Here is a 72,089-nt window from a genome sequence, read left to right as displayed (position 1 = left end):
GAAGATAAGACGAGCAAAAACCATAAACTAATAAACAAAAAACGAGAAACAGACAAGCAAAACACTAAAACTTAACATGCAAAAATCCTAAAACTTTACATGCAAAAACCAAAACTCATAAAAAAAACCAGAAAATGATCGGCCTTGGTAGGAAGAAGAAAGAACCAACCTGTTTAATAATGACGAATGAGAAGAAAGAATCGAGAAGACAGGCAGAAATGATTGGCCTTGGAAAGGAGCAATTCAGTGAAGAGGGGTTAGAGAGACAGTCGCGCGGTTGAAATGAAATGTTCTGAAATGAATTTTTTTTAAATATAAGATATAGCGCATGTGCGTACGCGCGCCTCTTCAACTTCCTTAGCGAGTCGGTGATCACTTAGCGAATCGCGGGGTCCTTAGCGAATCGTGAGGTCCTTAGCGAATCGCGAGGTCCTTAGCGAATCGCAAGGCACTTAGTGAATCGCTAGGCACTTAGCGAATCGCTAGGTACTTAGCGAATCGCGAGGCACTTAGCGAATTGCGAAGTCATGCTTCAAGAATTTGATTGAGCTCCAGGTAAGAGAAGATGGTTTGAATTCGATTTTGTTAGTCATTAAGGATATTTTGGTTAATAACGAACGAAATCGAATTCAAACCATCATCTCTTAACTGGAGCTCGAAGTATTTAGCGAATCGTGAAGTACAAAATATTTTATTGGTTTCATAGGTAATCTATCTCGTTTGACAAGGTATTAACAACAAAGTCATGGTTTTGAAGAGAAGTTGTGTTAGCAAAATGAATCTTGTAATTTTACTTGGAAACATTTAGATTCTTCAGAAAAGGCTTTTGAAGAATCAATCATTGAGCTTCAGGAAGAGATTGTTTGAAATTTATTTCTTTAGCTTAATGATTAATGAAATCAAAGTCAAACCATGTTCTCTTATTTGGAGCTCAATGATGGATTCTTAAATGGCCTTTTCTGAAGAATCTAAATGTTTCCATTAATATAAAAAGATAAGGTTTGTTTTGCTAACACAACATCTCTTCAAAACCATGAGTGATGTAGATACCTTGTCAAATGAAGTTCATGATTAACTATAAATAACAAAAAATCTTGACCCTTAGCGAATCGCGAGGTACTACTTAGCGAAACGTTAAGTCCTTAGCGGAACGTTAAGTCCTTAGCGAAACATTAAGTCCTTAGCGAATCTTCCCTGAAACGGAAACCCATATGATCCGAGATTATCTGCAAAACCCACTAATGAACCACTTAACGAAATGCTCAAATATGAACCAATATGAACCAAATAACAAATATGAACCAAATAAGAACAGGTTAAATCGAAGGGTTTGAAATGAAGAAAATGGAAACATGAACATAACTCGAATTAGGTTAAGGTTTGAAATGAACATTTCTTCGACCTTCAAATCCTTAGAATCGAAGACCTGCATGCAAAATAGGTTTAGGGTTAGGGTTTATGAAGATCGTGTAAATAAAAACATAAATCGATTTAGGTTAGGGTTTGAAATAAAGATCTTGTAAATCTGTATGAATTGAACCGCCGCCCCCACAGCCTCCGTCGTCGTAGCCGCTGTCGTCGCCGTCGTGAAAGAGAGAACAATAGAAGAGAGAGAAAGAAAATGAAGGAAATGAAAAAATTAGAGTATTTATACTAAACCTAATCTACTTTGCGAAACGCTAAGCCCCTTCGCGTTTCGCGAAAAGGGCAAATTTGTCAAAAAAAAATAAAGGACCAATAAAGAAATTAAAATTATATTTTGCCACCACCTCAAATAACCGAATCTTTGAGATCATTTACTCAAATTTCCCATACAAACTTGTACCTAGTTTGAAGTATAAGTTATATGACTTTCAAACAAACACTGTTTATATAAACCAAACAATTAACTAAATTTACTATTTTATTATTCAATATCAACAATTTAATACTATCTAACAAACAGGCCTTAATAAATAATATTGAGATTAGGTATATTATTGGAATCTTCTAATTTTTTTATTGTATTTGTGTTTATTACATTTTTAATTGATGTGTGTTAGTTTCCAACTCAACCGCAAGAAATTATTACATTTTATAATGGATGTATATTGAAGTCCTGTTTATTTTATTTTTATGTTAAGACATTTTGTAAACATGATTTTAATTTCTATTTAAGACATTTTAAATAAGAATTGAAACGATAACATTTTTTCGCTTATAAACAACTCTTTTCACTTAAACTAATTTAGTGGGGGTATGATTAGAGGTATTCAATATTTGGTTTGAATCGAATATCATACCGAATTCGAATCAACCAAATTCGATTAAGCCAAATTCAAAATTCATTTTCAGTTTTCGAATCGAATAAGGTTTTCAATTTAATTTTTGATTTGGGGTTTCAACTTGAAATCAAACCGAAAATCGAATTTATTTTTTATTTTTTATTTTAATTATAAGATTTCTAAAAATTTTTGTAAATTTTGTATATGTTTTAATAACTTAATTGAAAAAAAAAATCTAATTCGAATTCAAAATTGATTTGGTAATAAAAGTAAAAAACGATATCAAATCCATTTCAAATTCGAACAAAAATCAAATTTGAATCACTTCGGTTTTATTTAAATTTATTTGGATTCAATTCAATTTTCGAATAGGCTTAACAAATAAAAATTCAATGAAATCGAAAAACCAAAATTGAATCGTTGATTATCTATAAAGAAGTTCTTATTTTTATGGAATGTTTTACCTCAGTAAAAGAAATAATGTATTAATTTATAAAAGATATTCTAAGAAACGTGTGGTCATAAGGATCCCATAGTTGAGTGAGAAAATTAAAAATATAATTTTGTAATTTTTAATTTTATAGGATTTAATTGAAAAATATTTGAATTAAATTTGAGGTAACGTTGAATTGTGTACTATAAACTATGTAAAATTAGTGTTATAAAAATTATTTAATAAACATAATGGAAAAAATAGTATAATTTATAAGACATAAAACACATGAGATAAGGTTTATTGGTCATTACTCTAAGGTTGGGCCGACAAAGCCCATTCGCATACTAAAAAGAAACCTTAATTGAATGTATAAATACAACTAAATTTCTCTTGCCGCACATTTCTCAAAGTGTTACATTCTTGAAAGAAGTCTCATTTGACACCACCATACAAATTTGCATTTTCAATTGTCAGAAAGAAATCTCATTTGACACCACCATAAGAATTTGCATTTTCAATTGTCAGACGTGACACTGAGTTTTGAGTTTTCATTACGTGTATCTATTTTCTATCGTGAAGGATCTGGAAAATGTATGTGTTGTGAACGTCTAGAATCCGATCTTCATTTTGGGTAACGTGTTAAACTACGATTGAACTCTTTTTATTTATAGTTCATTGGGTTCGATAACTAATTATTTATTCTTCAATTGGTAGTCACAAGATTTCGCATGTATACCGTTAAAGTCATTGCAAGTTTGGTTCTTGATATGAGAAGTGACTTGTTAGTGAATTATTTAGTTACATATTTAGTTTTTGAAAAATGTACATTTTTGAGATTAAATCAAAGGATAGAGACTCAATGTACATACAAAACTCAAAACTTTCCAATGATTGTTTGTTTGCATATTCTAGAAAGTTTCCTAGAATCATCCACAACTTTTTATGATGTGAAATCATGTTATATTTCATATATTTTTTATTATAGCATGAAATCTTCAAAATTCTATTTTTGGTTTATGTGATGGATTGATTTGTATAGACATATGTGTGAAGCTGCTCTATTTTGTGGAAATTGAGGAAGTCTGTATGTAATATTTTAGAATAACATATAAACTTATTACGATCACATGCCATTTTGAATTGGGTGGCATTTATTTTGTATGCTTAAAATAATTATTATATAATTCAGGATTTTCAAAGATTTGCGGGCCGTGCAATGAAGGATTTTGATCATATTTTTTTAGATAAAAGGACTCAGGTTGATTTACTTAAATAAACCCGACCCTATCATTTAACAGGTATGGGTACCAAAAGTTAAATATTTAAAATAATAAATAAATAATTAATTATGAAACGAAAAATATGTTTTCTCTTTTTAATTGTACATTATATTATTTTTCAATAAATAATTTCATATAAATTAATTATTTTATTTTATAATCAATTTAATTATATATATATATATATATATATATTAATCTATTGAAAAATTAAATTACGATATATTTAAATAAAATAAAATTAATCTGATATAATTATTTATTAGACACTCATTTTTTACCCCTAATTTAAATTTTAAATAATTTCAAGTCAAATAAATTAGTTTCCAAAAATTCTATACGGAGTCATTACACGAGAATAAAATATAATTAATTTAGAAATTGTGTCGTATAAACCGAATTCGAAAATAATTAAATTTTGGACTATAAAATAAAAGATAAAAGATATAAATAAACGGACAAATTAAATAAACTAAACCTGTAACACCCAAGAATAGTCCCTAGTCCGTAGCTTAGCATGTGGACACGTGGCAACCCGGGAGATCCGGAGTGGCTCGATGTTCGATGGTTTCAATCTTGAATTGCGTGTCAGGCATATTTTATTTAAAAAAACATTATTTTTAAAGATATTGTTAATACTTGGGAGCTTTTTAAATTAATTGCAAAATAATTATTTTTATCCAATTTTTAATAACCTTGGGATTTGTTGTAATCAAATGACAATTTTATTTGAAATCTGGTTTAAATTAATTAAACATAATCAATTTAAGAAAATATAATTTATTTGAAAAATATAGTCTCCAAGTAATTTTAGAAAAATCAATAAAATATATGTGTATATAAACGTACTTCATACAAGAGTTTCAATTAGGGTTAGTTATTTAGTTACACTCGAGAAAGGGCTTTCGCGCTATGTTCTCCGCGCCTGTTGAAAACATTTTTACTTTTTAAAAGTTTGACTATCTAAAGATTTATTTATAACATATATTTAATTTAATTAGTAGTTCGGTGGTCCTTAACAAAGATAAGTTTAGATTACGTAAGTAATTGTACAAAATTATTTAGAGGTGCGTACCTGAGATTGCGTTTACAAAAATTGAATAAAAACAATGAAAAAATATCAGAAAATGTATTAGAATTAAAAAATTAAATTCCAAATATTTGTTGGGGAAATATCCCAAAAATATTTTTAAAAAATGTTTATGATCTCTCTTATCGACTCGGTCCAAAACTTGATCAATCGAGTTATAAGACGGTTGATTTTTCAAAACGATTTTTAGGGAAAATTTTGGGATCTTTTGAATTAGGTCATCTCATGGAATAACTCTTGTTCTAATAGCTTCGAAATGATGTTTATAATCGAACACGACCAAAACAAGAACATCAAGTGAGATCTATAACAAATTTTAAAACTATAATTTGAACTTTTTATTTCAAAATTTTCAGTTCGATTAAACATGATCGGGATGTATGTAATATGGTTTGAAAATCATCCTAACATGTTTACAAACATGTTGGGCAACTATTTGAATCAAAACTCAATCTTAAAAGCTCAAGAACACGAATTTTAAAATTTCCATATTTTCAAATTAAATTTGAGTTTTTTTATTAAGGTTGAATTGATTAAATATTTTTCAATAGAAAGCTTGGACATCATCTAGGGATTAATTTCAACTATAAAAAGAACAAAATTAAAACCCTAAATAAGATCAACCCGATCGAACTTGAAAATTTCAAACTTTGAATCATACCTGAATTACAGAACTTACTAGTGATTGTAGAAAACTCCAATGCTTTTTATGTAGTTTTCCAAAGCTCTAGATCGAAGTTCAGAACACCGAAGCAGTTTCTTAAAAAAATCAGTTGTCGGAGTTTCTTCGAAATTCTTGAAGTAGACTGTAATTACTGGACTATGTTCGATGGATTTGAAGAAGAACACCTAAGGAAATTTATACTCAAGCTAGTTCAGTTTTGAAGTCGAATTGATATTGAATTTGGCATCTGAAACTCTTCTTCTTCGATTCTGTTTTTTCTTCGATTCTGTTTTTTCTTCGCCAGCCTAATTTTATGGTAGATTTTGACTTTCTACTCTAGGGGAATTGAAGGCGAGGGAGAGACGTGTACGTTGGTGAAGTTTGGAGGGATAAAGTCGAGTAATGACGGAGATAAAGCTTCTAAAAGAATTAATAAAAGGGTTATTTGAAATTGAATTTTTAACACTTTCTTGCGTTTTTCTTCACCAAATTAATACACAAATATATTTTTGGAAACATAAAAAAATTATATTCATATTTTTTATTTTTGGGTATTTATTATTTTAAGCAATAAATTACACATAACTTATGTTTAATATCATAATTAAATTATTTCAACCCCTTTTAGGATTAATTTGGGTAAAATAAATTCAATATTTTAGTTCCAAATTATTTTTAGTTTTAATTAATTTTTCTAATTAGGATTTAGTTATCACAATAATTAATCTTAATTTATTTTATACTTTTACATTTTCTTTTAATTATTTTAAATTTTTGTAAAAAAATTCAAAATATTAATATTATTATTATTGGGTATGTCAAATTTTCGTGCTTGCAAAAACTAAATAAATAAATTAGAAAATATATATATTTAGGTAATAATGTTGGTTTATTTATTTGGTATGAATTAAAAAAAAAATAACGCATAGTCAACCAGATCAAAATCTTAGTCAACTTGGCTAAATGGATGATTTAAACATGACATAATGTAAGGCTAATATTGATATGCAAGTGGATTACTATGAAGGCAAGGAAGGTGTCCAAATAATTAATTAATAAATAAACAAAAGGGCATTAGGTTTCTAAAAGGAGATGAGATCTTATATTTCTAAAATATTTATGTTTCATTTTGTACCATCTTCACAAAATAGGTGCGTTTTTCTTTTTCTCAAATCATTACTTTTGACTTATTCTTTAAAATAATTAATTTTTGTGAATATGTACATAATGGAACATATCATCTGGAAGCAGATTTGAACCCAATTAATGAAGGAAGGGAATCCACCTCCATCAACTTCTTTTACCTTCATAACTAAGAATAACAATTTGAAATCGCCCCGCGGTAATCAAATCGAATTGCCCTGTTGGGTATTTTTTCTCCAGTTTGACCGTTAGTTGACCGAGGATGGGGTGAAGATGGTAATTGTGTCCCCCGCCCCGATTTCACCCTGATTATGCTCTGAATACTAAAAACACAATTAAATATATAAAATTATCAATATATTTATTTTTTCATATATTTTATAAGAGTTTAAGTTTATTTTTTATAATAATATAACTTCTTAATATATTATAATATATATTATATTAAAAAATTATCATATATAGTTTGATTATATAAAAAAAATTATTTATTTTTGAAAATATGGTATAAATTGTATCCGTGAGGAATCCTAAAATCGAATGGGTGCAGAGATGGTAGTAAAAAAATTTCATAAATAAAAACATGAAACATGACAGGAATGGTATATGCATTCGCTGCCATTCCTAATCATTTCCAATAATAACATGAATGGAGAGAGCTCTCTCTCTCCAAAAGCACGTTGGAGGTTTATTCTTTCAAAAGAATTGAATTTTTATTTTTAATTCTGGAAGAAGCCACATGTAAGGGTGAACAAACGGGTAAACCCAACTCGTATTACCCAACCCATAATTCAACCCATATTATTTACTAATATGGGTTGGGTATGGGTTGGGTTGAGTATGGGTTGGGTAACCCAAATTATTTTATTTTTATTTTTTTATTTAACATGTATTTGACTCATTTAACACATTTTTATTCGTTTAACACGTTTTTCACGTTTTTGACATTTTTAATATGTTTTTCACACGTTTAACACGTTTTTAACACGTTTAACGCGTTTTTGGCACGGTTAACACATTTTTGACACGTTGAACACGTTTTTCATGTTTTTGACATGTTTAACACGTTTTTAACACGTTTAACACATTTTTGACACGTTTGACACATTTTTTCACGTTTTCAACACGTTTCACATATTTTGACACATTTTTGGCACGTTTAACACGTTTTGACACGTTTAACATATTTTTCACATTTTGACACGTTTTTCACGTTTTTGTCACGTTTTGACACGTTTTCCACATTTTTGACACGTTTTGACACGGTTTTCACATTTTTGACACGTTTAATACGTTTTCGACACGTTTAATACATTTTTCACATTATTGACACATTTCACACGTTTTTCATATTTTTGGCACGTTTAACACGTTTTGACACGTTTAACACGTTTTGACACGTTTAACACGTTTTCCACGTTTTGAGACGTTTAACATGTTTTTGACACGTTTTTCACGTTTTCGACACGTTTAATACGTTTTTGACACATTAAATTCGTTTTTCACATTATTGACACGTTTCACACGTTTTTCACATTTTTGGCACGTTTAACACGTTTTGACACGTTTAACACGTTTTGACACGTTTAACACGTTTTGAGACGTTTAACACGTTTTTCACGTTTTTAAACGTTTAATACGTTTTCGACACATTTAATACGTTTTTCACACATTCAACACGTTTAACACATTTGACACGTTTGACACTATTTTCATGTTTTGACATGTTTAACACGTTTGACACATTTTTCACGATTACGACAAATTTAACACATTTTTACACATTTTTCACGTTTTTGGCACGTTTAACACGTTTTGACATGTTTAACATGTTTTTCACGTTTTTCACATTATTAACACGTTTAACACGTTTGTAACATGTTTAACACATTTGTAACATGTGTAACATGTTTTCACATGTTTTCACGTTTTTGGCACGTTTGACACGTTTTGACACATATTCCACGTTTTTGGCACGTTTAACACGTTTTTGGCACATTTTGATACGTTTAACACGTTTTTGACACGTTTAACATGTTTTTCACAGTTTTGACACGTTTAAAACGTTTTCACACGTTTAATGTCAAACGTGTGAAAAATATATTAAACGTGTCAAAAATGCCAAAAACGTGTTAAACATGACAAAAACGTGTTAAAACTTATCAAAATGTGTTAACGTGCAAAAAATATGTTAAACATGTCAAAAATATGTTAAATGTGTAAAACGTGTTAAAATGTCAAAAACGTGTTAAACGTGCCAAAAACGTGAAAAACGTGTTAAACATGTTACAAACGTATTAAACATGTTACAAACATGTTAAACATGTTAAGAATGTGAAAAACGTAAAAAACATGTTAAACATGTCAAAAATGTATTAAACGTACTAAAATGTGAAAAATGTGTTAATGCGTGAAAACGTGTCAAATATGTCAAAAACGTGTTTAACATGCCAAAAACGTGAAAAACATATTAAATGTGTGAAACACGTGTTAAACGTGTGAAAAACGTGTGAAAACGTGTTAAACATATCAAAAACGTGTTTAAATGTTAAAAACGTGTTAAACGTGCCAAAAACGTGAAAACCGTGTTAAACTTATCAAAAACGTGTTAACGTGTTAGTTATGTTAAAAACGTGTTAAACGTGCTAAAAACGTAAAAAACGTGTTAAGTTTGTCAAAAACGCGTTAAACGTATTAAACATGTCAAAAACGTGTTAAACGTGACAAAAACGTGTTATTAGTATGAAAATGTGTTAAAATGTCAAAAACTTGTTAAACGTGCCAAAAACGTAAAAACGTGTTAAACGTGTGAAAAACATGTTTTAAGTGTGAAAACGTGATAAAATATTAAAAACGTGTTAAACGTGTGAAAAACGTATTAAACATATCAAAAACGTGTTAAAATGTCAAAAACATGTTAAACGTGCCAAAAACGTGCTAAACTTATCAAAAACGTGTTAAATATGTTTAAAACAGGTTAAACGTGCCAAAAATGTGAAAATCGTGTTAAACTTATCAAAAACGTGTTAACGTGTTAATTATGTTAAAAACGTGTTAAACGTGCCAAAAACGTAAAAAAACGTGTTAAACTTGTCAAAAACGCATTAAACGTATTAAACATGTCAAAAACGTGTTCAACGTGACAAAAACGTGAAAAACGTGTTATTAGTGTGAAAATGTGTTAAACACGTCAAAAACGTGTTAAACATGTCAAAAACGTGTTAAATGTATCAAAAACGTGAAAACTTGTTAAACGTGTCAAAAACGTGAAAACGTGTCAAAATGTGAAAACGTGTGAAAAACGTGTTAAACGTATGAAAAACGTGTAAACGTGTGAAAAACGTGTTAAACGTGTGAAAAACATGTTATAAGTGAAACATGTTAAAAATATTAAAAACGTGTTAGATGTGTGCAAAACGTGTGAAAAATATGTTAAACATGTTAAAAACGTGTTCGACTTAAAGTTGGAAGATGATTAGTTTATATTGGATTAATAATAGAGAATTAAACTAAATTTATATAATTTGGGTAATTTGGGTAACCCTAACCCAACCCAAATTAAACTCAACCCATACTCAACCCAACCCATACTCAATCCAACTCATATTAACCAACCCAAATTAATATTTTGGGTTTGGGTTAGGGTTGGGTTTGGGTAAACCCATATTATGCTCACCCCTAGCCACATGCTCTTGAGAATCTAAAGAACAATATTCCAACGGCCTCTCATCTAATCAAGAAACACAAGTGACTAATCTATTCGACAAGATTTGGAGGTAAATGGGTATTTGTGAAATTTGTCATCAAAGGAATCGAATTGGGCCATATGCCCAAGGTTTAGGATATAGGGACGAGATATAAAAGTTTTAGAGGAACCTATATCGTGATAGGAGTTTTATTAGAGATATCCGTCATTATTAGGGTGGAGCTTTAAAGATTGATTTTTGGGTTAGGTGAGTATCTTCCTTTTAGGCTTGGACAGAGATTCTAGAAGATTGATAATGTTATTTGAAAAGCTATCAGATTGACTAGTGAGTTGTTATTTATATTGTAATACCACACTTCAAAAATTTCAATGAAGCTTCAACTTGCTTAAATATGTCTTTGAATATGTATGGATGTTATGTGTAATGATGTTTGAATGATTTAAGCAAATTCTTAATATCATTCATAAGTTATTGATTAAGAAAAATATCTTATTCTCTCTATATCAAAACGCTCAAATCGACAAAAACCTTATAAAATGTCAAGTTGTTGGTCTTGAGTTATTGTTGAGTTATATGGATCCATGATCATCCCATGAGTATACTAGAGTGTGTGGTTATATTTATGAGTTATTGATTTTAGTCGTAACATAATATATACAAGTTTGGAAAATAAAGGGTGTTCATTGAATATTTTGTTAGTAACTTGATGAAATGGTATTTGAATGACATTTGGTTTGTTATGGCATGATCTTGTGAGGAAGATGGTGTAGTGAATGCTTGTAATTCTGGTTTGTATGTTTAGACACTAACTAATCCTTTACATTTTAATACACCTATCTTTTATATGAAACCGATTTGAAAAGTAAACATGCATCTCACCTTAGGAAAGAAACACGTACATGCATAAAAAATAACAAGGGTTGTCACATAGATCTTGAAGACCACTCTATTCTTAGCCCCTTTTCTTAAGATTGTTACAGAGTTCATCACGGCATTCACAACTCGAGATCCCAAAACATGATGTTTTGTAGCAAAAGGAATGGAAGAAGATAAATCTCACAACGACACAGTTTCTCGAGGAGAGTTCTTAGAACTCAAGAAAACCTTTGATGTGGTGACGAAACAGTTGGTTGTACTCACAATAAGTTTACAAGTTGTCCAAGTACGCCTAAACCCAGAAACCTCCATTAATATCCTACTTTTCAAACCACCTCAAACCCGAATGCTTATCATAAACCTGTTCAGAACCCCTAGATGAAAGAGCGGAGATCGCTTTATGAGTCAGAAAATAAAGAAGAATATGCCGCTATTCAAGAGAAGAACATATTGACTGAAATGGTGAAAGATAAGGCCAAAATGGGACAGTCGGCAAAGGAAGAGTATAATGATGCACATTTAAGCCGAATTTCGATTGTGACTCATTTTACGGTTGATAAGGACAGAATGATAAGATTGCTCAAATGGAAGAAATGTAGAAACATATAAAATACCATATTCATCTCATGACTAAGGGGTGAAGAAATCTAGTTTTAGAAATTGGGATTACGGTCTAAATGCAACTGAGAAAGCATACATTCCTCAAGGGGTCAAGATTCCAACATTGACTAAGTACATGGGCAAGTCAGATACGACATATTTCATAAACACGTATTTGAATAACATGTTGCCACTAAAAATCGGTATAGAGATAATAATTTAGACATTTCATCGATACTTTGATGATATCGCCCTTCTATGATATTTACATCAGGATGTTGCATGGTTCACCACAACGAATGAATTGACATAATCAAATTTTATTAGATTCGGTATGTACCTCACTTATGATAAGATAGAGAAGCAATTGAAGCATTTCAAACAAGGAGAAGATGAAACATTCAAATCATATTTCGATAGATGGAAAGAGATCGCATTCCAAATAGATAATTTTTCGAGTGAATCTGAACATATGAAAATGATAACTGAATATCTTAACGGTGAGTATAGTATGAGAATGTATGCCAAAGATTATTCGGGGCTAGTAGAAATATAACTGAACATCAAAATATATATATATATATATAATATATTAATTAATATTAAAATATTGATTCACTTTACTTTTTATCGGTTAATTTTACCACGATATTTTTAAAACAAATTCTTAACTTCTTTATTTAACTTCTTTATTTAACTTCTTTATCTTTCTAATTAATTAGATATTCTAATTAGAGAATTTGAACCATTCTTTAATCATAATTCTTTAAACAAAATAAGTTCATATGTTGAATGAATATCTAAAACTATTTAGATACTTTAGTTCTATAATCTCATTAATCTAAATCTTTATTCTTTAGTTCTATAATCTTAATACTCTATGTCGATAAATTGAGATAAACATGAGTTGCGGAAACGTACCTGGATCTGGAATGAAGAACGGTTCATTAAGCCGTTCTTCGTTATTCTCTTCTTCTTGATCTTCTCTTGATCTTGGATCTTCTCTTAATCTTGGATTTTCTTGTTCTGGATCTGGACCTGAATCGGAATGTGGATCTTCTTGTTCTAGATCTGGACCTAGATCGGAATGTCTGATGTGAGTGGGGTTTAAGTCTTCCAAGCCTTTATCGATATCCTTCTTGAGTGTTCTTGAGAGATGAACATAAACATTTTGTCTGATGAGAGAAATAAATTAGGTAGGCTATCTATATAGATTGGGGATCTAGCCCTAATATACCCATTTATTATTTGGCCCAATAACGAAATAATAAATGATATTTCTACTTCTACACAAATATGTCCCCATATTTATTATAGATGTCTAAATAAGCCCATAATCTTTATACTTTAATAGATGACTTTATTTGGGCTTTAATCTTTATTATGTTAACAACTAATATACAATCTCCCACTTGGGTCATATAATATTTCCTTCAATTGTATATTATAACCTTAAGAACTCAAATTATTGTTATCATTAACAAATACATCTATATCAATTTCGTCTATCAATTATAACAACATAGGATTAAAGCGATTTTTTTACATTAATTTGTAATTAAACTCTCAATAGTCACATATGCCAATACAATCAAATGACATAGATTAAACATGGGTGTATAGTATGGATTAACATGTAGTGTTATCTTTAACATGTCTAATACCAACTAGTCCACCTTTATTTCTTATAGAGATCAATCAAAATAACATTATAATCTTGATTTCTTTAAAAACTAAATCTTTAATTTCTTTAGAAACTGATTCTTTAATGTGCACATAAATTCCAAATTATATCTATACAAGCATCACTATACAAACTCCCACTAAAACTATATATCATCTAAATATGCAATATCCATATGAACAATATGTTCATGAAAGACCTCGAATAGCAAATATTTAGAGAACTGATCCGTAATTTTAGAGTTTGTCCAAATATTCTCAATAGATAAGTAAACATTCTGAATTTTTTATTTTTCAAATAGTTCGACTTAGTCAAACTCATATTACTCTTAAAGTAAATGAACTGCAAATTATTGTCACGTAATATCTTTAGAGGTATTTCTATATCATTCATAATTTGCAATCCCGTGATAAAACTTTGCAGTCAGATTCTTTAATTGGATGCCACAAAACACCTAATAAATTCTGCCATCAACTTGAAATAATTCGAGTGTCTTCTTAACACTCTTACAAGAATTAATTCTTTAAACTAATAATTAAACTAAAATTATGTGGAACGAATTTCCGACTGTTTTGGTATCCAACAAAATTCTAATCAATATACCAAATGATCTCTATTCGATTCGATTTCACTATATGAGTATGTAATGTTTTGTTCTTAAAATATCACATTAATTGTTTGGTTGCTTTCTTAATAATCCAAACCAGGACCTTTCAAGTATTTGTCCAACATCATAAATATACTTAATTTCTTGATTCATATAATCTTGAGTATATATTAGACTCTTATTTAAGGAGTCTTTTGTATTTATTCATTTTCAAAGCTAATATTGAAATACTTATGAGACTAAAATTTGTCTCTAGACTTTTTAAAAAAAAAATATATCAAACAATTAACATTTAACAATTCTTTAGTCCAATTTTTTTTTTTTAGGCCGGTAAAGACTAACCTTAATTGGAAAACCCCAAAAGAATTTATTAGTTGTTTTAATTGAAACTTATTCAGTATATAAGTTGTAGTTCTTTAATTATTCTCTCCAAATAAATTTATTATATGGAGATATGCCTTAAATGTTTGTTTCTAAATAAAGAGTTTCTGAAATTGTTCCTTAATTCTTTATCTTTAATATGAATTGTCAATGCACACGCCCTTACCATCAATTGACTTTTGACAATTAACTCAACCGTACATCAACACATTTACTTTAGTAATACTGAAATTTATCATCAAATGTGTAAGAAACTAAAGTTAAATTACTCTTAGAACAAACAAAAAATTGTAATATGTATTCTTTTATGCACCACTTTCTTTAGTAATTTTCTTTTAGGTGCAACATCTGCAATTTTTACAACTTCATTTCTTTATTATCTTTTAAGTTATTTTCTAAGTGAACATTATTTATGTTATTTTTGTTTCAATCTTTTATTTTCTTACACACAATATGATGTGAGTTCATATAGAGACTAAGTCTCATTTTAGGCAACTGCAATTCACATCAATTAACTTAAGTGTGAATAAGAAAATTCAAATTAGATGCATGAGAATACAGTTATGTAACTCTAAATTTAATGCATTTAATTTTGAAACAAAATAAAACATATGGTGTATTTTTTTTATGAAATCTTTATTCTAATAATAATCTTAGCAATTTTAACCCTTTTAGATATAATTCTTAAAAAAAATAACAAATTTTAGATACGCCTTAAAATCTTCATCATATAAAATGAACTTAATATGTTGACAAGAAAAATCCGTATAAGCAGAAGTGTTAACTTAATTATATAACAAAACAAATTAACAACCATACTCACAAAATTTTAATAATCACATAAATTCAAAATAATGGTACGTCTCATCATAAGATACCAAACGCAACATTAAATATTAACTTACAAACGAAATTATTTTGTAGTAATCAAATATTAACAATAAGTCCTGTCAAATAATTGGTTATCTAGGTAGTGCTTGTTTCACTCATTTGAGCGCTGTAAATTCAAGCTTCACCGGGTAACGCTTGTTTTATTTATTTTTTATTTTGTAGACTTACATGAAGGCATAAATGCTTTTACATGAACATATAAATGTTTTTACATAAATGTGTTAGTGGTTTTGCATGAACATTTATATATATTTAATATATAATTATATAAAATATAAAATAATTTAAATAATTGTTTTTAAATATCTTACAAATAAATTTTAAAATATTTTGTTTTACAAATTCATTTAAATATATTACAAAAAAAATGAATATTTTGTTTTACAAATTTATTTAAATATATTTACAAAATAATTTAAATATCTTTCAAAAATAATTAAAAATATGTTGTTATATGTATATATTTAATATATAATTATATAAAATTTTAAATAATGTGTAAAAATATATTTTAATACAGTACAAACAAATTTATGCATATTTAAATATATTCATTATGAAATAATTTGTACAAATTCATTTGAATATATCACAATTATACAATATAATTATAATCATTCATAAAAATTAATTTAAATCTCAAACCACATATTTTATGATAATTATTTTAAATAGATCTTGAAATAAAATTATATTAATTCATAATGATTATTTTATATAAATCAGAAATAAAATTATATAAATTATTATTTAATCATTTAAATGCATCACAAATAAATTTATAAACATAATTTATAAATCGGAGTCAAATGAAGTTCGCTTCACACAATAGTGAATATATGTCAATCAGTTTTACATGGACAACCTCATGTAAAACGGTGTAGACTGTCTCTTCAATGGGTCATGTAAAACAGAGTAAAGCAAAGGAAACTTCACTCATTTACGCTTCTACTGAACCCGGAATAAAATACGAGTTTCGGGTTCTCTCTTCCTTTCAACCCAGTTTTAATTTTTGGTTTTAATTAACTTTTCTAATTAGGATTTAGTTATCACAATAATTAATCCTAATTTATTTTATACTTTTACATTTTCTTTTAATTATTTTAAATTTTTGTAAAAAAATTTAAAATATTAATATTATTATAATTAGGTATGTCAAATCTTCATGCTCACAAAAATAAATAAATAAATTAGAATATATATATATATATATATATTTAGGTAATAATGTTGGTTTATTTATTTGGTATGAATTAAAAAATATAACGCATAGTCAACTAGATCAAACACTTAGTCAACTTGGCTAAATGGATGATTTAAACATGGCATAATGTAAGGCTAATATTGATATGCAGGTAGATTACTATGAAGGAGTCCAAATAATTAATTAATAAATAAACAAAAGGGCATTAAGATTCTAAAAGGAGATGAGATCTATCGTTTCGAAATTTATGTTTCATTTTGTACCACCTTCACAAAATATGGGTCCGTTATAGAACGGGATAATCAGCCCAATCATAGTCGAAAAAGGTAGAAAGCTCGATGGATTAGGATGGACGAATGAGAAGTCTATGATAAGATTTGTGTCGAAGATAACGAATAATTCTTTTTACAGTTGTCCAATGAGTGGTATTAGGTGACTACATAAGTTGGAAAATATTATTGACAACAAATGAAATATTTGAACGAGTATTAATTAAATATTGTAAAGCTCCAACAATATTGCGATAGAAAAATGACTTAGGGAGAATCTCACCATCATGTCGAGATAAGGATGAACCAGAGGAGATTGGGGTATAGAGAGATTTTGAGTCACTCACGTTGGCTCGAAGAAGAATGTTTTTAATATATAGATTGAGATAGAAAATATAGAGGTAGAACAATGAACTTTAAAACCAAGAAAGTAGTGTAATGATCTCAAATCTTTGATGGAAAAAGGTGGTTGAGTTGAAAGATGATAGAGGAGATAGAGGAGATGTAAGAGGAGCAAATGCTAGTAAAGGTGATTTCATCCGAGTAAAAAAGAAAAATTGATTTAATATGGGGAGAGTGGTAAATGAATAAAGATGTATTATTTTTGGATTCATGAAAACCAGAGAAGAGAAGATTTCAATGTTGTATGTCATTCACGAGGGCTTGTTTGAGACCATAGAGATCTTTATGAATTTTTAGGATATTCATGATGATTGAAACTAGGGGGTTAAGACTTAAAGACATCTTCCTGAAGAGTTCCATATAAAAAGACATTATTGACGTCAAGTCGATGAATTGGTCATTGATGAGTGACAACAAGAGATAAGATAGTTCGAATGGTAGTATGTTTCACAACCCAACTATACGTTTCTAGATAGTCAATGTCTTCTTATTGATGAAAATATTTTGCAACTAAACAAGCTCTATGACGTTCAATGGAATAGTTAGTTGTTTGATTGAATTTAAAAATCCATTTGAATATCACAATATTCTAAGGCGATTGAAGAACAAGAGACCACGTCTTTTTTGAATTTGAGTAGAGTCGTCAATTTGGGTTAGGCCCGTTGGGTTGGCCTGCCCCGCCAAATAATTTAGACGGATTGACTTGAAATATTAGCAACCCATTTGGAAGTGGGCCTACACAGGCCATCCCGCTCGGATCGCGGTCTAGGCGGGCCGGACTTGGGTTGGCTGCGGGTTGGCAAAAAAATCTAATTTGACTTCTAGCCTTATAAACATATACCGCATAGCCCTAGTTTTTTTCTCACCCAGGCAGCGGTTAATACTCAATACTTCGTCCATCGGTCGTCGGCTACTTATTTGTTCCGCATTTCTTCTCTTCATTCTCGCCTTCAAGGGTTCGTGGATTCAAACTTGGTTCCATACTACAATAGTCAATATTCAATACTTCGCTCATTGGCCGCCGACTACTTATTTGTTCTGCCTTTCTTTTCTTCGCTATCGCCTTCAAGGGTTCGTGGATTCAAATTTGGTTCCAATTTCAGAAGCTTCATACTGAAAGTCTGAAACTTAATATTTTATTAAATAATAGATTCATTTTCGAAATAGACTCCTCTCAAAATCAATGTATTAATTTGGATGTTGATGAATTTGAAAGTGCTAAGCATGATGAAGGGTCATCTAAAAAGTCTAGGGAATATAATGATATTTGGATGTATTTTGAGAAAATGAAGGGTATTGATAATATAGAAAAAGTTGAATATAATGGATGAAAAAAACAGAATAAACAACCCGCGGGCTGGCCCGCCTAACCCGCAACCCACATTGGGTTCAGTTGGGTTGGGGATTTTCAGCCCGTCGAGATGGTGGGTCGGCCCGCCGTCAACCCGTCAAATGATGGGTTTTGGTGGGTAGGCTCACCCCGCCATGGGTTGGACCGTCTGACCGCTCTAAATGAGAGCATTAAAGTTTATAATTGTGGTAGAACACCATTGAGGATCTTTGATGGCAGCGGAAAAATAGGTGAGTGGAGAGATGAAGTTTGTTGCAAGATTTCTATTGTGAAGAGTAAGAGTTTTAGCACGTAAGATTATATGGTGCAAAGAGCATTTCAGAGCATGGATGACAGTTGGGAGCCCACGTATACGAGTGGGTGGGAGGGTAAACTGTTTGGTGAAGATAGATAATTGGTGGTTGATGATGGTGGAGGTTGATATGATGAGAATTGATGAGGAGGAGGATGTTTAACTAAGTGGTGAATCGGATAAGGTGATTTGGAGAGGAGTAGAAGTAGATAATGGAGATGATGGGATGGTTGTTTGGCATGTGAGGATGGGCATATTTTTAAATGATATTAGTGGTTATGGTAGAGATGGTTTAATGATTTGGTTGAATAGAGTTTAAAAAGAATGTTCGTTCATCGAAAGTAACATGTTGTGAAATGTAGATACTATCAATATGAATATATAAACACTGATATCCTTTGTGATTTGTATTATAACCAATGAACGTGTACTGAATGGATTTATCTATTAGTATCTAATTTGTCTTAGTTAGATGACGGATTTTTTTAACAACACCGTTTTGTTCGCTTGTGTATTGACAAGAAAGACGATATTGAATTATATTTAGCTAGGTTAATGATCTAAGTTTGTGATATTCGCAACTTCAGTTAGTTTGAAGCTAATTTTCTTGTTAAATTAATTTCCCACTAAAACTTTGAAGTTAATGAAGGTAAGTAAGATATCGAAAGATCGGATAAACATAAGTGAAGCGAGTAAAATCATCAAAAATATACAAAGTAATGACAACTAGAGTTTGAAAAAAAAATCAGAGATGGACCAAATACATCATAGTGAATGAAATCAAGTGTAACAACAATTCGTGACGAGGAGACATTAAAAGGAAGTTTATGTGATTTTCCTAATTGACAAGTAAAAGCATTAAATTTTGACTTACCCTAATTTTCGAATAATATTATTGTTTTTAATAATAATAAAATAATATTTTGAATTTTTATATTCAAAATAACTTAAAAAAGGAATTAAAACATAATTAAGGGTTAATTATTGTAATAATTAAACCCAATTAAAGAAATTATTCAAAATTTCAAAAATAATTTGAAAATAAAATATTGTATTTATTTTACCCAAACTAGACCAAAGAAGAGGGTGAAAATATTTAATTGTGATTTAATCATGAATTATGTTTAATTCTTGACTTAAAACAATTAAATAAAATACCCCAAAATTCCAAAACAAATATCATAAATGTTATTATGATTCAAAAAATATTTTTTTGTGAAGAAATAGATTTAAAAGGGATTAAAAATTGATTTTTAATAACCTTTTAAATAAAATAAAAATTGGATAATCCTGTGTAGCAAAAATTTTGTTAAATCTTTGCAGCAGGATTCTGGACCATGAGATGAGCTTTCAAATCTCATCCAATAGCCCAGAACGCGCTAGACCCCGCGACAACGGATCTAGTGCGCAAGCACCCACACCGGATCAACTAATGGGACAGACTAACCCCATTAGTTAACAAGGCTGACCGTTGACGGAACCAAACAGAACTTGGGGTTCCGTCACTCGAAACAACGTCGTTTCCTTCGTCTTCTTTGTTGGGACGTAAGGTTCATCCGAGTCGCGACATCGTCGTCGCGATTCTTCCAAAAGAGACAGGGCACGCTACGGGCATCCTTAACACTCCAAATTTCGTTCACATTCTCCCCTCATTGACGCCTACACTTTGCCTTTATCCTCCAACCTTATCATGCCCTAGATAAGGCTGCCAGCTATTGGGATAAAATTAGGGATAAGATCACTAGAGGTCATATTTGTCTCGAATTACCATCCCTGACCGACCTTAGGGCACTATAAATAGTCCCTTACCCTTCCACTACCAAACCATCAAACAATCATCCCACAATCACCGGATTTCATCACCTGAAATCAAGTTTTATAGATTCTGGCGAACTGGTTTTTGTCAAAATATGTTCAGACAATCCAAACTTCGATCTAGGTCCTTGAATAGCTGCAAACACACTCCAGGAGTGTTCTCCCACTGTTGGTATGCATCCATATCGTTTGTATTATGATCTATGGTTGTTAAAATTTGTATTTTTTCAAATTTTTCTTGTTTGATTGGATTTGATCTGTTATTGATTTTGATTGTATGATTTCTTTGTTTAGAATCATTATACATATCTTGTAGTAACTTTCTGTTGAAAGAAATCAGAACAAATCAACCTAAATCAAAACTTTTAAAAATTAAAATTTTAAAATATCATGTTCTTGAGTTTAATCCATTTGTTTGGTTCAATTAGTTGATATACATGTTTGTTAACATGTTTGAATTATTTTCAAGCAGCTGTAATCATGTTTTGATCATGTTTGATCAAACTGAAATTTTAAAAATAAAGATTGAAAATATGATTTTTGAAATTATGTGTTCTTTCTTTTATTCCCAGATTTTTTTTATCCATTTAGTTATTTTACATGTTTGTTAACATATTATGATGAATTCCAATCAACTGTTTCATCACTTTGATCATGTTTGATCAAATCTTGTTTATGAAATTTTTTAGATTTTGATTAAATCTTCAAAAACTGTTTTAATTGTTCTATGATATTATTGTTTTAGTTTAGTTAACTATATTCATCATTTCAAAGCTAATGAAACAAAAATCAGGCATTGAAATGGCCTAAATAAAAAAAAATCCCAAAAAATGACCTAGAAATTATGTTTTTAAATTGATCCTTTTAAGAACTTTAACATTGTGATTAATATTGGGGTTATTTTTCTACGTGATCATATGAACCTACTGTAGCTTACGGATCATGATTTTATGATCCCAATCAAAAGTTATGGACTTCTGAAATTTTGGACCAAAACAAAAACACTCGGTCCTAACATTTTAGCCTAGGGCCGAGAAAACTTACATACAACCGTGGATCAAGACCGATAAATTTTACCTTGGACCATGGATTAGGACCGGTAACTTTCAACTAGGACCGTGGATTAGGACCAATAACTTTTACCTAGTACCGTGGATCAAGACCGGTAACTTTCGGCTAAGACCATGGATTAGGACCGGTGTTCTTCAACTAGGACCGAGAACCATGACCGGTGTTCTTCAACTAGGACCGAGAACCATGACCGGTGTTCTTCAGTTAGAACCGAGGTTTAAGACCGGTATTCTTGAGTAAGGACCGGGTCCCGCGACCGATGGTTTTAGCCAATGACTAAGCCTTACTTTGACCTAGGACCGAGAGCCTTTAGCCTAGGACCGAGTTTTTTGAATTAGGACTAAGTCCTCCCCTTAGCCTAGGACTGAGCCTTACTTTGACATAGGACCGAGAGTCTTTAGCCTAGGACCGATGATTAGGACTGAACCTCACTTAGCCTAGAACCGGCAAACCTAACCATAACCCTAGATCTAGGACCGATGATTAGGATCGAGCCTCACTTAGCCTAGGACCGCCAAACCTAACCCTAACCATAGACCTAAAATCAATGTCTTTAACCTTAGGACCAAGCCTCACTAGCCTAGGACCAGTTAACCTAACCCTAACCCTAGACCTAAGACTGATCCCTCACTCACTCAAGACAGAACCTCCCGAACCCTACCAAGCCCAGATTGACAAAATAGAACCCAAGCCTAGGACTTTGAACCTAAGGCATGTTTGGTTCCATTTTTCAAAAGCCAAAACTGTTTTGGAACCAAACCTCATTTTTTAAAAATGGTACTCCCGAGGTTAGAAAATGATTCTCAAATATTTCTAGGATATTTTCCAAAGAAAATCTTTTTACTGACCTTGTTTGGATATACACTCTAACACATTTCTCTGATATTTTCAAGTTTTGTTAAATTTAATCATCAAACGCAACATGTATACATCCCTTTTTAAAATAATTTTGTATAATTATTTAAAACTTATCCTTACATAGACCCCTGTACTACTAATTAAAGATAAAGAATGTTATAATTAAATTTATAAAAACCTGACTTTGTTTATTTTAGAAGTATTTTTTAAAACCGTCCATAGGCAGGCGCGGAGGACAAAGCGCGAAAGCCCTTTCCCGAGCGTAAACAGACAACGAATCACATTTTTTTCAAAAACTCTAGTATAAATTCGTTTTTACACGTATGATTTATTTATTTTCATAAAATCTCTTGACGACTCTAATTTTCAAATAAATAATCTTTAAATTGGTTATTTTTAATTAAATTAAATCGGATTCAGGTTAAATTGTTATTTAGCCTCCTAGATTATTTAAATTTGAATAAAGAATTAAATATTTTTACATAATTAATTTATTACCACTCCAGGTATTTTTAAAATCTTTTAAAATCTAAATGTTTCATTTTAAAAGATGCCTGGCATGCAAACCAAGGTTGAAACTCATCGAAGCTCGAGCCTCATCGCAGTAGTCTCTCCATATTTCCACGTGTCTCTTGACACGTGTTAAACTATGGAATGGGACATAGATCGTAGGGGTTGCATACAACAAGCTTTACAAAGCGGAACATTTTTATTTCCAATCATATGTAACATAAAATGTGAAATAAGATATTATGTGATAGTAGTTGATGAATGCCCCCAAATGATGGCATGTTGTTGTTGAGGATTGGGTTCTAATAAGAACTTATTTATTTGTAGGTGGCGGAGAATGATGGTATAAGATCGTCTTTAAATTTTCCTTGAAGTACCTATATATTCAAAATGTGATACTTTATTAAAAAATATAATTCATGAAATTCAAAGAAAGACGGTATTGTCAGTCGTAAAGCGAGTAATGCTCAAAACATTTTTCAATATATGAGGTACATGCAAAATATTTTGTAGATGTAGTAATTTTAGCACAAAATTAATCTTAAAGTTTCCAATATTAAAAATTAATAAACACTCACCATTATCGAAAATTATTTATTCATTATCTTGATAAGGGAATTTGGTTTCAAGATTTTCCAGATCAGTAGTAATATGATATGATGCACCTGAATCGACATACCAAGCGGTTGGAGATGATGTTGTTGATGAAATCACTACTCAATGAGGATAAATATGCATACAATTTTTATCAAGACGATGATGACAATTTGTGATCGAATGCAAAAAAAATATTACATAATTGACATTGTATATTATCACGATAATTATTAGAAGTGTGACCAATTTTATCACATGTATTGCATTTGAGCGATTATTTATTTCGTTACAATTTCCAAAATTTTGACGATATCTAAAATATTATAGGTTATGTTCCTTCAAGTGGATGTCATAATCTTTTTCTAATAATTGTCCCAAACTAAGAATATTATTATTTTTCTTCAAACGTATGAGAATTTTACCTTTTCACTTTACCGCTATCTTTGACTCGTCTCTAAAGGAAACATTTCCACATATTGACTAATTAGCTCCACAAAATGCTCCAATCTCCATGCATATAGTAACTTTCACTAGTTTCAATGTACCATATATTTGTTTAGTCTTCAATTTTATCTTGGCACGTGAGTAATAGAGTCTCTTCTTATATGACTTTTTATTCTACAAGATTTTCTCTTTTTTCTATCTTGGTCGAGTTTTCTATCTTGGTCGAGTATCTACAGTCAGATGCATAATGACCAAACTTGTTGACCACGAGTTGCCTCTTTTGTGCCCTCTTGTAGCTTATGAATATCGACATCATTATTCATTGTTGAAGTTGTTGTTGTGACTACTTCTTTCTTCTCCTCCTTGTCATCGCCTTGTCCTTTTCCATGAGCTTGACCACGACCTCGTCCTCTTTGGCTTTCATGAACATTATCTTCTTGTATATTTAATTTTAGTGATTGCTCTGTGTCCTATTTTTGTTTTTCTTCCTCTTTCGGTTTTCTTCATAGTAAAGAGCTCATGAGTAGCTCAATAGTCATAGTACTCAAATCTTTATTCTCTTTGATGTTAGTAAGAATAAAATTGAAGTTTGGATTTAAAGTACGAAGAATTTTCTCCATGACTTTGACTTCATTAACCTCTTGGTCATTCTTTTTAATTTATTAACCACAGTCAATACTCTAAAGAACTAATCCCAAATTATTTTGGATTCCTCCATAAAAAACAATTCAAACGTACCTCTAATAGTTTGAAGATGAATGTTTTTAACTTGCTCGACTCCTTTGTTGCAAGTTTGAAGCTTATCCAACGCTTCCTTAGGCGTAGTTATATTTGAAATCTTTTCAAATGTATCTTCATCTATCAATTGATAGATGAGGAAAATAACTTTCTTGTCTCTCTTTCTTGACTCCTGCAATATTTGGATTTGAGATTTACTTAGCGTGATTTCATCTTGCTCTTTGAAGCCTTTCTCGACAACATCCCATGCATCTTTAACTCCGAGTAACGCCTTCATCTTTATGCTCCAATTGTCGAAGTTGGTCTTGGTGAGCATCAGAATTTAAAAGGGAAATTCTCCATTTGCCATCTTTGAGTAGAACTTCTAGCTTTGATACCATTTTGTTAGAAATTAGATTTAGAAATGAGTTTTAAAGAGGGATTATAATTTGAAGAAAACTTTTTCTTATTTTATTTTCTACACATTTACAATAATATGGTTATAACCCTATTTATACTCATAATCTTAGTTTCTAGAACTCTCTTGAGAGTTCAATATCTATCTATAATTTTTATAACTTTTTAGAACTCTTTGTAAACCTATTGAGTGTTATACTCAGGATTTCTCTAGAGTCTTCTAGAGTATTCAAGATAAGATTTCTCTTGAATCTTTTAGAAACTATAAATTATGATATTTGGGCTAGGGCTGAATACGAGTCGAGTCGAGTCGAGCTCGAGTAGAGGTCTACTCGAGCTCGAGCTCGAAAAAATTTCAACGGCTCGAACTCGAGCTCGAGCTCGATCGACTATCAAAATTAAAGCTCGAGCTCGAGCTCGAACTCAAAACAAGTACTCGAGCTCGACTCGAACTCGACTCGATTAGCTTGAATTTTACCGAGCTCAAGAGCTCGGCTCGAGCTCGACTCGATTAGTTCGATTTATAGCTCGAGCTCGAGCTCGAACTCGACTCGAAACATACAAAATTAAAACATATCAACTAAATAGTTTCACACTTTCAATATATCAAAAGATCACAACAAAATGAATAAACATATAGAATTATTCATTTCACCTAAAACATAAACATTCCATCAAAATCAAATAGAACACACAACATTACACATTAAAACATTCAACTTAAAACATAACCATTCTAACTAAAAATATCTAAAATCCAAAGTCCAAACATACAATATATTAAATTAGTCCAACATAAAACAACCAAACTTACTTAATCAAAACTCCAAAGTTCCCAACATTCCAAAGTCCAAACTTACTTAATCCAAACTTCCAAAGTCCAAACTAAAAAATAACACCTTATTTGGATTCCGGAAGACAAATTTCTTGATAAGTTTTATCTCTTTGAAAAAAACAATATATAGTTAAATTAATGTTCAAATAATAATATATGTTAACGTAAAATAAAAAATATTAAATTTCACTTACCCTCGTATTTTTTTCACTCCATGCAAATGTCGAAGCCAATCTCCTCCACATAGAAGAACTTGCACCGTCTCTGGGTAAAGTGATGAACGATAAGAATCAATGACCCTCGTCCCAGCACTAAATGTTGCTTCGGAAGCTACCGAACTTACTGGAATAGCTAAAATATCAGCGACCATTTTTGATAACACTGGGTATTGTAGTCTATTCATTTTCCACCAATCTAAACATGAAAAATCTTTAGGAATTTCACTCTTCTTCAAACGACCCTTTTCGAGATAGTCTAATAATTCAGATTTTGAAGGCTCTGAAGTCTCAATTTCCGCACAATAAGCATTAAATTCATCCCAATTGGAGGAAGAATCACGTTGAGTCGTATTAGAATTGGAAGAGCCAATATTTTCCAAATGGAATGAACGAGAAATCCTTTCACAAGCATTTTCAGCAACATAGACATCATAAAGGCTAACAAGAGCATCTTTAACCTTACAAATATTTCTTTGGGCATCACCATGGGAATAAAGTTTTGGAAAACAAAACTCAACTGCTAACATTTTTTTAGTTGGATCTAGAACTGCAGCTAAAGCCATCAACAAATTGCACTCACCCCAATACTTGTCAAATTTTGTCTTCATTTTCAAAACCAAAAATCTTAACGCAATCTGCCTTGCATGTAACTCTACTAATTGTTTTTCCATTCCGGCATCCCTCGTTTCATCATCAAATTAAATCCTTCCTCATCTAAAATGGTGAATGGATGTTCATGCATCATAACCCAATTAGCAGCTGCCTCTCTCATTTGTTCCATATCAAATTTTCCAGTATGTAAATAAGGGAGAGAATTTGAACCTGAGTCACTTGGCAAATAGTTTAGCTTCATTTGTCGTTCGGCTTCTCTTAAATTTATCTTCTTTTTTATGCAGTTTGTACTGTGTCGCAAAAGACTTGTTGTAGACCCTTTGCATATTGATAAAAAGAAGAGCAATGCTTACACTTTGCCTTTTTACTTCCATCCGCCACTGTAACAGATTCAAAATCATTCCAAACACTTGAAGTTTTTCTTTTTTATTGATACGGAAACCTTCTTTCTCATGTTCTTCTGGATCTTATTTTTTTGTGATTCTTCCCCAGCATGCGAAACAATTGTTTCATCTTGTTGAAGTTCATCACCAATTTCATTGCTCTCAATTTCATCTACGGACATAATTGATCTAAAAGCCACCAAAAAATTCATAATATATGATGAGTTAGAATTATATCATATGACAAGGACGTAATGCAAAAATATACTTTCTAACTGTAAATATAAACGAAGCAGCATGAGAGATTACCTGTTGAAAGACCGAATATCTGTAAAAGGAACCTCACGAATGGTGTAAAGATTCTTATCTGCGTAATATTAGAAAATTTCATTAAATGAAGAGAATCTAGTTCTTTGTTGACAGATCGGAAGTATAACATATCGAATCTATGCAAGATCGAAAGAGAATAAAGAAGAAATTGAAATGAAAATAAAAAAGGGGAAAACGATGAAAACTTTTCGGTGCTTTGCATTGAGCTCCTTGGTGACGTTTGCTTTCTCGTTTGATGAAAACCTAGTTCTTTGTTGACGGCTGTCCGAATGAACTATGGAGGAGAAGAGGTTAGGGATTTTGGAGGAGAAAGGTTAGGGTTAGGGATCTTGGACTTTGGAGGAGAACTTGAGAAGAATGAAGAGGGAGGGTGCCCGTTAGGGATTTAGCCATTTAGGGTATAAATTTATATTTTATATTTTAATACTCATATTTTATATTTAATTAAAGTATTACAATTTTTTATATTATAAAAAATAAATATAAAATATAAAATATAAAATATAAATTAAAAAATATATATAAAATATAAAATATAAATTAAATATAAAATATATTAATATAAATTATATATATTCGAGTAGCTCGTCGAGTACTCGAGCCGAGTATATAACTACTCAAACTCGGCTCGATTATATAACGAGTCGAGCTCGAGCATGCTCAAGCTCGAGTTTGACCGAGCTCGAGTCGAGCTTTGACCGAGCTACTCGCGAGCAGCTCACGAGCAGCTCGTCTCATTTTCAGCCCTAATTTGGGCTATGTAATAAGCTCAAACTTATACGAAAACATCTAAATTTAAATCAAGTTTATATATCAACATGGTTAGCTATAAAAAAAAATTCAGTATGCCTTCATTATTTTTCATTTTCAAATTTAAATTATAACTTCAATATTATTAAATTGGGATAATAAGCATAATGCTTCATATAATTTAACTAAGTTTTAAATATCTCCATATATATTTTTTTTATTTGAAATTACACATTATAGATGTATTTTTTTTGTTTGAAATTGTTCCTTGTATAACTATTTTTGTTTGAAATAGGCTATTTCAAATAGTACAAAATGAAAAATATACCTCAAAGTTGTACGCGTTTAAAAACGTTTGCCCCAAAAATGATTTTCTTGACTTTTAAGAAATAAATATAACATATAAAAATCTCTTAAACAAAATTGAAATAAAATCAAATTGGTGAATTGTTTAAAAACCAGTTTGTGACCAAAGAGTCGCCACCTAAATTTTTATAAAACTAGGAAAATAAATTATTTGGCATGTAAAACAATAACGCCTTTGAAAAAGAAATTCTTTAAAGGTTCGGTGCTTGGTTACACGTGAAAAAGGGCTTTTGGCGCTATGTCTCACATGCCTGTTAAAAAACAGTCTCTACTTTAACAATTTTGGCCCTTAAAAAAAATATTATTATACTTTACATTTTAGGCATTTTGGATCCTACCATACTAAATCTTAATGCTAAGGATTATAAAATAAATAAAATAAAATAAAAAATAAAAAATAACCTTAGATCTAGTTACTTAAAAGAATAAAAAATCAACTATACAAAATAAGGCAAATTTTACATTTTTTTTATTTTGGTAGTGTTTTTGAAAACTTTTTCTGCTTTTTTATTTATTTATTTACATGTTATGTCTATTCTACTTATTTACATGATTAAGGTACATAAATAAAACCTACACGCCTATCAAAACAATAAATTTAAAGGAAATCATGCATAATATAAAGTACAAAGAAAATAAAAATCAAATGAAAGTAAAATTCAAATTCAAATTTAAATAAACAAAAGAAAGGAAAAAGAGCTTACAAAGGGTTACTCTTTATATCCTTGCAAAAAAATGAAAACCCTAATCAAGAGACTTGTGACTCAACAAATCTAGTTGGTGCTCTTGCTTAGGTTTTTTAGAAAAGTAGGGTCTAATTCGGCAGCCTAATGTGTAAAGAGAGAGAAGAAGGTGAAGATTGAAGGTCGAAAGTTCAAGTCCTCTAGGGTGTTAAGAGGGGTATTTATAGGCAAAGCTATGAAACCCTAGGGCCCAAAGGCCCATTTAACAAACTTGACCGTTGGAAAGAAAACTATTTTAAACATTTACAAATGTTTAAAATAATGGAGCAATCTCCACTTGACATGTCACTAAATCAAGTTTTCAATCCAATGGGATTTAATCTTTATTTAATAAATGATGTAATACTTGGTCATTTTAATTTTTAATTAAAAATGACCAAGCCTTCATGCTTCTCCAACAACGGCTGAATTATTCTTCCTTTGACAACTTCTTCCTTTATTTTAGCAATCTCTTTTTTCCTTCTTTGACCTAGGATGCTTCTCATTATTGTGTAGACACCGTTATCTTTTTATTTTTGCACGTTATCCCTTTACACACCCTTCATCCTACAAAAAAAAGATTTTGTTAAAAACAAAAATAAACAATTTTATTTTTAATTATTCCTATTTATAAGGAACAATTCTAATTAAATAAATAAAATGCAAACTAACTTATTCAAGAAATCAAATTTCAAAGTTTAATCTAACTAATCTAACAAACAAAATTTTATAAAAACGCTAACATATATTTTGTAAAATATATATTTTTTTTTTTTAATTTTTTTTTTTTATAAATACCCAAGGTAATTAATTAAATAAAACCTTGAATATTCTAAGTATAATAACTTCTCTAAGTGTTGTAACATAGACAAATTACTACCTTAACTTTATTAAGAATCCAAAATCAATTATTTTCAAAAACTCAACTGTTCTAAAAATAATCGTCTTTAATATAAATCGTGCAATGAGTCCGTGAATGAATTCGAGAAAATTTTATAGACTCAGATTTATGAAAAGCATAAACTATAAAATTAGGTGTGAAAAATGAGTGTCTACAGAATGCCCCTCTTGGACAAAATTTGTAGAAAACACTCGGTTTAGAAAAATGCATGTCCAAGCTTGAAAATAGGCACTGCGTTTTGAAAACACCCAATTTATAGTTTATTTTTGGCTTCCTTGAATGAAAAGAGAACAAACCTGACGAGTCTCTCGGGAGACCCGTGTAATTTACCCTTCATTCTTCAAAGTCGGTTTATCATCCACTCGTTGACGATTCACCTTTGTTTAGAATATGCATCGCTCCTGGTTTATCGATCGTGTAGATCGAGCCTGGTGGTTTCGACCATATTTCTACACACCTCGCCTAGTCTTTGGATTGTACATGAGTACACATCTTGACTTAGTTTGCTGATTGTATTTTTTTAGCGAAACACTATTTAATCACAACTCTACTTAGTGATTATTATAGATTTAAATATCGCTGGTCAGTTTAGCGAAATACTTTTTATCACAATTCTGCTTAGTGACTATATGGATTTGAGTATCGCTGGTCAGTTTAGCGAAATACTATTTAATCACAATTCTGCTTAGTGATTATATAGATTTAAGTATCGCTGGTCAGTTTAGGGAAATACTATTTAATCACAATTCTGCTTAGTGATTATATAGATTTAAGTATTGCTGGTCAGTTTAGCGAAATACTATTTAATCACAATTCTGCTTAGTGATTATATAGATTTAAGTGTCGCTGGTCAGTTTAGCTAAACACTTTTTAATCACAATTCTGCTTAGTGATTATATGGATTTGAGTATCGCTGGTCAGTTTAGCGAAATACTATTTAATCACAATTCTGCTTAGTGATTTAATAGATTTAAGTGTCGCTGGTCAGTTTAGCGAAACACTTTTTAATCACAATTCTGCTTAGTGATTATATGGATTTGAGTATCGCTGGTCAGTTTAGCGAAATACTTTTTAATCACAATTCTGCTTAGTGATTATATAGATTTATGTGCCGCTGGTCAGTTTAGCGAAACACTTTTTAATCACAATTCTGCTTAGTGATTATGTAGATTTAAGTGCCGCTGGTCGGTTTAGCGAAACACTTTTTAATCACAATTCTGCTTAACGAAATACTATTTAATCACAATTCTGCTTAGTGATTATATAGATTTAAGTATTGCTGGTCAGTTTAGCGAATACTATTTAATCACAATTCTGCTTAGTGATTATGTAGATTTAAGTGCCGCTGGTCAGTTTAGCGAAACACTTTTTAATCACAATTCTGCTTAGTGATTATATGGATTTGAGTATCGCTGGTCAGTTTAGCGAAATACTATTTAATCACAATTTTGCTTAGTGATTATATAGATTTAAGTACCGCTGGTCAGTTTAGCGAAACACTTTTTAATCACAATTCTGCTTAGTGATTATATGGATTTGAGTATCGTTGGTCAGTTTAGCGAAATACTTTTTAATCACAATTCTGATTAGTGATTAAGTTCGAAGTTAGACTTCCTTAATTTTTAAAGCACTAGCGTCTTCTTCAACGGTCTTGAAATACTTTCAAGAATCGGTTCCATACTTTCTTCCTTAGAGTGTGTCGAGAGGAAACCACATGTAATCGATGTTCTTCGAGATTCATGCTGTCACTTTTGGGGACTTGTCTTTCGCCGAGACGTTTTGCCTTGAGTTTTTCGAGGGATTTGTTCGCTCAATGCTTAATCTTTCAACCACGCGTCATGAGGTTGAGCCTCTCTTCTCAAATTCGGAGGTCAGTGTGCTTAAGATTCTATGGCCTTGGGCTCTTTTATACTCAGGGTATATTTAATAGAATCGGTACATTCTTGTTCTTGCATTGGCAATTTAGACAAGAGTCTAGATGAACAACAAATGGTGATTTCAATATCTCAACCTCTACGAGTATTTTTCTATTTTATTCGGCCTCTTTTCTTTATGACCGGGGTGTATCTGATAGGTTCAAACACTTTGTTCTTGCTTAGCAATTAGATAGAATCTAAATGAACAACAGTATTGTATTTCATATCTCAACCAACACAGTCTTTGTTTAATTGATTTTACTTTTCTTGAGGTCTTAGATCTTTGGCACTTGACCTCCAATTGAGACGAGACATCGCCTTTGTTGATGACATGGTTCCGAGTTTGGGCATTCATCTTTTTATGAGCTCTCTCTTAAACATCAGTAGTTTAAGCTTTCGTCTAAGCTCGAGGTAGATCCATTTGCGAAGCGCTTTACTCGGATTCCACAAGTTACATTAGTTCGTCAAGAGACATCCATTGGGGAGAAACGTATTTTCCCGCATCCCTACTTATTTATTGCACTCGCTCATCAGTTCGCTTGGCATTAGAAAAAAATCAGGGGTCTATTTTTTTTTTTATCTTCCACAAATGCCCCTAGTTTCGACACAAGTGGTTTGATTGTTTTGGATAGATTTGTGATCCCAATTTCTCGTTGGCTTTAACTCTTTGGGATCTTTCAATCATTTCATTTTCATAAAATGCCCTTAGTGTCGATACAGGGTTTGATTTTTGAAAATGTTTAGGACCGGGCTCATACAAGCTGCCTACGTATCCCATAGCTAGGGGAATTCAGGTCCAACGTAGTTCCATGCACATGCTTGTGAAAAATGTTTGTGTATGTGTGAATGTTTTGAAAATTTTTTTAGATCATAAGTCGAAGAGAAAAATACTTTATCTTTGGGCGTTATATTTTCTCAAGTGGGACTTTGTGAGGATCTTGTGGTCATTTTTATTTTAATAAAAATGCCCCTAGTGTTGACTAGGAGTTTTTGGTTTGGGAGCCAACTCAGAGTGTGATTAACTCCCTTTTTAATGTATATGAAATGAATGTATGCAATGTGATGTGAAATGAAATGTCTATCAACTTCTTTCGATAATTGACAGTGGTGACCGCACCCTGGATGGGTTGCCTACGTACTCTCGAGAGAGATCAGGTCTGACGTAGTTCACAACTTGTGAAGTTATGAACTTTCATGTATGTAATGAGCAATGAATGTATGTTATGTGAAATGAAATATCTATCAACTTCTTTCGATAATTGATAGTGGTGACCGCACCCTGGATGGGTTGCCTACGTACTCTCGAGAGAGATCAGGTCTTACGTAGTTCACAACTTGTGAAGTTATGAACTTTCATGTATGTAATGAGCAATGAATGTATGTTATGTGAAATGAAATATCTATCAACTTCTTTCGATAATTGATAGTGGTGACCGCACCCTGGATGGGTTGCCTACGTACTCTCGAGAGAGATCAGGTCTTACGTAGTTCACAGCTTATGAAGTTATGAACTTTGATGTATGTGTAATGAGCAATGAATGCATGTTATGAGAAATGAAATGTCTATCAACTTCTTTCGATAATTGATAGTGGTGACCGCACCCTGGATGGGTTGCCTACGTACTCTTGAGAGAGATCAGGTCTGACGTAGTTCACAACTTGTGAAGTTATGAACTTTCATGTATGTAATGAGCAATGAATGCATGTTATGAGAAATGAAATGTCTATCAACTTCTTTCGATAATTGATAGTGGTGACCGCACCCTGGATGGGTTGCCTACGTACTCTTGAGAGAGATCAGGTCTGACGTAGTTCACAACTTGTGAAGTTATGAACTTTGATTGTATGGGATTCAACACGCATGCTTTAGATGAAGTATCTTTTGAGCATGTCGACATTGAAGGGTGATGAGAGTTCTTCTCCATCCAAGGTGGTCAATCTCGTGGCGCCACCTGAAAAGACCTTCTTGACGAGGTAGGGTCCTTCCCATGGTGTTTGGAATTTCCCTCTAGGGTCTATTATCCGTAAGTTCTTCTTTAGAACTAAATCGCCTTCTTGAATGTTCCTAGGTTTCACCTTCTTGTTGAAAGCTCTGGTCATTCTTCTTTGGTATGCTTGCGTGTGACATAATGCGTCTAACCTCTTGTCTTCCATAAGGGCTAGCTGATTGTACCGTGACTTACACCAATCTTCCTCCACTACTTGTGTCTCGAGTAAAACTCTTAAAGTAGGAACTTCGATTTCGATAAGTTGCACTGCATCCATTCCGTAGACCAATACAAATGACGTTCGAATGGTTGTTCTATATCCCCATAAGGCGTATGGAAGCTTCTCGTGCCAATCCTTGTATGTCTGAGTCATCTTCTTGATGATAGTGATGATGTTCTTGTTCGCTGCCTCTATTGCGCCGTTCGTTTGAGGACGATAAGGTGAGGATTTGTGGTGTTCAATCATGTATTCATCTAGTACTTTGAGTACTTCTCCCCGGAAGTGTCCACCATTGTCTGAGATCAAAGCATGAGGAACTCCATAACGTGCAATGATGTTGTTTCGTATGAACTTGGCAACATGTAATGACTTGAGAACCTTGTATGATTGAGCTTCGACCCACTTTTTGAAATAATCGATAGCTACCAGGATGAATTCGTGTCCGTTTGAAGCGTGAGGATAAATTTTCCCGATGATATCTATTCCCCATGTCGAGAATGGCCATGGTGAAGTCATGTTGTAAAGTAGAGATGCTGGGGTGTGCTTCAAGTTCGCGTAAACTTGACATTGATGACACTTCTTAACATATTCTACACATTCTTGTTCCATGTTCTGCCAGTAATAGCCAAAGCGAAGGATCTTCTTAGCGAGTGCTGATCCGTTCATGTGTGGGCCACATGTTCCTGCATGTACTTCCTCTATGATCTGTGATGCTTGAGGTTGGTCGATGCATAACATGTTCTGACCGTCAAAGGAGCGTCGATATAGCTTTCCTGCGAGTAGCACGTACTTGGTTGTGTATTGGCGTAGAGCTCTCCTCTCTTTCTTTTGGAAGTGTGAAGGATACTCTCCATTCTCAACATACTTCTGTAGAGGTTCGAACCAAGGTTTGGGCGCCACTTCGGTGTTGGCAATCGTCCTCTTCTCGAAGTCTCGTTTCTGTTTCTGACGAATCTTCAAAGGCTTGATTTTGATTCCTTCTGGAATTTGCGTCATGGCTGCTAACGTGGCCAAAGCGTCTGCGAATCGATTTTGACTTCTCGGAGCATGTGTGAATGTTACATGTTCAAACTTTTCTATTAGAGTCGATAAGTGTTGATGGTAGGGTTTGAGGTTGTCTCCTTTGACTTTCCATTCACCATTAGCTTGTGAAATGACTAAGTTTGAGTCTCCTACTACTTCTAGACGCCTCGCTCCTTTTTCATGAGCAATCTTCAAGCCAGAGATGCACGCTTCATACTATGCCTCATTGTTAGTCACTTGATATTCGAGTTTGACTGAGATTAGGTTGTATGTTCCCATAGGATCGATGAGTAGTATCCCGGTGCCATAACCTTGTTTTCCTGAAGCTCCATCGAATAATAGCTTCCATGTTGTAGGGTTAATAGTCATCACTTCGTCGTCTGGGAATGCTAACTCCTCTTCGTCTTCAACTTCGATTGGTTGGTCTGCGAGAAAATCTACTACAACGCTCCCCTTGATAGATTTCTGAATTGTGTATACGATGTCGTACTCTGATATCATCATCATCCACTTAGCTAACCTCGGAGACAAAAGCGTTTTCTGGAATAAATGACGAATTGGATCGAGTCTTGATACTAACTTGACTGTGTGGGCTTGCATGTAATGCCTTAGCCTCTTAGTGACCCAAGCTAGAGCCCAACACACCTTTTCTACTGGCAAGTAATTAAGTTCGTAGCCCGTCATGCGCTTGCTTATGTAGTAGACTACGACTTCCATCTCTTCCTCGTTTTCTTGGGCTAGTAGACTACCCATTGTGTTTTCCGTGACTGTTAAGTATAGGATTAGCGGTATGCCTGGTCTTGGCGGCATAAGAATGGGAGGATTCTTGAGGTATCCCTTTATCTTTTCGAATGCGTTCTGACAAGCATCATACCAAACGAATCTTTCATTTTTCCTTAAAAGTTTAAACAAAGGATCACATGTCATAGTCAACTTGTTTATGAATCGACTTATATACTGGATCTTTCCCAAAAAGCCTCGCACTTCTTTCTCGCTTCGTGGAGGTGGCATTGCCGTGATCGCTTCTATCTTGCTCGGATCAACCTCAATTCCTCTTTGTGTAATTAAGAAGCCTAACATCTTTCCTGCTATCACTCCAAATGTGCACTTCTTTGGGTTGAGCCTAAGTTGGAACTTCCTGATGCGTTGTAAGAATTTGTCAAGATTTTGGATGTGCCCTTCTCGATCTTTTGATTTGACAATCATATCATCGACATAGACTTCTACCTCCTTGTGGATCATATTGTGAAGAATCATCGTGGCAGCTCGTTGATACGTTGCTCCTGCGTTCTTCAGCCCGAAAGGCGTGACCCGATAACAAAATGTTCCGACTTCTGTGATGAATGTTGTCTTCTCCTTGTCTTCTGGAGCCATCAGTACTTGGTTGTAGCCTAAGAATCTGTCCATAAATGATAGGAGTTGATTGCTTGTTGCATGATACACTAGCACATCGATGTGTGGTAGTGGGAAACTATCTTTAGGGATTTCTTTGTTGAGATCTCGATAGTCTACACATACTCGGATCTTTCCATCTTTCTTTGCGACTAAGACTACATTGGTGATCCATTCTGGGTAATCTACCACTTCAAGGTATCCCGCGTCGAGCTGTTTCTGAACTTCCTCCTTGATCTTGTACACGATGTCTGCCTTCATTCTTCGGAGCTTTGGGATGATCTTAGCGTCGATCAGATCTTGAATCTTTTGTTTGAGAGGGAAACAATAATTAGTTGAATTCCCTCTAGTCTAGTGATATCCGCGCCACTCATTTGCGAACTTGCCCATTACTTCTCTCCCAGGTTCAGATGTTAACGTTTGAATCAACTTCTTCTGCAACAAGTTCCTTAAGGCCTTCGACAATGACATCCCCAAGTCGTCAAATTTTCTACAAGGTGGAGCAGTAGTGGCACTCCTTGCTTGTGATGATTGTTGACTTTGTTTAGGAGAGAAATGGGTTCTCTTGATGAGCATCTTGTCCTTGAGTTTGACGTGTTTACATGGCTCTTGTTTTGAATAGGCCTTTATGCAGCTTTCCAACCGTCCATGAATGCCCTTCTTACCCTTTCTTTTTTTTTCTCACAAGCTTTTCAGATTAAGGGGTTCGATTGTCGCATAAGTTTCGACTTCTATTGTGAGGTCTTTAAGTTGCTGCCCCAATTGTATCAGTGTATCACGAAGATCGTCTAGCTTTAGATGAACTGACTCATTGAACCTTCTTGGTGGGTTAGTCAATGTAAATGATGATGAATATGAGTAGTTCAAGAGAACAAAGTCAGTTCGAACCCTCTATAAAACAAGCAATGCGTTGCTCGTATGCACATAATCCCTAACACGCAATAGACGCTCAATTTACCCATTCACAATGTATAACATGTAGAAAATTATGAGTAAAATAAGAATGAGTTATTTTATTAAAATCCTAAGTGTGGATAAAATCGCAAACTTAAGTCATAAAATAAAATAAGAAAAGAAAGCAAGCACCCCTCATCCTTTCGTTACATTGTCGCTCATGTATCTTCATAAGGAGATTTACATTTCAAGAATAAAGAAATCTAGTTTAAGTCTTCTAATCTTCAAGTCTTTTCGTCTTTCTTGATCATCTTTGCGCCTTATGCATCTTTCTTGATCGTCTTTGCATCTCACGCGTCTTTCTTGATTAGATCTTGCGCTTAGAATCTGAGTAGTAAAGACACAAAGAAAGAAAACTAGTTACATTAGATTCTTCTTTTAGCTTTTCTAGGTTTCCTCGATTTTACTCCTTTAAAGTTATTAGGTTTAACCTCAAAATTTTGAAATTATTCACATGTTTCATGGCATTTTAAAAACTTTGAATGGATAAATTGAGCGCCTAGAAATATCTATATGCATACATGTATTTATCATATATAGTAGTCAAGTAAAGGGCTTCGTGACGTGGCTTTGTTGCTCGACAGGACGAGACGAGGCAACGGCTTGGTAGAATTGGCTTTTTGGATTTTTGTTCTAAAGTTGGAAATGGCTTAAGAGAGAGTTGTTCCACCGACAAGGATACTATCCCAAAAGGGATCTCTCGATGTAAGGGGAGCTCTCAATTGGACATCCCCCTCACCTTTATTTCAAAATCCCTCATTTTCAATAGTAGGGGATATTTGAAAAGAAGAGAGGGTTAATCCGGGTTTTTTCCTGTTGTTTTTCTCAACTCTCAAATCACACAAAAGCCTTCAAGGCATAGGGTTGAGGGTGTCATTCACATTGACAATCCTAGCACATAATCAATAGATGTATAGGCTTCGTCCAATGACGTATACCTTATACTATCTTCACATCGGAGCCCCAGAGCTCATGCACATTAAGAAAACAAATTATTTTTTCCCGGGGAATAACATTAAAGTGTAAAATATATTTTTTAAATTGGCCAAAATTGTTTTTTTCAAGTTAAGCATCAAAATGTCCCCAGCAGAGTCGCCAGAAAACTGTACGCGTTTAAAAACGTTTGCCCCAAAAATGATTTTCTTGACTTTTAAGAAATAAATATAACATATAAAAATCTCTTAAACAAAATTGAAATAAAATCAAATTGGTGAATTGTTTAAAAACCAGTTTGTGACCAAAGAGTCGCCACCTAAATTTTTATAAAACTAGGAAAATAAATTATTTGGCATGTAAAACAATAACGCCTTTGAAAAATAAATTCTTTAAAGGTTCGGTGCTTGGTTACACGTGAAAAAGGGCTTTTGGCGCTATGTCTCACATGCCTGTTAAAAAACAGTCTCTACTTTAACAATTTTGGCCCTTAAAAAAAATATTATTATACTTTACATTTTAGGCATTTTGGATCCTACCATACTAAATCTTAATGCTAAGGATTATAAAATAAATAAAATAAAATAAAAAATAAAAAATAACCTTAGATCTAGTTACTTAAAAGAATAAAAAATCAACTATACAAAATAAGGCAAATTTTACATTTTTTTTATTTTGGTAGTGTTTTTGAAAACTTTTTCTGCTTTTTTATTTATTTATTTACATGTTATGTCTATTCTACTTATTTACATGATTAAGGTACATAAATAAAACCTACACGCCTATCAAAACAATAAATTTAAAGGAAATCATGCATAATATAAAGTACAAAGAAAATAAAAATCAAATGAAAGTAAAATTCAAATTCAAATTTAAATAAACAAAAGAAAGGAAAAAGAGCTTACAAAGGGTTACTCTTTATATCCTTGCAAAAAAATGAAAACCCTAATCAAGAGACTTGTGACTCAACAAATCTAGTTGGTGCTCTTGCTTAGGTTTTTTAGAAAAGTAGGGTCTAATTCGGCAGCCTAATGTGTAAAGAGAGAGAAGAAGGTGAAGATTGAAGGTCGAAAGTTCAAGTCCTCTAGGGTGTTAAGAGGGGTATTTATAGGCAAAGCTATGAAACCCTAGGGCCCAAAGGCCCATTTAACAAACTTGACCGTTGGAAAGAAAACTATTTTAAACATTTACAAATGTTTAAAATAATGGAGCAATCTCCACTTGACATGTCACTAAATCAAGTTTTCAATCCAATGGGATTTAATCTTTATTTAATAAATGATGTAATACTTGGTCATTTTAATTTTTAATTAAAAATGACCAAGCCTTCATGCTTCTCCAACAACGGCTGAATTATTCTTCCTTTGACAACTTCTTCCTTTATTTTAGCAATCTCTTTTTTCCTTCTTTGACCTAGGATGCTTCTCATTATTGTGTAGACACCGTTATCTTTTTATTTTTGCACGTTATCCCTTTACACACCCTTCATCCTACAAAAAAAAGATTTTGTTAAAAACAAAAATAAACAATTTTATTTTTAATTATTCCTATTTATAAGGAACAATTCTAATTAAATAAATAAAATGCAAACTAACTTATTCAAGAAATCAAATTTCAAAGTTTAATCTAACTAATCTAACAAACAAAATTTTATAAAAACGCTAACATATATTTTGTAAAATATATATTTTTTTTTTTTTAATTTTTTTTTTTTATAAATACCCAAGGTAATTAATTAAATAAAACCTTGAATATTCTAAGTATAATAACTTCTCTAAGTGTTGTAACATAGACAAATTACTACCTTAACTTTATTAAGAATCCAAAATCAATTATTTTCAAAAACTCAACTGTTCTAAAAATAATCGTCTTTAATATAAATCGTGCAATGAGTCCGTGAATGAATTCGAGAAAATTTTATAGACTCAGATTTATGAAAAGCATAAACTATAAAATTAGGTGTGAAAAATGAGTGTCTACAAAAGTATGAATAATTTTTATTCTATGGTCGAAATTTAAACCCTCTTAATAACTAACTTAAAACTATCGATCGCCTAAGGTTCCAACTAAGTTGTGTTTCTTATATTTGAATTAGAAACTTATTTTGACTAATAAACTTATTTTGTTTTCAAATAAAATTATATGTATTCTCATTAAGAGTATAAACGTTTTTTTGGTGTAAGTTGTGCTAGCCGACCGATTCAAGCCTATTACAGATTTTATATTAAAATATTATATTTTATATTTCGTAATTTTTATCATATTATTTACTTTTTAATTATAAGATTATTAGATATCTTCCTTTTCTTCAACGTCAATATTTTTTATTATTTAAAGATAATTTTGAGAGACAGAACACAAACAGACAATATATAAATATGAATAAGACGAATGAGTAACAATTTTGTTGCCGCCTTAGTCTGTAACATCTTTGTTTGAAAATAGAACATAACAGATGCATCGTCATTTAAAATTAAGTTAAAAAAGTGATCTGAAGACGAAGGTGAAAGTTTTGCATCAATAAGACTTAGAAAAATAAAATAATAGATATACCATGTATAAGAGCAATTTGTGTATATTTTCTACACAAATTAACAGTTTTATAATATTTTAAATAATTTTAGATATTTTAGATATTTATAGTGTAAATTCAAACAAAAATAAATATGAGAAATGATTGGGAGAGGGAATTTGAGGGAGGGAATGATGTGGCGCAATTTGATTTGCCAAAAAAATAACAAAATTTCTCTCTCTTTTTCTCTTCTCACCTTTTATCTTTTTACCAACTAGTGATGTAGTGACACATCATTCTCTTCCTCATTCTCTCCTTCAAATTTCATCCCCTATCACTCCTCAATAAATATATACATAGCAATTAAAATAATATATTTATATATATAATAATAATGAGCAATTTCAAAGAAGAATAAATGTATAAGAAACAATTTCAAACAAAATTATGTATATTGTATAAGAAGATATTTCAAACATAATTATATGTATAGAAATTATTATATATTTTAAAAATTTGTCAATTAGCAACTAATATAAAATTAAAAATATTAAATGGTGTGATATATTTACACTTAGTAACTCATCACGTACTTTCAATATAGTAACTCATCCGGTCATCCCGGATAAACTCGGGTATCCTATCTCACCGGGTACCAAATATCCGTACCCAATATTATGATATTTCTCTAATTAATTTTGTCTTTGTCAAATTTAAAATAAAAACGAAATAAAGTTAAACTTAATATTAGAAATAAGAAACCGAAGAGAGTATGAAAGTTCTAAATATTGTATAGGATAATTTTTATATTTATAAATATGAGATATTTATTTTTAGGTATAAATCAACACCCGAGATTCTCTGCTCCTAAGTTAATATGTTCTTATGTTCCCTCTCACAAGGGAGGGGTAATATGGTAAATAAATAAAAAAAATTATTTATTTACCATATTACCTCTCCTTGTGAGAAGGGAACATATTAACTTGGGAGCAGAGGATCATACTTCATAAATCAGGTATGAGTTTTGAGGCAGGTTATCATCAACTACTTATTTTTATAAGAACCTGACGGGATATTTCATTTTAACCCCAAACTCGATTTGAATTACTCATCGCGTGTATTAAGTTTTTGGATCTATAAGATTATTGGTAGAATTGTCAAATTAGGCTCTTTATCGGGGTTAATTAAAATTTCAGACAACTTCTTTTAAATCTCACCATTTAAAGTTTTATTGTTACAGTTATACAAAACGTCATTAATTTATTATTATCTACGTTGAGAGTTATATATATAATCTATATATATATATATAATGAAGCTTAATTTTTAAAATGTCTGTATTGCCGGGTCGAAAACTGTGGTTAATTTGGATACTTGGGTCGGATTGTGGGTTGACCCCCCTAAACTTAAAATGGTTAAAAATAAAATTAAAAATGTTAGAGGTATGTTTTGAAATTGCAACCTAGCTAACAAAACAAGTACAACCCTTTAACCAACTAAGCTACTAAGATTTTATATTTTAAATTCAACAACAAATTTGATGAACGCGAGACGTTTTAACATTAATATAAATTCAACTTTTTAGCTAACTAATCTATATATTTATAATGATGCTGAGTAAATAAATACTTGAGTCGGATTGTGGGTTAACCCACCCATAAACTTAAAACGGTTAAAAATAAAATTAAAAATATTATCCGTAATATTTTTTTATGGTTTTTTATATTATTACTCGTGCAAATGCACGAGCGAGCTAAAGACTAGTTTCAAAGAATGGGTAGTCAAAACCCTTGATTCCTGAAATTCGATATTTAAATAACTAACATGATTTTTTTATTATTTTATAAATGTCACGTAAATAATAAGTTAACGATGTTTGAAACGGTTAAACACAACACTCGTTTCGTATATTTTTAATAATAATTGAAAGAAAATATCCAAAATTCTTTTAATTTGACAATTGAATCTAATATTATTTGAATAATTATGTGATTATTTATTCGGAGAGATTCTATCAAACTTAGTTTTTTTTAACTAAAATAAAATATATTAATATGTATATATAATTAAAATTTTCTTATATTTTTTTTAATAAATTAAGTTAATAAATTGATGATATTAAAATTGAAAGAATTTGTTTGAAAATTTTCAACTAAACGTTCGGTTAGCAGACAATGGTGCGCTCTCTCTCTATCTAGGGTTTGGTAATAATTAATCTTGTTATCTCTCTCTGGGTTCTTGTGTTCTTCTATCCTGGTTTGTTTGCTTTAAATCTGATAATCCTAATAATATTGATTCCGACGTCAGAATATGCTTCAGCTTTTGTTCGCGGTGGCGTTCTCGGCGGTGCCACTGACGTTATACATACCGCCAATTAGGAACTTCAATCTCTTCGTGGAGTCCGTCCAGTATTTCTTCCGTCATACCGCTACATTCTCTCGCCGCGCCTTTCCTAGACTTAGCCTCGCCTTCTCAAGAACATTCCTATATCCCCTTCGCACTCGAACCTAGGTTTCTATTATCTTCATCGTTCAATTCTCTCAAATATTCCATGTGTAAATGAAATTGTTAATTTTTAGCTAAAATTTGTTGCCATGATTGGTACGGATTGTATTATTATCTTCTTTCACAATTCAATTTTCTTTGTAATGTTTGATTAATTACCTATGTTTGGATTGAGTTGGAATTAGAATTTAAGGTCCATTTTCAATTTCAATTTTTCATTGTTTGTTAGATCACAATGTTGTGAAATTGAATTCAATCACTTGTAAATTCTTTTTTCATAGAAATTCTTTACTTTGTGGTTCGTTGTACTGCACAATTGAGAAGATTTCTATTAGGCGGTTCGGCGTTTAACACTCTTAGTGTAATCACCACAACGTGTTTGCATGATTCTCGTAACGATGTAGAGACATGCACCAAAAGGGAAGCTTAATCTAGTTGAACTTGCTTGTATTGTAAGAACCTGTTGCTAAATCCTACAATATCTCATCTTATATTGGCTCTCTTTCAAGAGTGACCTAAAAGTTATGGATCATACAAGTTTTTTAATTTTTTTTTGCTAAGAAATAGATCATATAATTAATAAACTTATGCCTAAACAAATATCAGTGTTGATGTCCACAAGAAAAGTAAAATATTTGGTAGACAAAAGAAAATGAAGAACCATAACTTCCTTCCTATGATTTCACATCCAAAATTTGTTCTATAAGCCAACTGAAAAAAAACTGCATAAGAGAAGTAAATGACTCTACTCGGCAAAACCCTTCAGAAATTGATGGCAATTTCCTTCTCCGTCATCTCAAACACATGATCTCTCGCGTCTGTTAGTGCAGTCTGTGTGAATAAACGAAACATCTGATATTCTTCTCTAATGGATACTAAATATGTAAGACAACATTGTGAAGAAATTTGTACCTGCCCCAGTCTAGTGAGCAAGTTGCTTGCAAGATTTAGGGATGTGAGTCTGATTTCTTCATTAGCCTTGAGTGCTTGAGAAACTGCAAATGCTCCCTCGTCCTGTATTAGAATTAAAAAAAAAAAAAAAGAAATTAAATTTATGATCCATGTAAATTACATGAACAGATTATTGACTAGCAAATTATCCAAACCCTTATTTCATTGAATGCTAGATCTAGAGAGGTCAAGACTTCATTAACGACTTTCAAGCTCCGAGCAAGGCACATAGCACCCTGCAAAATGGGAGTCGACAGTAGAGGTAAACAATAAGGCTATGCAGTTCGAGCAGAATTAAAAATTGGAGGAACAATTTCAAATCATTTGTTTGTTTTTGGAATAATAATTCCATTGGAGTAGAAGTAAAATGTAACTTCTCCAAAATTATAAATCTTATTCTAATTCCAATTTTACACATCCAAACATAGCTTAAGTGAATGGCCCTTAATTAAGATCAAGTTCAACAGGAAAACACAAACCTCGTCTCGAAGCCCATTGGCCCGCAAGTCTAGAGTTGATATTGTCGAATTATACTTCAGAGTATCAGCAATGTACTCTGCTCCCTTTACTCCAATCTACTTGCAATCAAGGATGTAAAGTTAAAAAATACTTAAAATGATGGATTTTCAGCAAAGTATGTATTAACCGCCAATTACCTGACACCAACCCAGACTAAGAACCTTTATATTCCCATGAAACTTTAGAACATCAGCAAAAGCTTTGGCTCCTTCCGGTCCAATAGGATTATATCCAAATTCCAACTGAGAGAAACAGGTAAGGGGAGGGATACAAGCGTAATCGAAATTCATAATAAAATGCTTACATTGGTTATAATACTATTATCTTTCAGCACTTGAGCAATGGCATTGGCTCCTCTTGTGTGAATATTATTGCCACCCTGTATAATTATTGAATGTTTCAGTCATTAATTGAAGGATAATATCTTTGAAAAATAAGGCTTGCTTTATTAGGAGGAGCACTATTCTCACCAGGTCTAAGTTTGTTATTGATCGGTTCTCCTTTAAAGCCTCTGCCATTTTCTCTGCTCCCTAAAGCAATTGGGGGATTCCAAAAGTAAATAATTTGAAATATTCAGAATGGGTGTTAGAAAAACATAGTAGTTGTTGCAATCAAACTGAAATAACAAAAAACTAGGAAAGTGGAATGTATTATTGTGTACTACAGAGAATGTGGGTGATTTGAGTATTTATGTTCTTGAGGATTGTAATCCAGAACATGTCATATTTTTCTACCATAGAAAACGCAACTTTTGTGTTGACAATGGTTTTAATGATATTTGCATTTACTAAAAAACAAGAGTAAATAGTATAAGACTAGTATCGTAATTAGTAGAGGAAAGAAGTAGAGGAATATAAATAGTATAGATGAATTTTATGAAGACAATTTTGTTGAATAAGAAATGGTTGATATCCGGTTTTCTTTTGACCAAAAAAATATCGGGTTTTCTCATTTCTAAGGCTTAGGCCCTTCTTTTCACATCTCAGTTTCTAGGTTGGTACTTAACAGAATGCAAGAAACTTCACCAAAAGGAGAAGTATACCTCATCTCCAATATCATTCATGTAGAGATTCAAAAGTAACAAACTCTTGCTTCTCTTAACAAACTCTGCAATGTGATGAGCACCTTTCACACTGATTGAATTGTTTGAAATGTCCAGATGCTGTATTCTCCCTATAAAAGGAAGTTCCTTTTGTCAGATTAGACTGAACTTAGGGAGATGGAGATGAATATATGATGATCTTTGGTTTACATGTAGTTTGCAGAAATGATTTCTCAAAGAAAATAAGAACCAACCTTTTCTTTCAAATAAGCCAGACATCAGAGTTCGAACACCTTCATCTCCTATGGAATTCCCGTTTAAGTTAAGAACCTGTAATTAAGGATAATAAATTTGGAAACACCTCAATACAAAGTTATGGATCTAAAAACATATTTGATTGAGATTATGTTTGGAAACTAAACTTAGATCGAGACAGGTTCAAAAATTATTCGTTGTTTCTCATCTGAATCCAGATCCGAATACAAAAACATAGATTATAAGTTTATTTCTATAACTAAGTTAGTTCTAAATCCCATTGCAATGTCTTTGACATGCAGAAAGAAAAACATTATCACTTATGATATGGTACTTATATCAAGATTTCGATGTGTCAATCACACGAGGGCATGTGACCGACAAATTAAAAATACAGAATCATATTCGTTATTAGTAGATAATTCAATGTCTTTGACATGCAGAAAGAAAAACATTATCACTCATGATATGGTACTTATATCAAGGTTTCAATGTGTCAATCACACGAGGGCATGTGACTGACAAATTAAAAATACAGAATCATATTTGTTATTAGTAGATAAGTATTAGGATATCTGCTAATAATAAATATTATTAGGATCACACAACAACTTACCCTCAAAGATCTATTGCCCTCTAGTCCTTTTTCCAATGCAGAAGCTCCCAGAGGACCACCATAATTGCCACTTTTAGTGAAAAGAATGTAAATGAAAAAGAAAGTATATGAATTTAAGAAAACAACCGAGTACAGCTAACTGTTAGTTACACAATAATGAATTGTTCGATATAATAGAGCATCATGAGATCTTACGTCAGAGACAAAGATTGCAGAGTATTGGTTTCCAGTAGAGCTGCAGCAATACTTTGGAACCCCTACTTTCATTTTTAAAATGTATAAGAGAGAGAGGGAAAGTGAATGAATTAGAATCTCCATTTAAATTTAAATCATTTAAGCAAAAGCTAAAAGGGTTAGATGTTCAGCAGCATACAGAAAAATCAATCATGTTGTTGTTAAGTTCCAGAATAAGTAAGCTTGAATTGATCTTCAGCATCTCAGAAATAGCCTTAGCTCCCTGCAATAGAGTCATCCTAAAGTCAAGCATATGATATAGACGTTAGCATATTTGGAAACGAGTATTTTGTCCAAATCTCTATAACAAATAGAATCACGATCTCATTGAAAAACTTCCAAAGTTATAATTGAAAGTGATATGTATTTTATTGGAAATAGATTGTTTTCTATATCCTTTTAATTTTTGGCAAACATAACAAAATGTAGATGTTTCCGAATTATGATCCGAATAGTAAAACATGATATCCAATTGGCTCGTTATAATCCCTTAATCAATCAAACTCCTAATGGAAGAAATATATCAAATGCATGCCACAGAAAACATGAAGCTTACCTCATCTCCTATCCCTGTGCTATTCAGTTGAAGCATCTGAATCCCACTATTATTCTTTAATATTTCTGACAAACACTGGAAAGAAGAGAAGGCGAGTTTTATCACATTAGAAAGTATATTGTAAGTATATATTCCTCCAACAAAAGAAAATCATTGTGCAAGTCTTGGATCTAAAACACTGAGAAAGAAAATTAAGACAAAGAAGCATTAAATTGGACGATGTTAACCAAACCATAAATCAACATTGATAATGTGGGATTCCCTGGAATGTTTATTCCATTAAATGGAGTAAACACTGTTTAGAAAAATCTGGAGTTGGGTTTGAACGGGAAAACGTCATCATTTATGTTTCAGAACATTAGCTAATCCAAATCAATATCCGAATGAGATACCCAAAAATATTGTTTCAAAGGAAATTTATCAATGTTTTTTTGTCCAAACTCAACTCCAGAGCTAGGTGTTTCCAAACAGGGATTCAAGTTGGTGGGAAAGAGTAATTAATTCTATCCAATTTTCATAGACATTGGGCTGTTTTGTAAAAAAAAAACCATGTTAATTATTATCCAGAAAATCTATATTGTTATGACTATAAAATAACCAGAACATGATAAAATTAAACAAATCTGATCATGATCCAGAAACATTTTTTTATACCAAATCAAGCATAAAATCACACTATAATTTGGATCTTGAACTAGAAACTAATTTGTATACAAAATTAAGTAAAAAATCACTCTATAATCTGGATACTGATTTAAAAGTTAAGCCCGATCATGATCCACTTTCAACTTTCAATTTGACGATTTTTAAATGAGATCGTGATTGTAAAAAAATATTAGTTTCCAAATAGGCTAAATAACTATTTTAAGTGATCTGTTTAGTAACTACACAATGGAAAAATAGGGAAAGAACGACTACACCCAAGATTAAGCACAACAAATGAATGGAGCAAATGAATAAACTTCAATTCGATCTTCCTCATCTCTACACGGAAAATTTTGATATCCAGATCTTAATCAACCCGATATTTTGTGTAGAACCCTGTTATTAACAAACTTATGTGTGCTAGAACTGGTTCACCTTAACATTACAAAGGAGATAAGTAAAGCAAAAAAGAGTTTGGAAAGATGACCTTAGCACCTTCATCTCCAATGGGATTTCCAGACAAGTTAAGAGTCTTTAACACAGTATTTGACTGAAGAACACCATCAAAAGCTTTGATACCAGCTTCCGTTATCCCATTAGCAGTGAAATTGACCTCCTCAGCTGTCTGCATTTGAAGAAAATTAATGCATAACAAAATATGGTTGTTATGAACTACATATATCAATTTCTTTAAATTTCGCCTTATGAACTTCAACTCTCAGTTTCAAGTAAATATTTCAATAAGGATATTACTTCTTATCACAATTGTCTTTTGTTCTTTTACTAATTGCATTTAGGGTAGGATATATCACAATAAGCTTTAGTCCTAATATTTTCACAAGTTAGTGACCAAATCTAATGCCTCGATCTGTTGCGGATTTTAGGTTCAATGAAATAGTAAGAGAGACCATCAATTCTTAAGGGTAGATCAGGGTTTCTTCCTCTAAATATTCGCCTTTATCATGAAAGGAGGAATTTGCACAGAATGGAATTATTTTCACTTGATCAAAAACTAACTTTTTTTGTATCTTGACTATCCTTTTTTTACATATTTGGTCCTTAATTTCATTTTCTGTAAAAAGATTGCACCTCGTGTTCATAAACGTTTTTAATACAAAGTTAACCACTTTCCATAAACAAGTAAAAATAAAATCTTCTCTTGACAGAACTCTGTCTAAATCTTGTCCAATAGGATTAATCAAGTGAACCTTTATTTAACAGCTTTGAGTAAATTGAATTATATCTAGATCAACCTCCATAGAAACTTATTATGACTTAATATCTGTATTTATCATTCAAGAACTATGAGATAAAAATAGCCTTGTACTACAATCAAGTTGTTAAAAGAATATGCATTTGAATTAACTGGGAAGATGAAAAACAATAAAAATTAAAACCTGATTATAGGCCAAGCTCTCTGCAAGAAAAAATAGCCCTTCATCTCCAAAGTTACGGACTGTCAAAACATGCCCACATGGTAAGATTATACTATTACAAGTTTGCAACAAGAGTTTCTATTGCACATTTAGCCCATTTGAAAGAATGTGATTTTTATTGAGAATCAATTTACTGTACCTGATGTTATATATGTAAGTATTTATGAAGAGTTGCTTTCATTGAGATTTAAAAACACTTATAATTTTTTGTTTTTGTATCTGGATCCAAACAAAAAAAACAGTATATGTATCTAGATCCTGATAGAGAAATATCAATTATAAGTGTTTCAAATGGAATGTAGGGAATGTGGATTAAGATATAGGTCTCATAGCCTAAGGAGTGTGAGATTGATGGTTAAGCTACAAAAACCTTCTGACATGTAGTTCTATTACCTGACATATCGACACTCCTAAATGCTCTAAGCTCTTGAGCAAACTCATTCAGTTTTTGCTTGGATTCCCTTTCAATCTTTGCTCCAAAACCCGATAGCAAATTTGTCCCAGGTGCAATGGACCACTTCACTCCATTTGCAGCAGGTTTGTCTTGTGAGGATGATGGTGTCCCCACTGGCTTCGGTAGGAGTAGTTTCTCCACCAATTTCCATAAAACTGTCAACTGAAGAAGTAACTTAGCAGCGGCAATTCAGAATCATAACATCAAGAACAAGTCATGTTTAACATCTAGAAAATAACCTATCAAAAGATTCGTGCAAAAATACTTGACAAGCAGTAAAAGTAGACAGTTAAGAAAGCATCATAAGCAATACCAAAGGTAGCGACAACAAATGCGCCAACTGGAACGATGAACGAAGCAATTTCCTTGACAGGAACTGAAGATAACGGTGCTTGAGCTTGCGATTGTTTGTAAACCTTTCGGCTGCTCGTTGGCCGCCTGGCTCCGGTAGAATCAGCTAACACAACAAAGCCTTTCAATCTGGAAATCTTTCTACTAACATAATGTTGTTCTCTAACTAGAAAAAGGAACCTAGGCGGACAACTTGAAGTATGGAAAACTGCTCTTCCAGGTCGGAGCAGAATCTGCGCAGTAATATCAAAATGCATCGTTTGATAAGGTTTCCAACAAGACATAATTCAATGATAAAGAAGGGATTGCATACATTAGTATTAGAGCAGAGAGAAATCGCTGAAGGAGTGGCCATAAGGAAGAAGACGGAGGAGGGAGATATAGAGATGATTTCAAATTGGCATTTGAAGGGAAAAGATAGATTCGATTCCTTGGCTGGGTAAGTGTAAAAGAGAAGAGCTTGAGCATCAATGGATTAGTTGCAGAGAAGAAAGCAAAGGAAAAGGACGAAAATGAAGACAAGCGGCGATTCGGATGAAGATTTTGTTTCGAGTCAAGAGTGTTCAATCAATAATGGACTTCTCACTTATCACTTTGAAAAATAAATGTTTGGGCCTTTCTACCCATCTATATTTATATGTGTTTGATATTTGGATATTTGAAGGTTTTTTATTACAATGATTTCATATATCATTTTTTTTTATATAGTAATATTCAGACTCTTTTAACTCTTTATCGTTCAAGTTATACAAAACCAGATTTTGTGTTAATCGTTTTAAAATGTCCAAATTTTGTGTTAATCGTTTTAAAATGTCCGTGAATTTATTACTTATATAACATGTATAAATAAATAAAAAATTAAAAAATTATGTTAATGATTTAGTTACAGAAATTAAGTGAATTGAGTGTTTTTGACTAATACTGTAATTTGGTTATTAAAACTCTTAATTTATTGAAATTCAATAATTAAATTAGTGATATTAGATAATAAATTAATTGTGTTTGAAATTGTTAAGACCAGCCTTATGAGTAGATCTCCCTCCGTTTTATCATGGTTGAAGTCATGTGTAAGAAAACATTTAGTAAAATCCAAATTGTTGTGGTTTATGGTTACAATTCAATTCAGAATGCATCACAAAGTTACTTTGGGGAAGATTGAAGGATATTATTGATGAAGATGTGTCCACTTACATGTCTCATTCTTCTGAAGATTTGCATTTTATCTTCCATAACACCTTTCAAATTTTTATTTCAATACTTCGACTGACATCTAAAAATGTGGATGAAACATCATCTACGACTAGAAAGTGCATAGGCCGTCATGTCAACAAACCGAGCTGGTTTTTGAATAACTCTTTTTGGTATGTTCACAACAATTGATTCACGTTGTTGTGAATATTCTTGGTTCGGAACATCTTCCTCATCTAACTCTTCGTTTGTCGTTAGAGAGTCACTTATAGTTGGGGTTATTTTTATCTACTCAAACTCCACATGTGTTGGGTCAACTCATTTGGCAGCTGGGCCTAACAAATTAATAAAGCTCATTAAGGCATATTTAATTAAGGGAAAAAAAACAGCAGTTTTTGGGTTGATTTTTCTCTCTCTCTTCCAACAGTTCTTCCTCCATTGAAACAGTTCTTCCTCCATTGAAGCAGCAGGTTCTTCTTCTGATTTCCTTTATCTCTTCTCCATTTGGTTAACCATCTTTAGTGATGATGATAATGTATGTGAATGACAAGTTAGGATGAGGTCAATTGATAATTTCTGTTAGATTACCTCTAGCCTTGTATTGAACAACATTGTATACCCATTTGATATAGTGGATGATTAAAGTGGCCGAAGTGTCCCGTGGTTTTTACCTAATTTGGGTTTTCCACGTAAAATCTTGGTGTCCTGCTCTCTGTTTTGATTGTTTGATGCTCAATTGTTTTGGCTGCCTATTTGATTACACAAAAGGGAAAAAGAATTGTTAGGCCTTGTTGTAGCTTGTTTATTTCTGAATTGCTAAACAGGTGCTATTATTCGATTTCTCCAACAAGTGGTATCAGAGCTGAGTTCGTTTGGTGGTGATTCTTGTATAATTCAAATGGAAGAATCGTTGAGCAGTAATGGAACGATGATCAAACTCACAGTTACCAATTACACAATCTGGAAGTCACGGATGGAGGACTTATTGTGTAATTATGATTATGAAGACACTATTCTGGGTGATAAAGGCAAACTAGAGGCTATGGCAGATGGAGATTGGAAGAAGCTGAACAGAAAGACAGTTGGTAAAATCAGGCAATGGGTTGACAACAGTGTGTATCAACATGTGGCTACTGAGGTTAATGCTCATAAAGTGTGAACTATTTTGAGTGATCTGTATGAGAAGAACAACACTCAAAACAGAGCATTTCTATTTAGGAAGCTTTGCTCGTTGAAATATCAAGATGGGTCTTCTATGTCTGAGCATCTAAATTCTTTTCAGGGGATTCTAAATGAGTTGGCTGCGATAGGAATGAAATTTGATGATGAGCTTCATGCTATGTGTTTGATTAACTTCTTGCCTGATAGTTGGGAGACACTTGTGGTTTCAATTACCAATTCTGTTCCACAAGGTAAGCTCACTTTGAAAATGATGAAAGAGAGCGTGCTGAATGAAGAGGCTAGAAGAAAAGAACAGGGCTTCTCGACTCCAAGTTAGGTGTTCGTGACTGAGAAAAGGGGTAGAAGTAAAAGTAAAACTCCAAAGAATCGTAGTGGCAGTTCAGACAGGTCACGTGGAACATCCAGCTCGAGAAAAGAGATTACATGTTATCATTGTGGCAAGCTAGGACACAAGAAGTATCAGTGCAGGTCTTTGAAGCGGGAACAAAAGGAGAATAAGCAAGATGGAAGTAGTAAGGTTGCAGATGTGGGTGGTAACGACATCGATATTGTTTACGACAATGATAGTATCAACCTTGTTTCTCAAGATACACAATGGGTGGTAGACTCAGGTGCTTCTTATCATGTCACCAATCGTTGTGATATATTTGCTTCTTACACAAGTGGACAGTTTGGTTTAGTGACGTTGGGAAACCATGTTACGTGTAAGATTGTTGGAAAAGGAGATGTCTGTTTGGATACTAACACTTTGTGCAAGCTACTTTTGAAGAATGTTCGACATGTTCCTGATATTCAGATGAATTTGATCTCTACTGGTATTCTTGATGATGAGGTCTATCATAATTACTTTGGTGAAGGAAAATGGAAACTCACTAAGGGGTCTTTGGTGATAGCTAAAGGAAAGAAGGTCGGTTCTCTTTATGTGACAGAGACTAAGTCTTACGGGGGAGAAGCAAATGCAGTTAATGATTGTTCAGCACAGCTTTGGCATAAGAGACTTGGTCACTTAAGTCAGAATGGCATGCAAGTTCTCTCCAAGACAATCGATCTCCAGGGCTTAAAGTCAACAAATTTGAAGACATGCACAGATTGCTCAGTTGGTAAGCAACATAGAGTTTCCTTCAAAAGTTTCTCTCCATCTAGGAAGCCCAATATCCTAGATATGGTTCACACAGACATATGTTCTATGGATTCCTTGACTTTAGGTGGTGCTCATTATTACATCACTTTTATCGATGATTGCTCAAGAAAGGTGTGGGCCTATTGCTTGAAGACTAAGGATCAAGCATTGGATTACTTCAAATTGTTTCATGCTGAAGTGGAGAGAGAAACTGGGAAGAAGTTGAAATGTGTTCGTTCGGATAATGGTGGCGAATACAGAGGGCCATTTGTGGAATACTGTAAAAGTCATGGGATCAAGCTTTTGAAGACTGTGCCAAAAACACCTCAACAGAATGGAGTTGCAGAGAGGATGAACAGGTCTATCAATGAGAGAATTTTGTGTATGTTGTCTCATGCTAAGTTGCCAAAATCCTTTTGGGGAGAAGCAATGAAGACAGCAGTTAATTTGATAAACCTTTCACCCTCAACTCCTTTAGATGGCGACGTTCCAAAAAGAGTTTGGAGAGGTAAAGACGTCTCTTATGATCACTTGAGAGTTTTTGGCTGTAAAGTGTTTGTTCATGTTCCTCGAGATGAGAGAGCTAAGCTTGATAGCAAGACGAGATAGTGTATCTTTATTGGGTATGGCCACGGAGAATTTGGGTACCGATGTTGGGATCCGGTTAACAAGAAACTCATTAGAAGCAGAGATGTAGTATTCTTTGAAGATCAGACCATTGAAGACTTTGAGAAAAAGGAAAAGCCGAAGTCTACGGAGAATGAATTGCCTGACAATGGTAGGATTCGTACACCACAATCACAGCCCAATGATGTGGAGAATGCCCAAGTTGAGGTTGATGAGACTCCTTTAGTTGATGCTGAGCCAACAGAGGAAGCTGAACAAGATGATGATAGTTCTCTAGAGCCACTTGATGATCAGCATATTAGAAGATCTAGTAGGCAGCGACAACCTTCTAGTAGGTATCCTCCCAATGAGTATGTGATGTTGACTGACGGGGGAGAACCAGAAACCTATCAAGAAGTATTGTCTCATGAAAACAAGAACAAGTGGTCGGTGGCAATGCAAGAAGAGATAAATTCCTTGCAAGAGAACGAGACTTATGACTTGGTGAAACTTCCAAAAGGAAAGAAGACTTTGAAGAACAAGTGGGTATTCAAGTTGAAGCACCAAGAGAATAGCTCACAACCTCGATACAAAGCAAGACTGGTTGTGAAGGGCTTTGGACAGAAAAGGGGATTGATTTTGAAGAGATCTTCTCACCGGTTGTGAAGAGGTCATCCATCAGAGTTGTGTTAGCATTGGCTGCTAGTCAAGATTTGGAAATTGAACAACTGGATGTGAAGACTGCATTTCTCCATGGTGACTTGGAGGAAGAGATCTATATGGAACAACCTGAGGGTTTCAAAGTTAAAGGTAAAGAAGATCTTGTCTGCAGGTTGAGGAAAAGCTTGTATTGGCTCAAGCAAGCGCCTAGACAATGGTACAGGAAATTTGACTCTTTCATGGAAGCAAATGGGTACAGTAAGACTACTTCTGATCATTGTGTTTTCATCAAGAGATACGGTGTTGATGATTATGTTATTCTTCTGCTCTATGTTGATGATATGCTGATTGTTGGGCAAGATATTGCAAAAATTGAGAAGCTCAAAATTGATTTGAACAAGTCTTTTGCGATGAAGGATTTGGGTTCAGTGAAGCAGATCCTAGGCATGGAAATTACAAGAGACAGAAAGAACAGAACACTTTGGCTATCACAGGAGAAGTATATTGAGAAGGTACTTGAGAGGTTTGCAATGAAAAATGCAAAACATGTTTCAATTCCACTTGCAGGTTATTTCAAGTTGAGTTCTAAACAATGTCCTACAAGTGAGAAAGAGAAAGATGAATTGAAGAATGTACCTTATGCCTCTGCAGTTGGTAGTCTTATGTATGCCATGGTATGTACAAGAGCGGACATAGCACACGCAGTTGGTGTTGTTAGTCGGTATCTCTCCAACCTTGGAGAAGAACATTGGTTGGCTGTTAAGTGGATTCTCAGATATCTTCGAGGCTCTTCGAAAGCACGTTTATGTTTCAAAAGTGATACTCCTATTTTGGAAGGTTTTACAGATTCTGATATGGCAGGTGATGTTGATTCAAGAAAATCTGTATCAGGTTTTTTGGTTACCTTTACAGGCGGTGCTGTTTCGTGGAAATCAAGGTTACAAAAGTGTGTTGCTTTGTCTACTACAGAAGTTGAGTATATTGCAGCTACCGAGGCATGTAAAGAGGTGTTATGGATGAAGAAGTTTCTACAAGAGTTGGGCCAAAAGCAAGAGAAGTTTACTTTGTTTTGCGACAGTCAAAGTGCCATTCATCTCTCAAAGAATTCAGCTTTTCATTCGAGATCCAAACACATCGACGTGAGATATCATTGGATACGTGATGTGCTTGAGGCAAAAGAGCTAAACTTGGAGAAGATTCATACAAGTGAGAATGGTGCCGATATGTTTACGAAATCCTTGCCTAAGGACAAGTTTGAAGATTGTCGGGAGAGAGCGGGTTTATTGGAGCCCGCGAAGTTGCGCTGATGGGGGAGATTTATTGGGTTAGCTCATTTGGCAGCTGGGCCTAACAAATTAATAAAGCCCATTAGGGCATATTTAATTAAGGAAAAAAAAAACACAGCAGTTTTTGGGTTGATTTTTCTCTCTCTCTCTTCCAGCAGTTCTTCCTCCATTGAAGCAGTTCTTCCTCCATTGAAGCAGCAGGTTCTTCTTCTGATTTCCTTTATCACTTCTCCATTTGGTTAGCCATCTTTAGCGATGATGATAATATATGTGAATGACAAGTTAGGATGAGGTCAATTGATAACTTCTGTTAGATTACCTCTAGGCTTGTATTGAACAACATTGTATACCCATTTGATATAGTGGATGATTTAAGTGGCCGAAGTGTCCCGTGATTTTTACCTAATTTGGGTTTTCCACGTAAAATCATGGTGTCCTGCTCTCTGTTTTGATTGTTTGATTGTTTGATGCTCAATTGTTTTGGCTGCCTATTTGATTACACAAAAGGGAAAAAGAATTGTTAGGCCTTGTTGTAGCTTGTTTATTTCTGAATTGCTAAACAGGTGCTATTATTCGATTTCTCCAACAACATGTTATGGAGTATAATTAATATTGTCTGGTGTTAGCTTATTCAATATTGAATAATCGTCAAAAGTAATATCTATACTGATAATGGTTTTCTTTGCATCTAAACACTAGAGATGATATCCTTTAACTCTAGTAGTAAATCCCATAAAAGAGTTTTCTTTCCTCGTGGATCTAATTTTGATTCAACTACATGATAATATGCAGTAGAACTAAAAATATGTAAACAATCATAATCAGTTGCAGATTTTCCAGACCATACCTCTAATTGAGTCTTGCCACCAAGTGTAAATGATGGTAGACGATTTATCAAATGTTAAGCGTATGACACAGCTTTTGTCCAAAATTTCGTGGATCTAACCCATCATTAGATAACATACATCAAACTTTCTCCATCAATGTCATGTTCATACGTTCCGACTATGGTGTTTTTCTAACAATGAAGTGTCGAACTATGCCATACTCTTGACATAATTTCTATAATGGATTATTCTTATATTTTTCACCGTTATCAGTCCGGAGAATTTTGATCTTTCTTTCTGTCTCGTTTTCAACTTATGTTTTCCATTTAAGAAAAATCTCAAACACTCCATCTTTGTTCTTCATAGTAAACACCCATACTCTTCTAGAAAAACTCACCAACAAAAGTAACACAATAATGTCTATCTCCAAGAGATGGGGTCTTAGAAGGTCCTTAGACATCTTGTTGTAGAAATTGAATAATAGCACCTGTTTAGCAATTCAGAAATAAACAAGTTAACAAGGCCTAACAATTCTTTTTCCTTTTTGTGTAATCAAATAGGCAGTAAAAATAATTGAGCATCAAACAATCAAACAATCAAAGAAACAGAGAGAAGGACACCAAGATTTTACGTGGAAAACCCAAATTAGGTAAAAACCACGGGACACTTCGGCCACTTAAATCATCCACTATATCAAATGGGTATACAATGTAGTTCAATACAAGCCTACAGGTAATCTAACAAAAGTTATCAATTGACCTCATCCTAACTTGTCATTCACATACATTATCATCATTATTAAAGATGGCTAACCAAATGGAGAAGAGATAAAGGAAATCAGAAGAAGAACATGCTGCTTCAATGGAGGAATTGCTGCTTCAATGGAGGAAGAACTGCTGGAAGAGGGAGAGAGAAAAAAACAACTAAAACTATTGTGTTTTTTTTCCTTAATTAAATATGCCCTAATGGGATTTATTAATTTGTCAGGCCCAGCTGCCAAATGAGTTGACCCGACAAATCTCCCCCGTCAACGCAACTTCGCGGGCTCCAATAAACTCGCTCTCTCCCGACAATCTTCAAACTTGTCCTTAGGCAAGGATTTCGTAAACATATCGGCACCATTCTCAATTGTATGAATCTTCTCCAAGTTCAGCTCTTTTGCCTCAAGCACATAACGTATCCAATGATATCTCACGTCGATGTGTTTGGATCTCGAATGAAAAGCTGAATTCTTTGAGAGATGAATGGCACTTTGACTGTCGCAAAACAAAGTGAACTTCTCTTGCTTTTGGCCCAACTCGTGTATGAACTTCTTTATCCATAACACCTCTTTACATTCCTCAGTAGCTGTAATATACTCATCTTCTGTAGTAGACAAAATAACACACTTTTGTAACCTTAACTACCACGAAACAGCACCGCCTGCAAAGGTAACCAAAAAACTTGATACAGATTTTCTTGAATCAACATCACCCGCCATATCAGAATTTGTAAAGCCTTCCAAAATAAGAATATCACTTTCGAAGCATAAACGTGCTTTCGAAGAGCCTCGAAGATATCTGAGAATTCACTTAATAGCCAACCAATGTTCTTCTCCCGGGTTGGAGAGATACCGACTAACAACACCAACTGCGTGTGCTATGTCCGGTCTTGTACATACCATGGCATACATAAGACTACCAACTGCAGAGGCATAAGGTACATTCTTCATTTCATCTTTCTCTTTCTCACTTGTAGGACATTGTTTAGAACTTAACTTGAAATGACCTGCAAGTGGAATTGAAACAAGTTTTGCATTTTTCATTGCAAACATTTCATTTACCTTCTCAATGTACTTCTCCTGTGATAGCCAAAGTATTTTGTTCTTTCTGTCTCTTGTGATTTCCATGCCTGAGATCTGCTTCACTGAACCCAAATCCTTCATCGCAAAAGACTTGTTCAAATCCCTTTTGAGCTTCTCAATTTTTGCAATATCTTGCCCAACAATCAGCATATCATCAACATAGAGCAGAAGAATAACATAATCATCAACACCGTATCTCTTGATGAAAACACAATGATTAGAAGTAGTCTTATTGTACCCATTTGCTTCCATGAAAGAGTCAAATTTCCAGTACCATTGTCTAGGCGCTTGCTTGGGCCCATACAAGCTTTTCCTCAACCTGCAGACAAGATCTTCTTTACCTTTAACTTTGAAACCCTCAGGTTGTTCCATATAGATCTCTTCCTCCAAGTCACCATGGAGAAATGCAATCTTCACATCCAGTTGTTCAATTTCCAAATCTTGACTAGCAACCAATGCTAACACAACTCTGATGGATGACCTCTTCACAACTGGTGAGAAGATCTCTTCAAAATCAATCCCCTTTTTCTGTCCAAAACCCTTCACAACCAGTCTTGCTTTGTATCGAGGTTGTGAGCTATTCTCTTGATGCTTTAACTTGAATACCCACTTATTCTTCAAAGTCTTTTTTCCTTTCGGAAGTTTCACCAAGTCATAAGTCTCGTTCTCTTGCAAGGAATTTATCTCTTCTTGCATTGCCACCGTCCACTTGTTCTTGTTTTTATGAGACAATACTTCTTGATAGGTTTTTAGTTCTCCCCCGTCAGTCAACATCACATACTCATTAGGAGGATACCTACTAGAAGGTTGTCGCTACCTACTAGATCTTCTAATATGTTCGTCATCGGATGGCTCTAGAGAACTATCATCATCTAGTTCAGCTTCCTCTGTTGGCTCAGCATCAACTAGAGGAGTCTCATCAACCTCAACTTGGGCATTTTCCACATCATTGGGCTGTGATTGTGGTGTACGAATCATACCATTGTCAGGCAATTCATTATTCGTAGACTTCGGCTTTTCTTTTTTCTCAAAGTCTTCAATGGTATGATCTTCAAAGAATACCACATCTCTGCTTCTAATGAGTTTCTTGTTAACCGGATCCCAACATCGGTACCCAAATTCTCCGTGACCATACCCAATAAAGATACACTGTCTCGTCTTGCTATCAAGCTTAGCTCTCTCATCTCGAGGAACATGAACAAACACTTTACAACCAAAAACTCTCAAGTGATCATAAGAGACGTTTTTACCTCTCCAAACTCTTTCTGGAACATCACCATTTAAAGGAGTTGAGGGTGAAAGGTTTATCAGATAAACCGATGTCTTCATTGCCTCTCTCCAAAAGGATTTTGACAACTTAGCATGAGACAGCATACACAAAATTCTCTCATTGATAGACCTGTTCATCCTCTCTACAACTCCATTCTGTTGAGGTGTTTTTGGCACAATCTTCAAAAGCTTGATCCCATGACTTTTACAGTATTCCACAAATGGTCCTTTGTATTTGCCACCATTGTCCGAAGAACACATTTCAACTTCTTCCCAGTTTTTCTCTCCACTTCAGCATGAAACAACTTGAAGTAATCCAATGCTTGATCCTTAGTCTTCAAGCAATATGCCCACACCTTCCTTGAGCAATCATTGATAAAAGTGATGTAATAATGAGCACCGCCTAAAGTCAAGGAATCCATAGAACATATGTCTGTGTGAACCATATCTAGGATATTGGGCTTCTTAGATGGAGAGAAACTTTTGAAGGAAACTCTATGTTGCTTACCAACTAAGCAATCTTTGCATGTCTTCAAATCCGTGGACTTTAAGCCCTGAAGATCGACTGTTTTGGAGAGAACTCGCATGCCATTCTGACTTAAGTGACCAAGTCGCTTATGCCAAAGCTGTGCTGAACAATCATTAACTGCATTTGCTTCTCCCCCGTAAGACTTAGTCTTTGTCACATAAAGAGAACCGACCTTCTTTCCTTAGCTATCACCAAAGACCCCTTAGCGAGTTTCCATTTTCCTTCACCAAAGTAACTATGATAGCCCTCATCATCAAGAATACCAGTAGAGATCAAGTTCATCCGAATATTAGGAACATGTCGAACATTCTTCAAAAGTAGCTTGCACGAAGTGTTAGTATCCAAACAAATATCTCCTTTTCCAACAATCTTACACGTAACATTGTTTCCCAACGTGACTGAACCAAACTGTCCACTAGTGTAAGAAGCAAATATATCACAACGATTGGTGACATGATAAGAAACACCTGAGTCTCCCACCCATTGTGTATTTTGAGAAACAAGGTTGATACTATCATTGTCGTAAACAATATCGATGTCGTTACCACCCACATCTGCAACCTTACTACTTCCATCTTGCTTATTCTCCTTTTGTTCCCGCTTCAAAGATCTGCACTGATACTTCTTGTGTCCTGGCTTGCCACAATGATAACATGTAATCTCTTTTCTCGAGCTGGATGTTCCCCGTGACTTGTCTGAACTGCCACTGCGATTCTCTGGAGTTTTACTTTTACTTCTACCCCTTTTCTCAGTCACGAACACCTGACTTGGAGTCGAGAAGCCCTGTTCTTTTCTTCTAGCCTCTTCATTCAGTACACTCTCTTTCATCATTTTCAAAGTGAGCTTACCTTGTGGAACATAAGTGGTAATTAAAACCACAAGTGTTTCCCAACTATCAGGCAGAGAATTAATCAAACACATAGCATGAAGCTCATCATCAAATTTCATTCCTATCGCAGCCAACTCATTTAGAATCCCCTGAAAAGCATTTAGATGCTCAGACATAGAAGACCCATCTTGATATTTCAACGAGCAAAGCTTCCTAAATAGAAATGCTCTGTTTTGAGTGTTGTTCTTCTCATACAGCTCACTCAAAATAGTCCACACTTTATGAGCATTAACCTCAGTAGCCACATGTTGATACACACTGTTGTCAACCCATTGCCTGATTTTACCAACTGCCTTTCTGTTCAGCTTCTTCTAATCTCCATCTGTCATTGTTTCTGGTTTGCCTTTATCACCCAAAATAGTGTCTTCATAATCATAATTACACAATAAGTCCTTCATCCGTGACTTCCAGATTGTGTAATTGGTAGCTGTGAGTTTGATCATCGTTCCATTACTGCTCAACGATTCTTCCATTTGAATTATACAAGAATTACCACCAAACGAACTCAGCTCTGATACCACTTGTTGTAGAGATTGAATAATAGCACCTGTTTAGCAATTCAGAAATAAACAAGCTACAACAAGGCCTAACAATTCTTTTTCTTTTTTGTGTAATCAAATAGGCAGCCAAAACAATTGAGCATCAAACAATCAAAGAAACAGAGAGTAGGACACCAAGATTTTACGTGGAAAACTCAAATTAGGTAAAAACCACGGGACACTTCGGCCACTTAAATCATCCACTATATCAAATGGGTATATAATGTAGTTCAATACAAGCCTAGAGGCAATCTAACAAAAGTTATCAATTGACCTCATCCTAACTTGTCATTCACATACATTATCATCATCATTAAAGATGGCTAACCAAATGGAGAAGAGATAAAGGAAATCAGAAGAAGAACATGTTGCTTCTATGGAGGAATTGCTGCTTCAATGGAGGAAGAACTGCTGCAAGAGGGAGAGAAAAAAAAACAACTAAAACTACTGTGTTTTTTTTCCCTTAATTAAATATGCCCTAATGGGCTTTATTAATTTGTCAGGCTCAGCTGCAAATGAGCTGACCCAACACATCTGAGTGCACATAGTCCAAAATACCCTTGGTGTAATGTATAACAATGCCAAATTTTACTCACTTTTGTTTTCCTAAAATACAATTTTCACAAAAATCTAATTTACAAACGATTGTACCTTTCAACAATTAATGATTAATAAGAGTTTGCATAAATTTCTCACCAGCATATCCCAATCATATATGCCATAACTTTGTTGCCTTCGATTCCTTATTGCTGCCAGAAGTTGATACAGTCGATGCTACCTCATTAACTGTACTACATTGATAGTAATACAAATTATTACTTTTTTTGATAGCTTTCAACATCACTGGCGCTCTAGGGATTATCTTAAGAATTCCATTTTCTATTCTCACATTTAGGCCTTTTAGACTCCAAGGCTCCCAAAGAAATAAGATTCCTTTCATATTTGGTATGTACCGAACATATCTAATAATTCTGGTGGATCCGTCATATTTCTTAGTTTGATTGAACCTATCCCTTTTATTTTACATGTATTAGCATCTCTTATTTAAACAACTCCACCATCTAGTTTTTTAAAGTCAATAACCACTCTCGAACTGGTACTATCGTTAGAACCAAAAGTACCTCACAATATCTGCTATCAAAATATTTCATTAATTAAAATATTTAATTAATTAAATTAAGTTATTTTGTCATTGAAATATAAAATTATTAGATTAATTAAACATAATATAAATATACTTAATAAAGTAATAAAAAAACAAGAACAATTTAGTTTTTTTCGTTTAGGGAATTCTAAACCCATCTTGAGACAATTCAATTCCCGGCCCGGCTCCTAAGATCCAAAGCTCTAAGTATAATGAGGTTAGATGTAAGGCTTTCAATACTTGTGAAACTGTTGATATGATGGGTCCAAAGTCTGCAAGGCAAAGAAAAGGGAAAAGAAAAAGAGAAGCAAAGATGCAGATGTGCAAGAATCTAACTCTTACTCTCATTCATGAATATAATAACATGAAATATCAAGGATCTAAATGATCCCTAAGAGCAAGAAGATCATGGATATTATCAAAAGCTCAAAAGGCATAAGATTACAATTATGGGTTATCTTGAAACTAGGGTAAAGCTAAAAAATGTGGATCAAATAGCTCTATTTGCTTTGATAGTTACTGGAATTTTATTCTGAATGTTAGTGTTGGGCGTATTCATGGGCGGAACTAAGATGAAAAATTACTTGGGTTGACTCCAATTTTTTTTGTAAACCAAATTCTCAGAATCTCAGATTTAACTTTCTATGCTTGACTCTTTTTTTTTTTCTGTAATTGATATAATAAATTAATTAATTCAAACATATAAAATAAAAGATGTATAAATATTACTTTATGAAATTATTAAATAAAACAGTATATTCAAAACATTTAGTATACACATTATTGAAGTTAAGCCCTTCTATTTTTCTTAATACAAATTAATTAAACAAGTAAAACATAAAAAATTAAATAAATAAATAAAATAAAAATATATTTAATTAATCATTTTAACTTTTAAATTAGACTTATCATTCATCAAAATTAGATAATATATACCTTAAAAATAATTTGTGAATTTACATAAAATTTAAAGAGAAAACATACCAATTATTTATTGAATTAACTAAAAAACTAAATTATTAGATTTTCTTGTATAGTTATTTTTTATTATATATTTGTACTTTTAATATTTTTTTTAACTCAAATTACTTATATTTTAATAATTAAATAAATAAATAACCTAATTAGCAATGACTTAAAATACATCCATTAATTATTTGATCAATAAATAATATTATAATTAAGTTAGATAAGGATAAAAAAACAATTTTGTATTCATATTTAAAAAGATTAACCAATTTCAAAAAATGTTTTTCAACAAAACTACTTGTCTTATGAATGATTGTCACTAAATTGCTAATTCAAATAAATTTTGATGTGGAGAAATAAATGGTATTAAAAATGCGAAATTAACTTCTACAAGGACTTATTCGAACATCAGAAAAACATAAAGTGCTAATTTAATTTTATTTATAAAAATAAAAGAAAAAAAGAGGTTTTGCTAGGTAGGACCAGATATATGAGAATCTAATAGTGGAGGAGAGAAAAAAGGGTAATTGTCCCAGTTTTATTTTTTTTTTAATTTAATTGGGGTTAGAGCCCATCCTAGTCCAAGTATTTTTTTAATTTAGGTGGGGCTGAAGCCCACCCTAGCCCAAGCGTGGCTCCGCCCCTTGGCGTATTTGGGTCGCTTGGAATTTGGATTTGGTTTATGTGAAAAACATATTCTTAAGTAATGAAGTTATCATGGTTGAAGACATGTGTAAGAAAACATTTAATAAAATCAAAATATTTTTGTGGTTTATGGTTGCATTTCAGAATGCATCACAAAGTTACTTTGGGGAAGCTTCAAGGATATATTATTGATTATACTAGTCCGTAAACTATTATATGTGATTTTAATGTCACGCAGTTTGTGCAGGAAAGAAGTTTGGAAATAGAATTCTCACAAGGAAGAATTCTCACAAGGAATGAGTGATTTTAATGAATGCATTAGAAACATCAAATGCATCAAACCTAATAATATTGGCAATGTTTTTACTTGGTCTTTTACTAGGGGAATTGAGGCGATCAGAACGAGTAGAGATAGAGAATTGATTAATGAAGAATGGACAATAAAGTATTCAAAAAGTAAAAAGTATTATTAATGTTGGGAAAATTGACAGAATAAAAAAATAAACGTAAAAAAAAATATATTACAATTTGATAACGGAGTTTGGCCGAAATGTTGCATACGTCTCCAAATACTAAGGCTAATAATTAATAAGGAAGAAGAAATACAAATATTGGGTGCAATAAAACAAATAGGGGAGAGTTTCTTTTATAAACTAAGAAACTTCCCCCACACCCATGATCTTCCTATGTGGGATTCTATTTGTGAAGAGAGTTTCTTTTATAACTTCCGGAGAATTTTGATCTTTCTTCTGGTCTCATTTTCAACTTATATTTCCATTTTAAAAAATATCTCAAACACTTCATCTTTGTTCTTCATAGTAAACATCCATACTCGTCTAGAAAAATCATCAACAAAAGGTACATAGTAGTGTCTACCTCCAAGAGATGGGTCTTACCACGTCCCTATATATCTGAGTACACATAATCCAAAATACTCTTGGTGTTATGGATATCAGTGCCAAATTTTACTCTCTTTTTTTCCACAAAATACAATTTTCACAAAAATCTATTTTACAAACTTTTGTATGTTTCTGCAATCCTTGTTTAACAAGAGTTTGTATAGATTTCTCATCGCATATTCTAACCACATATGCCATAACTTTGTTTCCTTCAATTCCTTACTATTGTCGGAAGTTTATACAGTTGATGTTACCCCATTAACTGTACTAATTGATAGTAATATAAATTATTATTTTTCTGGTAGCTTTCAATATCACTAGCGCTCTAGGGATTACCTTAAAATTTTCATTTTCTATTCTCACATTTAGGTGTTTTGACTCCAAGGCCCCCAAAGAAATGAAATTCCTTTTCATATTCGGTATGTACCAAACATCTCTAATAATATTTTTTTTTTACCTAAAATCATGTTTATATTTTATCTTAAGGAAATTGTCAAATTCATTTTGTTAAATTTGTTATTTTATTTAAATATATTAGTTTAATTAATTTTTCATTAAATAATTTTATTTGAGTATATGACTAGGTCTATCACTTCTCAACTTAGTCTTTTCCTTCTTAATTTATAATGTTAATTAGATTTCATTCTAAAGGAATAAATAAAATCTTTTACCTTTTATTTATTTTTGTTTTGTTTAATATTTATTTGTTGGCAAAATGGGAAAAACTGTGTGGACTTCAAGAATTATAAGTTTAAGAAGGTGGTGGAAGGACTTAGAAGATTCCTAAAAATAAACAAGAAATGTGGAATTCATAACTTGTCCATTTTCGAAACTCAAGTCCAAGGCTTAGAAAGTGGTGGAAGGATCTAGAAAACCCCTCACCAATTGTAAGCAAAGGGATGAAGATAATTCCTTAATACTTGGTCTTTTTTAATAATAAAAAAATATTATTTTTTGATAAAATCACGAGGACCTTTCCTCACGACGTTAATAAGAGGGTAAATGAGACTTGGGCCCTAGGGTTTCCATAATTTCAATATAAATAAACCACCTTAGCACCTTAGATTGAACACAACTCTTCATCCCCAAACGCCTTTAAGCCACTTTTTCTACATTTGAAAACCCTAGCAAACACCACTCTTGTTAAGTAGGTCATAAGAAAACTTAGGATTTCATCTAGGATCACCTCAAAATCAAGGGAGCAGTCCCATTTTAAGCTTCCTCTTGATCCCATTTTTATTTTAATATTCATTTGCCTATAACAAAAAGTGTTTGCATACTTTAAATTCCTTTGTGTATGGCTTTAACTTTCTGTATCAGTAAATATGTAAATTGAATCTCACATTTAAATAAATAAAACAACAAAACAAAAACATAAAACTAAAATTAAACAAAGGTCCTTTGACCCAAAACCTTTTAAAAACTAAAATCAGCTAAAAAACTAGCCATTTGAAAGGCTCTTCATTAAAAACTTTAGATCTTGATTTGAATCTGGATCCTTCCAAGCTAAAAGCGTTTAATAAAGGCTTTGAACGTTTTGGCTCGGAATAATTATGATTTAATGTTGGATACATTTCTGCACCTGATTGGAGCCTACTACAACTCTCATACTGACTCTTAGGACCTAGAGAAACTACTACAGGTTCTTCACCTGACTGACAGAGAGGACATAGCCCTAGGCTAATTTTTGCCACTTTCGACCAAAGGAAGGGTTCACCCGATAGCTGTTGCAGCTGGTTTCCATCTGATCGAACGATGGAAACTCAATGTTTTTTTTCCAGCGCCACATTCGACCGATAGACACCCCTTAGGGTTTATTATTTTTGCATTGTATATTTTTCCTCTTTAGGCTATAATCTACCCACGAGGGAGGGGTATCTTAGGGGTATCTTCTGATTGTCTAAGACCGAGTAGGATTTAATAATATGTTTGTCTACTAAGTTTGATTTAATAATATTTATAATGTAACTTTTTTATAATTTTCATATTAGATATTAGAAAATTTTAAAATTATTTATTTAAAATAATTATTTAGACACATATACCTGTATAATATATAAGGTTTACTTATCTAGCGAAATATAAACTTAGTATTTTATAAAAATAAGTATTAAATCATTTATAGAATATTAATAAACAATCCTATAAAAAATAAAATTGAGAAAACATAAAAATAAATAAATTAGTGTATTAAAATTTGTATGTGAAAAAGGAGTTTACATTTTTTTCCACTCTTTATAAAGACATGAATTGACAATGAATTCAACATACATAAATAAATAAAATACATTTTCTCAATTTTAAAATTGTGCCACAGAATAAATTTAAAGTATATATATATATTAAAAACCAAAATTTAGACTAGCTAAATATATTATATGAGAATAGATTCATACTGTAATGATATGTATGTTCATAATAAAAATGATAGGATTGAATTGATATTACTGCATATAGAAATAATAGAACTTTAATTTCATAAATATCTGTTGTTATTGGAATTGCTGCACAAAATGAACCGTTAGGGTCGTTGGTTGGTACCCTAGACCTGACCGGTCATTCTGTTGGGAAATTGGATTTGAAATATTGTCTGGCTGAAACTGATGACAATCGAGTTGCTTGTACTGAAAATCCGGTCCCAATGTTGGAGATAATCTGTAAAAAAGGCTCTAAGGTAATGCAGGAAAATGACATAAATTGTACAGGTTTATCGGGTCCTATTGAAATATCAATGTTGGGGTGAAAACATTATGCTGAGATATGTGTCTGTTTTGAATGATCCTACTGAATTTGGTATTGGGGTCCGTATTGAGGTAAATATGACAAGACTGAATAAGACTATTGGTCGAGAATCAGTAGGTTCAAAGAATATTACAAGGTCGGGGTTAGTTTTAGAAACAGGAAAATATGACAGTTTGGGTTATTCAGGTGTAGAGAAAGATCAGAAAACAGAGCTTACCAATCATGCTAGAGAGGATGCTGAACTAGGCAAAATGGGTCATATTGAAATTGCCTCTACAGAGTTGGAGATATCAGCTGCTTAGAGTCCATTGGGTCCAAAGAAGGACATAATTTTATAATCTTGTTCTGCAATGGGAAATGTTGCAAAACTGAAAGTCTTGGGTTCCATTGATGATCAGAATGCTAAGTCTACTTACCCTACTAAGGATCAGATGGAAAGTCAAACAACCAGACTATGGACTAGGCTAGAAAATGGTTGGACAGAAGATACTAAATGCGCCTAGGATTTTGAAACTAAGGCTAAAATTACAGGATCTTCTAAACAACCTACACATCTAGCTGAAGTTGTTGAAGGATACAGTTTAACAAGATCTGGAAACACTGAAGAAATTGGATCTGAGTTGGAGTTGGTCATGAAAATAAATTCATCTAAATCAGAAAAGCCTAATAAAATATATCTAAAGGATGATGAACTGAACTTGATTGATATAGAAAATGGTGAAAGCTTGGCTGAGAATTATATTGATTCGTTGGTTGATGACACCATGAATGACAATCTGTTTGAAAATCTGGGTCTGGGTATGGATCTCATGGAAGCTACAAATAAGTTGAGTCAGAATATAAGTCAGGGTATACGAGGTGAATAATGTATGAAATTGGAAGAATTATCCAACAATTTTTGCTTGGCCAGGTCTGATAAGGGGTTAGCCAACGTTTTTCGCTTGCCTGGGTCTGAAAAAGATAATCTGGTTGCTCACATAAGCCCTAGTTCTACTCACGTTTCTAGTCATACAATTGCTTCCTCTACCGGTCATAATCGATAGGATGATAACTCTAAAATTAAAGCTATGAGCCACTGGTCGAATCAAAAGAACCAAAGCATGAATGTTGATTTGGAATAAGACGATATCACCGACTATGATGAAACAATAGTATGTGACCTTGAATATCATAAGTCCACGAAGAAGATGTCAGCAGAAAAGATCAAACCAAAAGCAAAGGGGCATAGTTCTTCCAAAACAAGTGCTGAAATTGAAAGGATCGGTCAAGTAACAGGATCGAATAATTCTAAAACAGCTAAGAAGGGTAAGAATGGATCGAAAATCAAAGAAAGGAAAAACATGAAGACAAATAACTCAAGTTCCAAGAAGAATGATTAAGTAAATCCCAAGGAACCCATGACACCCGAGGCTAACCCTAAGATATTGAACATGGGTGCGTTTTCTCCACTCGTTAATCTGAGTCCTGAAATTCCAATTGATAACATTCAAAAGAGGAAAACTGGTACACAAGAGAAGAGCACTGAAGGGGAAATTCTAAAGAAGATTGGAACAATTGAATGCAACGGTTTTATGGGAAATACAAGGGTTAGATGGGCCGAAAAGAACAAACAAGTCAGGAAAGATAGCAACCCTGAAATAGTCATCTCCTCAGCTCCTCCTACTGATGCAATTCCTAACAAAGAAAATACTCAAGTTGATAACAAGGATCCTACTGCTGGTCCAACGAGGTCAATGAGGAAAAACAAAATAACAAATTTGGCAGGACTGAGAAACCAGATAAAAAAACTATTAATAAACAAGAGATTACGATGCCCCAAGAAAGAAATAATCAGTTGGATGCTCAGTTCAACAGTCACTATCTAAAGAATTGAAATCTCTTCAACAAAGATCAATATGATGAAGTGATCAAGTGTACGGTTGACGCCATGAAGGAAATTTCGAAATGTAATAAAACAAAGGTGTATACAATCATAAGCAACTCAAACAAAACCTGGCAAAAAGGAAATGTGTGGAATTGAAATGCCATAAACAATCCAGAAAAAGGAAAATTCCAAATAGACACCTTATACCCAAAGGTAATTACACTTGATCATCCGCACCGGTTTGAGCTCCCACTATAAATTGAAGAAAAATGCGTAAAGGCATGGGAGTTTGTCATAGTTGGTCACTTTATGGGCAACATGAAGGCACCGTTTGCTGAGGTTAAAAGAACGTTGATGGGTCAGTAGGAATCCTCTAGTTTGGAGAGGATCACAATCAATGATCACGAATTCTACTTTCTATCCTTTAGGAATGGAAGCGAAATAAAGCCGATCATAGAGAGCGAATATACCTTTATCAGAGGAAAAAGATTCAAGATGTACAAGTGGAGCGAGGAACTTAATACTAATCATAGACCGCTTGAACTTGAACAAATATTGGTGAATCTCAAGAATGTTCCACCACACCTATGCAACCCAATGGTCCTTGCCTATATTACAATCATTATAGGCAAACCACTTATGTTTGACCCAGTAATGGAAGGCTACGAGCGTGCATTTGTGGCCAGAGTTAGTGTCGAA

General features: G+C 32.9%; 1 protein-coding gene and 1 long non-coding RNA gene across 2 annotated transcripts; one reads left to right on the top strand and one right to left on the bottom strand.

Annotated features, from left to right (window-relative positions):
• Positions 1–43,779: 43,779 nt before the first annotated feature.
• Positions 43,780–44,427, top strand: LOC124911112. The gene is made up of 2 exons (XR_007096578.1): positions 43,780–43,829; positions 43,933–44,427. It is a non-coding gene; the product is annotated as an uncharacterized LOC124911112 (long non-coding RNA).
• Positions 44,428–44,698: 271 nt separating this feature from the next.
• On the bottom strand, positions 44,699–51,446 carry LOC124913161 (NLR family CARD domain-containing protein 3-like). The gene is made up of 17 exons (XM_047453773.1): positions 51,152–51,446; positions 50,778–50,993; positions 50,346–50,404; positions 49,436–49,573; positions 48,304–48,378; positions 47,887–47,970; positions 47,709–47,770; positions 47,514–47,583; positions 46,897–46,972; positions 46,643–46,773; positions 46,071–46,130; positions 45,905–45,979; positions 45,738–45,842; positions 45,561–45,656; positions 45,237–45,317; positions 45,043–45,144; positions 44,699–44,961 (listed from the first exon to the last, which is right to left on the bottom strand). The coding sequence occupies exons 1-17, from the start codon at positions 51,444–51,446 to the stop codon at positions 44,893–44,895; spliced, it is 1,794 nt and encodes a 597-aa protein (XP_047309729.1). The 3' UTR covers positions 44,699–44,892.
• Positions 51,447–72,089: the final 20,643 nt, after the last annotated feature.

The sequence above is a fragment of the Impatiens glandulifera genome, chromosome 8 (genome assembly GCF_907164915.1).
Source record: "Impatiens glandulifera chromosome 8, dImpGla2.1, whole genome shotgun sequence".
Taxonomy (NCBI): Eukaryota; Viridiplantae; Streptophyta; class Magnoliopsida; order Ericales; family Balsaminaceae; genus Impatiens; species Impatiens glandulifera.
Note: the sequence above shows the minus strand (reverse complement) of the source record. Positions and strands in the feature narration are given on the sequence as shown.

What these genes read in the sequence shown, in the direction of transcription:
- LOC124913161 (XM_047453773.1), bottom strand. Translation starts at nt 51,446, where the DNA reads ATGCATTTTGATATTACTGCGCAGATTCTGCTCCGACCTGGAAGAGCA. An exon ending in CTGCAATCTTTGTCTCTGAC is followed by an intron (nt 47,584 to 47,708) that starts GTAAGATCTCAT and finishes TTTCACTAAAAG; the next exon opens with TGGCAATTATGGTGGTCCTC. An exon ending in TGAATGATATTGGAGATGAG is followed by an intron (nt 46,131 to 46,642) that starts GTATACTTCTCC and finishes CAATTGCTTTAG; the next exon opens with GGAGCAGAGAAAATGGCAGA.